Below are 72,089 nucleotides of genomic sequence, written 5' to 3'. Positions count from 1 at the left end.
CACACTTTTTTTTTTTTTTCCTGGTCAGCTTGCTCCCCAAAATGGATTAATTCTATCTTTCCATGACTTCTCATAACTCCCCTATGGGAAATTCTAGTCCAATTACATTATTCCACTTTCTTTTTATGACTTTTCTGTCAGAACTCTTAATATGACTGCTTCATTAAACAAACTGCTTTTGACATAGGTGGTCTAAAGTTGGGGTAAAAGATTTATTTAGGACATTTATACAGAAATGAAGGCAGGTTTTGCTCCATTGAGGATCTGTAGAATTAAAGCAAAACTTAAACGGTTTGAAAAGTTTTGTCTGTCAGCATCCTTATTCCTCCATCAGACATTACTACCAGGGGAGAAAAGCCTAGGGTGGTTACTGACACTTACATTGTTCAGTGTTATGAATACGCAAAAATAGGACCTAGTAATGGATGCATGTAAGAAAATATTTAAAAATACACTTGAACACTTTCCTCAAAGACGGGTACTATATAGCATTGAAAAATAAATGTAATAAGTATATGCAGTTAAATTTAACAAATAAATAAATAAATAAAAGGAATTTAGGGGCATGTAACCAAGTAGAAATTGTTCAGAACAACTGTTCAGATTTTATTTCTAACATAAGAAGGAGCTTCAAGTTCTGATCTTCAGAAAGGACATCATGCCTGGAGGAAGAGCAATGCCTTCAGTTTATATTTAATAATACTAATATATTCCGGACAGGTTGTTTTCCAATATGATGGTTATCCAATAAATCTTGTATAGTGAGAAGTCTGTCCTACCTCACAGAAAATAAAACCAAAAATAAATATACAAACAAACAAACCACCACTCTTTCTGCAAATGACAATCCTTATCAGAGTCTGCAGATGAATTATATAGCATAACAAAAATACTGCCTAGGAAATATATCGTGAAGGGCAAGTTACATTTCTCTAAAATCACTGAAATTTGAAACATCCTGTATTCAGCCCACAAGCAGCTCAGGAAAATCTTAATGTCAGCAGGTGCCACTGGGGTTTTCTTGCTAGACTGTCATACAATACTCCCCATAATAATCATGTTGTAAAAATAAATACTTAAATTTGAACAATTGTAACAGACAAGTTATTCTTGACAGAATACCAATTATGAAATACCAAATGCTGTCTTTAAGGCAAAATCATTCTAGATTGATTCCACTGTTTTGTTTTTTTGTTTGTTTGTTTTTCCTCTTTTAAGTAAAGAACAATATTATGCAAGTTTAGCTCAGGAACATGGAAACAGCCACTTATTGACATGTATGTTTTGAGTCTCACCAAATGGACTTTTCATATTATTAATCATTATCATCAAGATTTTATGTCTGTAAATGTTATCCTTCTGAACTGTCTCATGATCTTATGCTAACTATCTGAGTCTTTTGTAAAACACTGATTTTCATACTCATGGTTTCATATCAAATTAACATTTTCAGCTTTCAATTGAATAAATTAATCATTTATATTTTGGTCATTTGGTATAAATCAAAAGTTAATGACACTTTCACTAAGGATAATTATTTTGATCCAATCAGATTTGAACAGGGAATGACTCAGTATTAACCAGTATTTCGAAACACTGAATTATCATCTTCAACAGTGAAAGATATATACATCCTTGCTTCATATCCTGTACCCTTTTTATTCTAAGTAGATTCATTTAAATAAAATAGAAATCTCAGAAATAATTTCTCCTTGACACAGATCTATGAATTTAAATAGTTTAAAACTGAAGGTTTAAATAGGACTGAAGAAAATTTAAAAAAATGTTTTCTTCCACAAAGCTGATCATCACAGAACAAAACATATTAGTTCACTTTAGTTCAAAAGTAAATTTGATTTTTAAAGTAATTTACTGCAAATGGGACAGATTTAGTGCTTCTTAAGGATAATTATTAAATACTAATTTTTTTTTAATCACCCTTGATTTCAGTTTGTACAGATTGATATTGCCCCTTGCTGGTGTCACAATAATGAGGTAATGAACCGGTTGAGATTTGTACCCTTACGTAAAAATGAAAACTAAAAACGGAATTCAAATGAAAGCCTAGTGTTTCCAAGGCTGAGGTCCAGCAAAGCACTTAAACACACATACATATTCCCAATTAACTCAATGAAACTGCCCTGGGCCTTAAGCACTTTGCTGGATCAAGGCCATCTAGAAGACGGTTTCTGTCCATAAAAAATCCTGTACAGCTCTTGAGTGCCTGCTCTGTAAATATTTCATTTCCATTAAATTCTATTCAGTATCTACCAGTTTCACTCCCAATCTATTTTGTAACAGTTTTCTTCTCAAGTGTTTAACATTTAAAGTGTTTTTTGTTTTGTTTGTGGTATTTTCTTGGTTGCTGTTGTTTTGTCGTTTTTTTAAAGTAAAAAGTTAGAGAAAGAAAATACTCTAAAAAATATAGCGGCCTGGTATAACTCAGGAAGGGCGCATGGAGCGGTGAGTTGGCCTCTGTCCTGGACAGCTGCAAAAACAATGATGGACTGAAGAGCCAAAGAAGAAGCTGCACAAGGGGAAGTTGCACATTAATACATGGCCTGGGGAAGACTGGAAGCAATGGAAGCATTGACAAATCAAGAGTCATAGTTCATACTTGTATTCATATTCATTGTACTTCATATTTCTTTAGGGACAGTCAAAGAAAAGCATGACTATGCAGGAATTTAGAAATACCAGCTGTGTCTCCCTCATCTCCAGCTGCTGTGGGTGCAGGCAGCCAGGCCTCATGCGGCCCGGAGCGCTCAGCAGAGCACACCTCAGCTGGGGGGTTTGGGAGGGCCGGGCAGGTTGGAGAGGGAAAGACAGACACCAGAAGATGATTATTCAGGAAGTAACAGAAAAGACATGAAACACCTCCACACTCTTGGAAGTTGTTACACTTTGCTGTTTCTGCTCTGACAGATGAATAAACGCGGGTACGGGCTGCTATCAGAACAGGGGCACAGCACCTCCCCACGCCTGCTGCCACAAGGCCCAGCCTCCTCTGGGTGCCTTGAGGTGGCAGCTTTGCCATATTTACAACACACTACAATTAAAAGTAAATCAATCCTCTTAGAAAACACAAAGTATTATTAAATGAGCTCTCCGCAAGTGAAAGGAAGCCCTCAAGAATGTTTTTGTTTGTTTTGTTTGTTTGTTTGTTTGTTTGTTTGTTTTTTTTCCTGAGAGGAAGATGGAAAGTACTTGAGAGCTGTGTTAAACATTCCCCTGTGCCATTCCCCAACACCCCTACATAATGCCTTCTGAAATCGAAAAAGAACTATGGAAGTTCTGTCAGAGGGAAAAAACAAATATTGCCTTTCCTCTCAAAAATTCTCAGATTTGACAGCTATGAAATGTTAACTTACTAGAAAGTATGTTTTTAAGTAAGTCTCAAGTGAAATGATTGATGTCTCAGTGAAAATAAAAAGAGCTTGACTAGTTCTTCAGTTGCACAACATAGAAAACTACGGCTAAACTAAGAAAATCAGTGTGTAGTGCAGAGTATAGTTAAAGAGTGGTAAAAAAAATGAACTAGTATTAAAATTCCATGGGCAACATTAATAATAAATTCATACTTTTGTAATTGCATAACAAGCATTCTACCCAAATCACTCAGGGCTTCAAGTATTAATTAAGCAATACAACATCCTTGGGAGAAGAAATTGATATCCATTTCACTGAAGCACCAAAAGGTTAAAGTGTGATTATACTCCGGATTGTTATTTTTCTGTCTTCCTGGTAGTCTGGGAAATTGTATGTAAATAACTACTGATGGCTTTGCACAGACTTGTTCAACATTGATAGAGACTAATTTTAAAACAGTGCACTACAAATGCAGTGGATTATTGACATAGTAATGCAGCTAAATTTAACTATTTTCTTCCATCATTGGTCAAATTCAATTTCTTATCCATTTTCCCAAGATTGTATCCCACATCACGTTACGTTATAAAGTACTCTTCTCATACAGCTTCTTGAAAAAGAGAGCATTTGATAAAGCTTCCTTCCAGTTTTGCCAAGATTTTGAAGGAAGCTATAAAGTCACAAAACTATTAGATTTAACAGGAGAGATCAGGTTAATTCAGTTAACCTCTTTCTCTTTTACATACAACTCAGTGTCTGTTGTCCATTTGTTATCCCTAATAGGGAACAGGTTCATGCCTGGTGCACCTAGCCACTAAGTACAGAGCCAGAATCCAAAGGAAGGTCTCAATTTTAATTCTGCCCAAAATGAGGTGCTTGGCGATAAGTCACAGAGCATGCACATGCTCTCAGCTAGAAGCACGGTCATTTACAGATGGCTGCTTGCTGAACTATTTCCCTTGACTGCCTCTGGTTGGTTGTTCTGACTGGCCTAACTTAGCTCTACTGGGCCTGCATCTTTGGGATCAGAAGATTCAAGATGCTGGGGGGAAAGAAGGGGTATAGCTGTTGTTACAGTGAGGTGGTTCCCTTCTGGTCACTCCCTCATTCTTATTTTCCTCCTCATAATTTTCCGTAATTTGGGATTACAACTTCCTTTGTCTTTCCAGTCTCCACTGACTTGAGACTACAAATTGCCCTACTCCCATCCTCTGCTCTCAGACCCTTGCTCATAGGGACCCAGACACTATTTTCTTCACTGCACTAAAATGCTCCTTCCTCCTTTTCCCCTGCTAAGAACATGGCAGTGTGGTGCAGTGCAACACAGTAAATGGCACAGTCACAACTATTTTGGTTGCGATATCATCTTATGCAGAACTTCTGCAAATCCTATTATGCTTGTTTAACAAACACATAAAACACACTCTCTGCAGTCCATGATTCAGCTCACCGCTCACTTGTGTTAATGTGACAGACCTCCTCCTGTTCCTTGCATTTAGTATTTTCCTCATTTGTCATTTGCTGTTCAACTTCTCCATCCCAGTCCCCAAGACACTGTGAAAAACTCTCGTTCCATATTAATAGTTACCTCTGTGTCCCATTGCTCTATGCATTTATTTATTTATTTATTTTAAACCAGAACTTTCTCCAGCTATCTGCCATGTTATTCTTTGTTAAACATATCCTCATGTAGTTTGGTTTACTTTGGTCATCCTCTCATCCATTGTTTGATTTCTTCAGTGGCAATTTCCAGGACAATTAGTGTCTACCTATTTGACAAACTTCCCTCCATTACAAAACACAAGCTGTTTCACCCTATCCTTTCAAAAGGGGTGTACAGCCATATTCTTAACATCTTTTCCTCACCCTATGATACTCAAACATGCAAAAAAGTAGGACAACTCACACCCGAAAGTGCACGTTCTGAAGCACAGAAACCAACACATTGCCAAATTTTGCATCCATGCTCCTAGTCCCCAGAGAAAACAAGGCTATATCAAAATTCATCATGAACTTGTTTGCTTTCTATTCAACCTGCCACTGCCTTTCTATGAGCATATTAGTCCTCCCTCCTATTTAAACCAGACATCTGTATCCTGCACCACACGTTGCCTCATAAAGCATTCTTCTCATTTAGCTTCTTTAAGGAGATGGCACATGACAATGCTTCCTTCCACTTTTATGCTGTTAACCCTACCTTTCACTACATAATACTAAATATGTTGTACGACATTTTCCAAATGTTACTGGTTACCTCCTCCTCCTTCGTATATGGCCTTTGTGCTAGTATTTACCATCTCCCATTTTCAGCAACAATCCTACATACAAGTGGGGTCAGAAACAGGGAGGGTTAGGGCATTTGAACCTAAATCTGTCTTGCAGTCAAACTGAATAGGTCCTAATCTGAAATCTAGTACTTAGTTTTCTTGCCATGTTCAACCATCCCCATAAGTTTATTCCAAAAACCTCTATGAAACAGAATTTTGTATCTTTTTCATCTGAAGCATGTGAACAGAAATTGAAAGGAATTAATGAATGAACTCAAGAAATCTGTATTAAAGTAACACTGAAAAATTTTCATCCTCCACAGTTGATAAAGACCCTTTCACCATTCACATCCCCTAACATGCCTGTAATTCAAAATCCAACCACCAAACGCTTGCTTGTGTTTCAATGACCATGGTGGTGCCACTGCTCTTGGGTGCTGGGGAGCTGCGGAAAGCCTGCAATTCTGCCTGGCTGGTGGCGCCATCCATATATTTCTAAAATATGTCCTCTCATGTTAATTTCATCAACATAGGTAGAAACCCCACTTCACATAGTTCTTAATGTCATTTCAGCTCTGTGCAGTTTGCAATCCATCTCCACAAATACAGGTGCCTATTTTTACTCTTCTCTTTCTCAGGAAGCCATATTCCAGACTTTGCTTCCTGCTATTCGGGGGGAGGAACCAAAAAAAAAAACCAAAAAACACAGCAGGCTGAGGTAATTGAATCTCAGACATTTTATATGGCCCCTTGAACACACAAAATAAATTAGTATCTTACCTAACAAGCACTGACTTGACCATGGCTGTGGATATGTCTCTTTCTTAATTCATTGAATTGAGATTCTCAGATAACACATGGATCCCTGAAAAAAAAACTGTGCACTGGAGGTTCTGTTGAGTTTGATACAGACTAAAACATTCCCAAGCCCAGATGTTTCAAAACCCAATAACATATGTTCTTATATAAAATGTTGCTCAAAAAAGTGACATTCAACAAGAATATTCTCGTACTGAATTCTCAGAACAAAATAAGGTGATTTGGTGACTTGAAAACTTCAGACTATGAACTCAGACATGACTATTCTTGCCTGCAAAGATACGTCTCCAAGTTTGTGTGATCTAATTGTATTACTAACATTTGAGTGTTTATAAATTATAAGATGCACAATTATTTCTATTGCATTAGGACCTAATGGCCTCAACCAAAAATGAAGGTCACATTGTGTTGAGTACAACACTGTGTACAAAGAGAGAATGGGGATAAGCAGTAGCTTAAACATCTAATTTAGCTCAGCAAGTGTTAAAATGCTGTGTTAAAACTTCACATTAAGTTCTTAAATGCTAGCACTTCTATATTATAGTAAAATGTGAATTAATGAAAAAAAATCTACTGAATCAGAGAATAAAGTGCCTCGATCCTGTATTCCGATCTACGCATGCAAATAAGCATACCAAGGCAGGATCCTGATGAAGAAAACTGCATTTTACTGAAGTCACGTGGGTTTGAGTACAGCACTGCACCATAGCTTCTCTTTACAAATAGGGGGTTTCAAAACATTTTGAGCATTACTAAAAAACATGTAAGAAGAATGAGAAGGCTAAAAGGCACTTATTCACACTGAAGCTTTCATTGTTCAATTCTTAAAAGCATTGGTGTTAGTATCCTAACTATGGGAAAGCAATTTCATTAAGGGCAAGAATGATTTTTGTTGCTTGGTTACCTTACTTTTTCCTCCAACAGAGAAACTTATTGCATTGTTATATAAGCAGCAGTATCACATCCATCCTGGGGGGGGAACACATTAAAAACTTGCCTTAGTGATAGGAGGGGCTCAGTGAATAGATTTACATAAAGAATATGAATTTTGTTATGACTTTCTTTTGCACACAGCTTTGCTCCAGATGGTCTGAAAACGCTCTAGATGTAAATGGTACAACAAAACATGCTAGCAATAGAAAAGACTATGAAACCTCAGAAAATTCTTTGGTCCCTTCAGTAAACATAAAATAAATTAAAATGCAAACAGTTAGGTGTATCTGATCCCAAAGGAACCAGGAGCAATTTCCTCTCAGAAACTTTGTTGGCTATTAAGAAAATATAACAAGAAAAGCAAAACAAAAACACTGAGGTGTGTCATTAACAATCAAGTCTCCCACTTTGTCTTTCCTGGTAACCCAAGCCAATCATACTGAAAAATAAATGGCTGCTTAATTATAAATTTAGAAGTTCTGTACACAAACCAGACATCTCTGTTTTATATCTTTATCATTAAATGCAAGGAATCACATGAGTATTGAGGGAAGATAATGGCAAGGACCAATGAACTGATTTATAAATTTGGTATTCTTCCTGCTAGATACCAATATAATTCCAGACCAACATAAAACCTGTTTGGAATACCTTCATAGTGTCATCTCATTTACTTCTTCTCTTTTACCTTGAGCATTATTTCTGTAAAATTCCTGCCTTTGAAGAAGAAACAAAGGGCTAACAAGGACCAAAAAAGGTTGTTCTGGTATATCTAATATGGCCATGGTGGAGTACCATAAAATATTTTTCATCCAAGTAGAATCTGTAACTTTTAAAAACAAGAAGTGAAGGGGATTTTACTTGCCCACGTGACCTCTTGAGATTCATTACAATCCTAATTTTGGAGATACTGCATATTCCAAGTTGAACATACCTTCAGCCTGAATAGTGGCATAAAATTACAGAGGGTATCATATTCCAGTTGATAGCTTTTTTCTGAAGTCTGAGACATTGGTTCCTATATAAAGGAAGATTTACTGTAAAAGTAAAATAAAGTTCAATCAAAATAAAAATAAAAATCCAGATAATTTTAGGAACTATAACAAATGAAATCTGTAAAACACAAACACCATATTTTTCTATTTGTTATAGTTATTTTAAATTGACAGCTTCTTCAGCTCATTAGTGAAAGTTTCAGAAATTAGTAGCTTCTCAATGGAATACCATATGAGTGAGTCTTAACATAGACTTAGAGATTTTTATTTTATTTTTGTCTTGAAAGGCTATATGACAGCAGATAAAGTGAAAGTTCAGATACAGCAGGGTTAGGAAGGCTCAGAGATGCAGAAATCATTTAAGAATCACTAAGGAAAGACTCTCTGTATCTCTTTATTACACCATTCTCTTTTATTTTTTACCTCTGTAGGACATCTCTAAAATAGGATGTGTCATATGTATATATGATGAATCTTCTCACTCAAAAGATGTCAAATTATCAGAAGTGAAACTTGCTTACTGGCTTTTGCTAGGATTCAACTTTCTGCCTAGGCATTCAGTTTACTAATCTGTGCACATTGTTTTCCAGATTTCCTTTTTGTTACTTTCCAACCTGCTTTATGTTTTCTGTGGGAGCTTTAATTGTTTTTGCTATTGTTGTCGTTTGTTGTTGTTTTAAACTTTACTATATTAAATATGTCATTATTAACACAAACGGAATTTGTGAAATCCAAAAGCAGATTAATTTTATTTTTAAAGATGAACTCTCTACCAGTGACTTCTAATTTTAACCTATTCTCGAATGGTAGATGAACCTCTTTAAGAGGCACATATTTACCTAGCTATAAATAAACGCTCCAAGTACTACTAATTAATGCTGCACAGTATCAGTAGTATCAAAGGCTAACCACTTAAGAATCGCCCTTCTGGTCGATCTAGATTCTAAGAAGTGAATGGTGTTTAGTTTCTAGGAAGAAAAAGCAGACGTTGTGTCTGACTGATTCTGCGAGCCTTTCGCATATGGCTTCCTAGGATGGAAAAACAAGCACAGCATAGTAAAGCAGCCCAAATCCAAGATGGCAAGATGATTACGGTATCTGAATATTTACTCTTAGTTCTTAATATGCGTGTCAGACAGGAAGCAAATTTCTCAAAAAGAGCAGCACACACTGTCCTAGCATTTCTTGAAGGCTAATAGTCATACTTGCATTTTCTGTAAACCAGGCGTAATTTGACTTTAGTAGGTGGTGCACTAAGCAAAAAGCTCATTACTGCTATTCTGTTTTCCCTTGTAGGCATGATCTGTGCCCACTGCTCATTGCCATTTGCTATGTCTCGTTCAGTTTAGTATTTCACTTTAACAATCACAGATTACATTTATTAATTTGAATATTTCTCACATTCATTACTAAAAGATGACCAAGCAGAATATTGCTTTGTATGGAATTAGACAGACTGCGTCATAACAGGTTTTACGAAGAAGAAGAAGCCCCGAAGGGTGTAACAGCCATTAAATACTAGTATGAAGCATGTTGTGCAGGTGTACTTCTTTTACTCAGCAGGAAAAAAACAAAACAAAACAAAACACCTAGAATATCTGGAGTTTAGCCAGTGAAATTAGAGAATCAAAACTATTAACAATGCTGGTACCTTGGTAGCTGGCACCTTGTACTCTGAAGGTGAACCAATAAAATCAGATATGTCCAAAAACTATTCATACATTTGATTGCAGTAGTCATGAAACTGCCTCTGTTGCATGCTATCACCTTCATTTTTGCCCACAGTGCTTATTACCCTGTCATCCTGGGGTTCTCACTTAAGTCAGATTACATTGCAACAATAAGTCTCTAAAAAGATGAAGGTTATGCTAGTGTATCAGTGCTGGGTGAGAAAAAGCACTTTATTATTAGAGGAAACTCGAAACAAGTAGGAGTAGGAAACAGAATAATCTTTAAACTTTGTTGTCAATGCTACAAAACTAGAAGATGGACACTGTTTATATAATACCAGTGAGATTTATTCATCCAAACCCACCTCCTCATTGTTTTGCTTTATTTTCAATAGGTCAGTAAGGAAGGCAGGAAAATATATTTAAACACCCTCAAATGTCTGTATTAAACAGTGCAATTAACCTCTGTCATGCAGTTTGTTTCCTTTCTCATCTTCTATCCACAACCACGTAATATGCAGTACAGCAGACTTAAAACTGCTGAATGATAACACTGCTACGTGCTTATGTGAGGCACAAATACATGGAAGAGTTGTACCTCCTACACGAAGCAGAAGGTTATAGTGTTCGTAATAACCTTTTTACAGGAATTCTTTCTGGTCTCCAAGTAGAAAACTTAAATAAGGGTGGAAAAGATACAATGTTTTGTAGGGAGATTTTCTGTTAAAAAAAAAAAAAAAAGTATCACAAATGGCAAATTTTACTTTCTATAGATTGATCCCAGTGGTCATCCAAACAGCTGATATAATAGAACTCATTTCAAAAAACACAAGCTAAGAATCTCAGACTGGATATCCTAAATATTTGACCTTTTCTGTTTCGAGAAATTCCTCATAAATATTACTGATAATGTTATAGAGAAATATGTATTTAATTAAGTATATTAAAGTTTTTCTTCTCATTCTCCCCTATAATGTCAGAATAGATCTAAGTTGAATAACTCAGTGAAAAGCTCCAGAATCCAATAAGCAAAAGATAAATAGCTTGATCTTAACAAGAACAATGCTTCCCATGATAAAAACTAGTGAAAGACAAGTGACTTAGCAACACCAGGATTTAAAACAATGTAACACGAGTTATCTCAGAACATCTATTGCCGTGCAGAATAGTGCTAAACTAGATACACCAAAACCTGAAAGCAAGGCAATAGAAAGAGGACTATTACTTCCCATCCCTGGAGATGATGAAGACCAGGTTAGATGAGGCCCTGAGCAACCTGATCTAGTGGGTGGCGTCCCTGCCTATGGCAGGGGGTTGGAACTAAGGGATCTTTGAGGTCCCTTCCAACTCAAGCCGTTCTATGATTCTGTGGTCTGTCAGCTGATGCCTCTAAATCAAAGAGCCATACCACACCTCCAGAATGTTTCTGGACATCTGTAATTTTTGTAGTTGAACAAGGAAGAAATTCTTTACTCTGAGGGCGGTGAGGCCCTGGCCCAGGCTGCCCAGAGGAGCTGTGGCTGCCCCATCCCTGGCAGTGCCCAAGGCCAGGCTGGATGGGGCTGGGGGCAGCCTGGGCTGGGGGCAGGGGTCCCTGCTCATGGCAGGCGGTTGGGACTGGGTGGGTCTTGGGGTCCCTTCCAACCCAAACCATTCTGTGATTCTATGAACAATAATGAAGTCCAACTTTACGCACTATGCTGTCTGCTCTCCCTACCACCGCAAGCCTGACAGCTCTTACAACTCTAATCTTCTGCCCAAATTAGCAAAGGGAAGAGTCTCCAGATCCATATCGGTACGTCTGTTCCTAATGACAACTGCAGAAAGACTGTATATCAATTCCTGTCTCAAGAACTGCCAATTGAATAAGCAGGTCTTTTAAAATGGATTGCTTGTACTGTGTGTAGGGGGTTCAGCTGGAGATGAGTACTAGGCATAGTCCAAAACAAAATTAAAAACAGAATTATGTTCTGACCTGCAATCAAATGGTTAAAAGGTAGAGAAAAAAAGTCACTTTCCTTTACAAATAAGAAGGGAAAGAATAAGCAGCAAATGAATTTTGCAGGGGCAGTCATTATTGAACGGACTTTCAGAACTCCAGGTAGTTCGATAACAAGATTTCCCTTCCCCTCTAAGAAACTAGCAATGAAATATGTTCCTTTTTTTTTTTTTTAAACAGATATAGAAAATTCTTTTAGCCTGATTCATGATCAGAAATGCTTTGCTACAGAAAGCATCTCCTACTGACTCGCAATGAATTAGTAGATTATTTAAAAAATCAAATGCTACATAAATAAATAGCTTTCAAAATTTATAGGCTGTCTTGAAAACAATACTTTAGCTCAAATCTATACTGTAAAAATATATTTGCATTTGCTTTTCTCTGAAACCGAAGCATACAAACACCGCTTGGGCATAAGACTGCATGGGTACCATGGTCACCACCAAATAGAAGACGACGGAATGAGGACTGGTTGTCCTCAGCTAGGGTGCTCTATACAGTTTGGGCTACAGGGATAATAATATGCACATTGCATAAGTATGTTGCAAGGAACTGTCTAAAAGAAAGAGGAACAAAGTTAATCACTTTTGATTTAGTACTCTGCATTACACAGGTTCCAAAAGCACTATAGGGCTATGTTTTCAGTAATAATATCCTCAAAATTATGGTTGGAAATGAAATATTCAGTCCAGAGATCACACAGGAAGAACTTTCACAAATAACTAATCTAGTTAACAAATTCTACAATAACAAATCTAATGAAATTTTTAAAATCTAGGAAAACATTTTGCATGTTTTCCTAAAAGTTTAGGGGCTACATTTGATAGTTTAACTCAGCAGGTTAAGTCCTTAAACCATAGTTAATAGCTCTTGATGTCAGTGAAAACTGGAGAAAGATGACTGAAATGATGCATTTAGTAACAGACCTTATAGAAGGATTTTATTTTTAATTTATTTTTGAAGAAAAGGGACATATAACATCATTTACTATAAAACGTTTTACAAATTTACTTTTAGGGCTGTAATTGAATATGAAATGAATTGCATAATTTGTGAAGGGCAGCAAAAGCGGGTGAGAAAAGCTGAAGTCCATGAGAAGTGTCATACATTTTCACTAAGGTTATTTTTAAGTAACCAGCTTACTTGTTTCCTACACCAAGAAAATGAGGCTATAGGATCCACATATCTGATAGTCCCTGAAACTGAGAGCATTTATCAGATTGTGCATTCAAGCCATGCATGACATTCCCTTGTGACCAGACTAAAGAAAAAGAAAGCAAAATAAAATAAAACAAACCAAAACAAAATGAAATTAAATTAAATAAAATTAAATAAAAGAGAAGCCCCATCAGATATTCATATGCTCCACATGCCCAGGGACATTTCACATGTACTTACTTACATGTAAGCCACATAGCAAAGGAGACTGTACCAACCATGCCTGTTTGTACCAACCATTCCTCTAATTCTCTTCATGGTCTTCTGCTTACATATCATTAGCTAGATGGCACATTTTCTTGTTTATTTAACCACCATAATTGCAGACTGCCATCTAGATGCCAAACTGCATATTAGCCAAATTAATGTAGCATCTACTCAATGAGATCTTGTAAATTGATGCCAGTATCAGGAGTGTGTGTAGAACAGTTTCTTCCCCAGCAAAACCTTAACTGAAAGACAGCTTGATTTGGAAAAGGCTAGACCTACCAATTTCTTTTCCACCTCCTCTGACACAACGTCACTGAAGACAAAAAAAAAAAAAACTTAGTACCTAAAGCATTTTCAAACAAAAACAGTTTTGAACAAAGTAGTTTACTTTTGATGCAAAAGAAAATAGATCACATTAAAAATGAAGACTGCTTCCTTTTTTTTTTTTAAGGAGAAATATATTCTTTCTTCCCAACTTTTTCCTGATACCACTGTTATCTTACTGAAATTAGGCACACAGCAAGATACAACAAAACTTGGATACTGATTCAGTTCTTATTAAAGCATCATGGAGCTACCGCTACTTATTTTACAGAGTTAGAGCTATTTCAGTACCACATACACAGAAATGCTAGCCAAGAGAAACCCAGTATTTAGCTAAATTCTATGGAAACACACTTATTCTTCAATTAGGCTCATTTCAGAGATGGTAGACATGGAAGAGATCAGCAGGTGTTTCAGCTGCTCTGTGTTTTGTCTGTAACCTGAGGTACAGAAGCCAGATCATGCAAGCAGTGTCTGGGTAATTTTAGACTACTGGGATTTGTTGTCTTTCGCATCCTGCTTCCTCTTTACAATGCACAAACACAGCAAAAAAAACATCTGAGCTGTTCTACATATGAATCTCAAGATGCAATTTTGTATTTTGGCCTGGATCTGTCTTTAAAAAAAAAGTATTTTTAACTTTTCTGGCTAGGTAAGGAAAGGCAGCAGCCTGTGCTTTTGTTTAAACACTCTATTCAATTCCTCAGACAAAAACATAAAAACATTCACAACAAGATCTGAAGGACAATATTTATAATATTAAAGAGCCATAACAAGGGACAATTCACATGGCAAGGGCCAACACATCTCCTTTTGCAATTTGCTGACCAGAAAGATACAGGGATCTGCAGACCCAATACACCATTACAGCAACAATAAACCCAATACAGCATGGAAAAAAAAAATGTGGGACATTTTCTGACAAGATGCACTGCACAGAGAAAAGCCAATATTTCTGGGATGTTGTGACCTGACTGGACTCACATTATCACCTGTCTGTGTGAAGGACTGTCACTAATAAAACCCGTGAACTACCTCATTTTGCCTGTAAAACAAGGGTTTGCACTAAAAAATTGAGGCCTCAGGTGGGCCCAGTCAGAGCACCTCCAACAGGAGGAGGAACCAGTGGAAGAGTTGTGGAACAGAAGGGTGCCAGGAGGACATCAGCGGGAGCATGGGCAAAAAGACAGCTAAAAATATACTTTTTGTTCTTTATATTTAGGGGAAACTGCTCAGTCTTTTAAGAGGAGTTTTGGTTTGAAAAAAATAGCATTCAACCAAAATCAATACTCTATTGTATCATTTTCAGATTTTTTCCAGTGACAAGTTCTGAATCTTCTATGGCTGTATCTATATCTATGACTCTATTAATTTTGGTTTGGGATATTTTCTCGCTTTGTTTTTTTTTTTTTAAAAAAAAAAGTCAAACCTAAACTCCTCTTAAACCTCATATATAATATATATAATTATATACAAACCTGCAAACCAATTTCACAGAATCATGGAATGGCTGAGGTAGGAAGAAACCTCCGGGGGTCACCTGCCCCAACACCCTGCTCAGACAGGGCCACCCGGAGCTGCCTGCCCAGGCCCATGTCCAGGCAGCTTCTGAGCATCTCCAACGAGGGAGACTCCACCACCTCTGGACAACTTGTGCCAGTGCTCTGTTGCCAATGGAGTGAAGAAGTGCTTCCTGACGTTCCAATGGAGCCTCCAGTTTGTGCCCACTGCCTCTTGCCCTGGCACTGGGCGCCACTGGCGAGAGCCTGGCTCCATCCTCCTTGCCCTCTCCCTTCAGGTACTTATAGACACTGGTGAGACCCCCTAGAGCCTCCTCTTCCCCAGGCTGAGCAGTCCCAGCTCGCAGCCTCCCCTCCTTTCCAGAGGAAACGTGCTCCAGCCCTTTGATCATCTTCATGGCTGTCCATTGGCCTCTTTCCGGTATGTCTACGCCTTGTACATAACTGCTGTCATGTAGAGCACCTACATAAGAGTATTGCATAGTTATTAATGGGAGACAGAGACAACCTTGTAGACGGTTAAATTTTCAGTCTGATTCTACAGGAAAATAACACACTTAAAAAAAAAAAAAAAAAAAAAAAAAAAGAATCCACAGAACAAACCTGTACTCTCTTGTGACTAAAACCAAACAGGAACAAGTACAGTGGGACGGAAGCCATTTTGATTTTGTTACCTGAACAAGAGCGTGCTAGCGTTCCGTAGGAGAAGTGGGTCCAGCAGATTAAGAGAAATTATTATCGCCAATACTCAGCACTGCTGAGGACACAGTGAGACTACCACGAGCTCTGTACCTTACTTGAGAATCCTCTCAAGTAAGAGGATGTTGAGAGGTTGGTGAAGGGCAACCAGCAGGCTGGGGACCCAGGGTACCTGGACAAGGGCTGGCTGAGAAGCCGAGTTCATTCAGCCTAGCAAAGTTGAGACAAAGTCCGATTCTGCAATTCCTCCTAGAACAAGGGCTCTTTTCACATACCTGCCAAATACATACAAATACCCTCCAGAGCGGAGACTGAAAACTGGTACAGTACATCATTTTGCAGAGAGCTTTTCAGGTGTTGGAAGACTGACTTTTTAACCTCTGGTACAGCATCAGCAAGCCCTACATCTTCATGGAACTATAAGCTGGAATTGAATTCTATGGGATTGCTGGTATTCAAAGAAAGGAACAGACCCTGAATTTTAAAACAATTAAGAGATCAATGGCTATACCATGCTAGCAATGTAAATGATGAGTCACTTTGGCTAAGGTTTAAATAACTGGGGAGAGGATTTGCAGGTAGGGTAAAAGGGATGCTTACTTCAATCTTTGGAAAAAGCAGGTTAGCTAGAGGTTTAAGATTAAAAGCTCCACATGTTCCAGTGTAATGCATCAACTCATTACTTTATACATACTGCCTATTTTTCAAAAAGTAACCTGTTGCCATGAAGACAGCCTTAGTTCCTTAGTTAACAGTGTTTTCATTACTTTTTTTTTTTTAAGTAACTTAAAGAATATCATGTAGCTCTACTGCAAAAGCTGAGAACCATCATGGCAGAAATCCAAAATCTATAGGACTCCACTGATATTAATGTTTTTGGAATATTTTGCCATCAGTCACATTCTGATTCACATTACACTGCTAGCTTCCCTCCCACGCTGCATGCCACTTGAAGAGATGGTGATTTGTAAGAACAAAGCCTAGTAAAAACAATATTTAGGAACCTTTTATTTAGAGAGATTATGCATTAGAAATGCTACCTATTTATAAGTCAGATTTCTGCTGCCTACATCTGTTAAATCCATCAGGGATTGCTAATTTAGAGGCTGTTTATCCAAATCTTTTATTTAAAAATATGTATTTGAAAATAAAATTAAAAAAAAGTGATTATGTCCGGTCACAATTACAGCACCTATGTTTAGTGAAGAGGTTTTTCTTCGGTTTTAAAAACACTACACTGACGGGGATGTACAGTCCTACATTACTGCTGGAAGCAAACATCTGCTGCGCAGAATAACAGCTTGCCTCCCTATGTGCCTGGGTTACCAGCATGAGTTCTCTCTTGCCCTTCGTATGCACCATTTATTACGCTTCCCCTTGTAACACACATTTCTACTGCACAGTATTTAATGTTTTTGGAGAAAAAATAAAATCAGGGATTTTATATGTCAAATTGGACAGCAATGATATTTTTCTGTATTGGTCAGTGTTTTGAGAATTGTAATTGTTCGTAAGTAAAAGTCAATGCTTAGCAGAAACGCCTACCTCCACAGCTGTGGTGATTTAAAATGGTCAGGCAAATGCTGGATTTGTCGTGGGAAACCTGGTCCTCATCTCTCTGGTTTTGGGAAAAAACTAAGAGGTTAGAACTTGAAATAATGTCCTTCATTTTGTTGTTTCCACTCTCCTTCATATACAGGTATTTGTGTTTCCCCTCAACTCAGGGGTTCAGGTCTTTCCTCCTGGCAGCTACTAAAGAGATATATTTTCATTTTCACAGCTCCGGCTGCAGCAAACCTGCAGTCACGATTGTCCCTCCGACAAATGGCAAGGCAATACCTTTGGGACAGCTGGCTGAGAACACAATGCACTTGAAACAAGATGGGAACATTCTGCACAGTGACTGCCCTTTCATTGCCCTTGCACAAAAACCCCATCCTTCCAGGGACAAACTTGATTATGTAACAATGTCTTCCAACAGTTAAAACTCAACCTGAGTAATAGCAAGCAGCTACAAGAGAATAGATGCAACTAGGAAAAATCACTACCACGTGTGTAAGATTACATATGTACAGTGTATTGATGCATCCAGAGAACTTACTGATTCTATTCTGTGTTAGACCTAAAACAGACTTCCTGTTCCTTTCACCTGCACTTCACTTTCTGTATTAATTTAAGAACTGTTTGGGGAGATTAAATTTTTAATTGATTTTTCTTCAAAAACTACAGTTACAGGTCTTACATTTCAACCATTTTGCTCATCCTGTGCATTCCCTATTTTATTCGTATAATCTAAGCCACACCAGTAGGTACACAAGACCCAAAGCAAGCAAAAAACAGGATAAGGACACACACCTAAGGAGAACACAAAGCTCTCTGGAACACATTACTAAGTTAAAGCAGAAAGCTCCTGAGTAATACAGTTGTTCAGGATGCAAAGAAATAGCTAGGGTACTTACACAAGTATTAACACAACTGGTAAATTTAAATATTCTCACACTCCTTTTATTTAGTCAGGGAAGATGCAGTCATTGGAGAAAAGCTAAGTAAAATTTTCTAGAATTCTTTAAAGAAATTGATCATCACCTTTCTTAAAGAAAATGAACAAAGCCTTTATATTACAAAGTGATATGTAGAGAGTTTCTTTTGGGAATATTTTACTTTAAAATATTTTTACTTATATACAGAAATCAATGGGATTTTTCAAACCTGTCATGCCTCACCTAGGTGCATTAAGAAAAAAATCAACAAAAGAAGTCTTCTAATGAACTAACACAATAAATAAATAAAAAGTTAAGGGTTGGCAGGCATTTTTCATAAAGAAGAAATATTAATAATGAGGTCACCAAGTATGCTTTGTGGGACTAGTACTGTTCAATGCTTGCAGAAATATTCTGGGATAGGATTGAAATCACTGCAAATTTTTCAGTGTACTAAAGTCTCAAGCAGATCTCAAGAATCTCCTTGTGTGGCTGGAGAAGGAAATTGAAGACAAAGACAATGTCAACAAGTGCAAAGCAATACATGCCCAGGAAAAAAGACTTTCCTGATCCAATTGCATCTTTAAAATTAGGTGTTACCTCTCAGGTAACACATGGAAGATGTTCTGATAGTTCTCTAAGAATGCAAGGTCAACATGAAAAGGCAATGCAAATGTGTGGAAGTACTACAGAAAGAACAGGGAAGAAACTGTGAAGATATTATAGCACAGCATATCACGAGTACTTTGTGGAACTGCAACTTCCCACTGTCTCACCACAAACTGGACTGGAAATGATAAAGGGAACGGCGAAAAAGAGGAATACAGAAAACTTGTGTGGGTCATACTGAGAAGGCAGAGATTCTTCAACCAGGACCAGCAGTGATGAGGGATTGGAAGTTTTGAAGAGTTTCATAAAGCAAGAAAAAAAGTTATATTCAAAATCAAAAAGGAACTACTTGTTGTGGAAGATAGAGTTTAAAATCTTTTTTTGTTGTTTTTAATTAGATGCCTTAATAGAAGTTAAGCCACTGGAACACAGTGATTTGCCTGGCAAGTGGCAGGCTAAGGTGGCATCTGATACAGGCTTACAACTACCTGTTGAGCCATGAAAACCACAAAGGGCCAAAACCTGGAAGGAAATAAAACAAGGGGCAGTAGCCACAACTTCAGGCTTGGGACCTCTCTGTTGAATGTCAACAGAAATTCTTTCACTAGTGCAGCAGTGGAACAGGCACCCAGAAAGGTGACAGGCTCTCTGGGGTCTCCACCCTTGGTTCAGCTGCACAGTATTAGCAGCAATGCTCATGCTTTGCACTGATGGGTGATCTTCAGAAAACCCTTCCAACCAACATTTTGGGGAGGACTCACTCTAGAAATATCTTTTCCTGCTGTAGTGAACGTCTGGGCAAAGAACAGGTCATTTTCTGAAACAGAGCATTTTTGAAAAGATTTGGTGAGTGTTTTCATGTTCTTTTTTAACCGGGGGGGTTGGGGAGGGGTGTAATAATAATGAAATTAAAATCTATCTACCTTTCATCAAATTAAGTTTGGTTTGAAATTCCTTGTGTCAGTCCCCTTCTCTAGGGAGAAGGTTGAGAGCCACCACACTGCTTTTAGTTCTGGTACTATATTTTATTTAACGCTAGTTTAGGGATCTGTACACTCTGCTCTACCTAAGGTATTTGTATTTACCCAAAGTTCATACAAAAAAACACCACTTAGAATGGAGGCTGCAGACATTTAATCTCATAAATTACAGTTACTAGATAGCAAAAGCATTATAATGGAAACACCAAGAGGTCCCTTCCACTCTGAGATGCTGTGACTATGATAAACTGAAGGGATATGTAAAGAAATTCTTTTGGGAGTGTTTTGCTTTAAAATATTTTACTTACATATAGAAATCTTTAACAAAACTGGACAGTTACCTTCATTTCAATTAGAATGACTATCCAGGTGTCAAATGAGCCCAATGTGAGAAAAATTCTGGTTTTTGCTCCTCCAAAATGTCACCATTACTAGAGAATGTACAAGATCTGTCATTGTTTGCCCTGCCTTAGGATAAGAAGTAAACTGTGATGTTTTTCTGTCAAGATTTTCCCATGTAAAGATTCCTATCCCTACCAGATAGTTATGAAATAGATTCTGTTCTCTGAGGTCTTGTGCAGGGGAAGTGGGAGAAGGCTCTAACTCACAAACCATCACAAACTTCATCATCCCTCCTTCTGGAAAACAGTCAGATAAGTGGGTTTCTTCTCCTTTAATTAGAAAGTAAAGGGCAGAATTGAGAAACTGTGGCACATTTATCACTCCATATGCCACCGTAAAGGCATGCCAAAAAGACTCAAGCATTTTTAAAGATAAACGTGTCATATACGTGTTTAGATCAAGCTAAACAAATATTTTCATCCCATTTTAAATTGAAACACCTATGATCTTAAAAAGGTGTTTTTCTCCCTGTCACTGTTCACTTCAGTCACTACATTTTAAACTAATTTTAGCCTGACTTTTTTTTCTATCCAAAGACAATTGTGTCTTAGTATTCTCATTTTTCCTACTTTTTTTTTAAATTAATTGCCTGTATGACTCACCATTTTACTAATGTTTTTAATCAGGCTCTCCGGGCAGTCATTTTTTTAAGCTCTCAGTATTTTCCAGTAACTGGTCTAATATAACAGGCTAAAGATCCTCTTGAAAACCATTTTCACAAATTCCAAAAGATGTCCGCTTAGACATAGGTGCTACCATTTTTATTTTCTTTCTTTACATACCTTTTTTTTTTTTTTTTTTAAGCATAGGAAGGGGGAATTGAATAGTCTCTGTTTGTTTACTGAACAGCTCTGACTCATCCTGCCCAAGCTGTCTGTGCTGCCAGCGAGGTGGAGGCATCCTGGAGAAAGCAGGAGGAGGAGGAAAGGGGAAGAGCGTGAGCGCAAGGGAAAGCAAACGTGATCACTGCAGACTGCATTCCCGAGTATACACAACAGGGAGCTGAATTAAGATCTTAAATCCCCAGTGTTAAGTGCTGCTTTCTGTGTTCAAAGAGCAGAACCATGTGCTGACATTCTAATTGGGAAAGGAAATACAAAAAGGAAAAAAAATTGTAGCACTTTGCGAGCAAAATACTCCTTCTGCATTTTCTCACAGCCCCGTCTCCAAGCACATTTCAAAACATGGCATAGAGAGTCATAGCTGCTTATGCCACGCTAGTTTGTTTTGCTTGAAATTTTGATATCATTTAATTTGATTATATCCAGCGGGTGAAAAGTTAATTGTTTGCTTGATTCTAGTGTCTTAAATACCTTTGAATCCAAACACATGATTTCTCTGTATTTCTATGCCTACAACCTTTGCAGAAAGTCAGTACATCTACATCAGAACTTGGCAAAAAAAATTGTAATACTTCTTTCAGGAGTATGGATGATTCCCTCAAATCAAAACCAACAGGGATTTGTCTTCTAAGGTTTAACAGTTGTGAACAATTCCGCAAAACTTGTACAAACATCTCAGTCCCACATACAGTATTGGCTTGGTCTTCAGAGTCGACTTTTGGAACTGTCCATCACATGGCTTGTCAGATGAAGGTGAGAATATTGTTTCTATCCCGTCTCATCCAGTCCATTGCAAAAGGCTGCCATTTAGCTTTCCGTCATATTCCTTAATAGAACAGTTCAGGAAAAAAAATAGTTACTTCTTGCGTCTGTAAATTGGAACTAAACTGTGCAAGTACTGCAGATGATTGATGGATAGAAGATTATTCAGATCACAGAACAGATGAGCGCTGAATATATACTACGAACAGAATCTTCCATATATTTCAGACAAATCATTACCTTGGTGAAGTCAGGCTAGTGACTCAGGTTCCAAGCAAGAATCTTCCTAATTTCAGAAATAAGTCATCAAGAAGTAGGGTTACAATTTACAAACCCAAGGTTTTTTATTTGTTTGTTTTTTTAAGTGGAGTTACAGAAAAAAGAAAAAAAAAGTTATGCCTAATGAATTAGTGTTAGCACTTCCATTGTAGAATTTCAATATTTAAAAGGAATTTTTAAATTTAACTGCTCTGATTTTAACTGCTGTGATAAGGATTTCTGGAAAATGTCACTCAGCCTTGTGATTCACTGTATTTATCCAGCATTTTCCAGAAGCACCCTATGGGAACACTTCAGATTTTTTCACTGTTACAGATTTGGAGAGGAGCTGTGACTTAACACACCACTTTGTCGTTCCTGCGCTACTCATGGGCATTGTGGAGTAGGAAAGCCTGCCTTTCTGACTCCAGTTTAATCTTTTGCCCAAATACCTTAGCATTATGGCTAGGTGGTGACCTCTGTCTGCACTCAAGTTGGCAGAAGCTGTGAAATTGTGCTTTGCATCGGGCCCAGCCCAAGACAGCAAGCTTTTCTAAACTCAGGTGAACAACAGCCTTGCCTTCTGCCAATCCAGAGGGGGTACCACAGCTACTGGGGGAATATTTCTTAGGCTTTGTGTGGGAAGGTTGGGCCAGTGTGAGTTTGCTCAATTAAATATATTCCTTAAAGCCTCTGATTACCATCTGGCCAGGCAGCAGCGCCCCTCAATCATTCTAAGATACATCCCCAAGCAGGGAAGAACATTTTAGGAGTTGCCTTTTTTAAAGAGAGTCCCTCTTGTAAAGCAAGCTTCTTTTCCTCATTCTTGGTTGGAAAACATCAGTTTGTGGACTAAGGCTTAGGAAAAATGCTGCATTAATTCGTCATAGAGCGGATCAAATTGTTTTTCATCTAAAGGGCCCATATACTTTTGCTGAAAAGGAGTGTACTTCCTTTGGTTCAGCATGCGAGTGTGCACCTTTCACTGTTCCTGCTCCAGGTGCTAGCAGCCGATAAGCACACCCTTAAAAATCAGGTCCAGAAGAATAAAAAGGTTGGTAGCAAGTTCACATAACAAGCAGACCCAACGGAACCAGTTACAAGCTTGTTTGGAAGCATTTTTTTATAGTTTTTTACAGTTTTCTCAGCTTTCTTGCTGCTATTCATTACCCTGCTCCCTGAGGTGACTGGACTAGTTGCCCCCAGGCAGGATACCTACGGGATGCAAACAACTTCCCGGGAAGCAGCCATGGGAATGCTGGCTTAGCACTGCACATCGCCTCTTTTTGCCATCCCTGGTATTACTGCCTACTACAGAGCTTTAGCAAGTTATCCGCCTCACACAGCTGCATTTTCTTTCTTAGAATCTACAATATGGTTTCAAATCCTTTTATCTTATCAGAGCTAATACATGATTGATCCATGAATCTCAGAAGATCATTTTTTAATCAGAATGAAATTTCTGTTGTAGCATCTTAGTGAAAAGAAACCCCTTCAGAAGTAACAATAAAACAGTAAAAACTGCTTTGTTATAAACCCTGCTATGTTAGCTGCACTAAATCCTTTATTCTTCCCCCTTACACGCACATCCTCTTCTCTCTGAAATATATTTAGTTGTAGGAAAAGCAAGCAAGTACTGTAGGACTGCTGGAAATAAAAGTGGTGTTCAGCTATCAAACAACAAAAGCTTTCCATATATTTTGATATGTTATCATTAATTATTTCCAAATCTAATGTCAGAATGAAGCAGAATGGTTTTAAAGTACCCTCCAAATGTGACCGAGTGTAAAATAAAAGATCCAACACCATTAGACCCATTTACTTTTTCACAGAGCACTAGAAAGACCCAGAGTTCTGTATTTTGCTCCTTCTGATGAGTCACTGCTTATGACACAAAGACATTGTGCAGACTTAGTGTCTTTATGAAGATTAAGTAGTCTCATGAAATGCAATTAGAATGAATGTGTACTTGTCAATTTGTAATTACATTCAGAACAAACTTTACATTAACAGCAAAATTAGAATAGAGAATTTGTCTGCCATATTATATCTGTCCAGCTCATTTCCGCACAGCAGTGGGCAGAGATTCAGAAGAGAACACTCCTTTCTGGTTTCAGCAGTAATCAATTTATGTCCTGAAGCAAAAAAAAAAATAAATAAATAAAATAGTAGGACGCAGTCAGGTATTAGGGCTGTCTCTGAAAACACAGGGATATTTGGGTCATATCTACTGAATCAGATGCTTCTCACTGGCTCCATTTTAATAGTGTCCCTGAATAGCCCTGTAAGTAAGCAAAAGAGATTTGTACAGGAAGGGATCTAAGAAGAGCAAACGAAGCTCATGTTTACTGTTCATTGAATGAGTGCTGAGGTTTGGGTACTAACCTACAGAATATGCTGGTCAGGCAAGGATAGACAAGCAGTCCAGCCAGCCCTCCACCACTACTTTTCTGATAAATTGATCTTAAATATCTAGACCAAGATTTATTTATTTACTTATTTATTTTGCTATTTAGTACTTCTATTTGTACCCCAGTCAAATAACTCGTAGCATTACTCCTATCTCATTTTCTTTGGAAAGTGTAGCAAAAAAAGCATAACTATTTATGATCATATTGATTGCCTCTTCCTCTACTTTTTGACCTGGTTACGTCCATCACTTGGGCATAAAGATACACTGATTTCTTTCGAATCTCTTTCAATGAAGAGCTCTTAGAAGAGAGCGCTAGTTTGGCTGTTCCACAGCATGCTGTGTGTTGCTGCAGGACATAGCTACAGGACTGCAAATGCTTAAAGCCATGTCTCTAGCACAGATCCGTCATACAGGTAAAAGCCAATACTTCTTCAGTTCTCCAAATCAGGTGATTCAATACTAAAAGAAACATTCAAAATACTTAGCTTTGTCTTATATTTTTAAACATACAGAAATAATGAGTGCTAGTTACTATGCCCAGCACACTGTGTTTTAAAATTAAACTGTTAATTACAAGTTTTCCTCAGGAGCTCTACAACATGCTTTAATTCCTCAACAGTGAAATGCACATGCATGCAGTCAAGTACAAGACACATAAAAAAAGTTCCAGCTATTTCACATAGAAATATTCAATCTCTCTGCACGGGTAAGCAAGATGTACAGGGTAACGGAGAAAATTTGAAACAAGAATAAGAGGTACTATAACAAATAAGATTTTGTACTTCTATCGTACTAAAGCACTTTACCCTCAACACTCATAAATGATAAGGAGAGTCAAAATAAAGTCAATGTTAGCATTAACCAGTTATTCAGCTACTGCAGGCAGTCTTAAATTATGGCCCTTATAAAATTGTATATTACAAGCAAAGATTTTAACTGTCAAGACCATGTCAAAAGTAGTCAGGAACATGTACCAGAAATTCTGAGTTTCTATATGGCAAGTTAAAGACTTAAGACTATTACACAACCATGCAAGAGCTCAAAAAAAAAATAGCACATTTTTACCTAGTTATACTAATTTATACATTTCCTTGTCAAAGTTATAAATAAGTTATCTATACATTTATTTATAAACCACCCATCAGCATCTTGTTAAGATCAAGATTGTTACAGACATAAATGAAATGCCAGACTGAGCTGAAATTCTCTTCTAGAGCAAGCCAAAAAACTGCTTGCTGCTGTGAAAGAGAAGGACCTTGATTTTCTCTTTGATCTCTGTTGCTTCTCTAACTCCCAAACACATTCAACCATTGCTTGCCTGAGGCCCATCTTGTGCTTGTCTGCTGATGGGAGCCTTGACAGCTGAATTCAGCTGAATTCAGATCACAGTGTTTGCCAGGTGATTGAACCACCTCAACCTACCTTGCCTGCAGGCAATGGCCAGTGCCTTCTGTCCAGAGAGGACGAAGGGAGGCTCGGGATCATGGGGAGGAACGAACGGGAATGAGCAAAGTGAGAGACCTTCCTCCTTCAGTACCAGAAGAACTGTCAATCTAGTGCAAGTCCATGAAGTTACAACCTTGTGTAATATTAAAGTTCTACTTTTCCACTTACAAACTGTTGAAACTCATATCATTTAATATATATCGTATGTATCAAAATGGAGATTAAAAAATGCTAAAAGTCTTGTCTGTTCCCAGTTGTTGAAGAGTTAGCCACACATTATGTTTCCCATCTTAGACGTTCTGTACTTCTGAAGTCCTTAATACAGACTTTCAACACAAGCTAATGATTCCAGTAACTCTCAACTGTACTGCAGCATTTACATTAAAATTTAGAAGCAGTATAAATGAAGAAAGATTTTGTTTGTTTTTATCTGAAATGTCTGCATTTCTAATTTTCTTATTTGTATTTGAAGTTCTGACTTTGTGCTCTTTTCAAATAAGAGCCCTTTCAACCCTTTGCCTTTTGGCTCCATCAGGTTCATTCTCCATTGATGCTGTTCTACCACATTGCACATGAGAAAGAACCAAGATTTTCCTTCCATGGTTTGAACACTGGCAGACACGAAACTTTTTTTCTGTTTGCCAGAAAAGTCTACTACTTACTACTCTAGTAAGCATGCTAGAGTTCATCTTTCAAGAAGGACTAGTTTTCTCTCTCATTAAAAAAAAAAAAAAAAAAGAGTATAAACAGAAATCTAAAAACAACCACCTTACTCGTCCTTTGGACGTCAAGGCTCAGTCTCCAGCAAATAAATGGAAAGGACAAGTCTGACCTATTGGAAGAAAAGTAGTCTTTTTCTAATTCTCTATAACAAGGTGCTGGCAGGAGGACGTATTTGGGTACGTGGTCCATCCCGCAGCCTTGCTGAGTCAGACACACTGCCATAACCTCGGCTGCTTGGCAAACTCTGCAGCGAGGTGAGGCAGGTTCTGCAATTCCGGACTTTTGCCAAGAAAATCAAGCAAGGGCACTAACACCTAACAGGAGATGCATCCTCTTATCACTTATACATGAGCTGTCTGTCTTCACATCACTTTTTAAAAAAAACACAAAGAGGTAAGTTTTGTGTGTGTGTGTGTGGGGGGGTGTTCTTGTTTTTAATTTGTTCTGTTTGATTTTAAGGATACAACAATCTGTACGCCATGGAAACTCTTCTAGACTGTACATGTTGCTATAGGAACAGCTTATTTCACTTACACAGCTCTCTCAAACAGAGAAATTGAGTAAATGCACAAATCAACAACTGCAAAACTGATTACTCTTTTCAAGTTCATTTTTGAGCAGACCAAGTTTTAAGAGAAATGAATCAGCCAGACATTTGGCAGCTGTCTGAGTACAAATTCAATGGGCATCTGAAATAATATCTTTAAATAAACTATGTAACACATTCACTGGCTATTGAAATCTCCCTGTCACTCAGTCTACTACCATTTTTGAAGTGATTTCTCACTAGAAAAGAGCCTTACAGGACAAGGTTCTATTTTGCACTTGAAGAAAAAGTCACAATATTTCAGTAATATACAATACATAAGCAGGAGAAGAAATAGCCCGTTTTCCTGTCAGCCAAGCTAGAGTAAAATGAATGTATGCATTTAAGTCATGAGGATGTCTTGCAGTGTAGGCACAGCACCACAGATCCCATCATTAACTCACACTGAACCCATAAAGCCACTTCAATACGGGTTACACATATCAATGGAAAATATATTCAGAGGCATGGAAAGAAAATTTTAATGAAGTTATACAATTTGCTTCTGAATAAATAATAATAATAAAAAAAGATTGAGAAAAACATCAGATTCTGAATTTGAACAGTTTTTTTTTTTAAAAAAAAAAAAAAGCTAAGACTTATAAATATAGGCCAATCGAATGTTCATTTCTTACAGTTTTTTAATGCTCAATATGTTTGATCACCACAAATTTTCTGTTATTGTTCAAGTATAATAAAAAACACTCATTATTACATGGCCAGAAAATTACAGCAATTTGGAATTCGATGGAAGACTTCAAAGTCCACAAGCAAATCACTTTCTGAAGTTTTGTGATACTAAAGATTATAGACATTGTTTCATGTACAAGACCTACAAAATCAAGACTAAAACCTGTTACTGAAGAAAAAACAACACCCACAATAAGAAAGCTATGTTTCTATAACATAACACAGGCCTTCCCTTCTGCATTAACAAACTGATGAGTGAGGACAGGACCAGGAAAGCATGGGGTTGACAGACAGAGCAGTGATGCTTCTTCCTGGGGAAAGCCAGGCTCACCTGTCCACATTCTCCATGGAATCTCTGGGTCACCTTCTGTGGTGCACAAGACCCCCGGGCAACTGGAGCAGCTCAAGGTGAACATTGCCAAAATCTACAGTGCAAGATGTGGGAGCCGGAGGTCAGGCTGGATTTATCAGAACTTGGAGAAAATGGAAAAAAAATATATTAATATGGGCTGTTATATTCTGAAGGGGAAAACAGAAGCATGCAATGAGTTGGAGAAATGAAGGGGGGTGGGTGAGGGTACACTGAAGGAAGTGGATGAGAAAGAAAGGGGGAAAAATGTAAAGTAAAGTGATGAAATAAATGCTGGCAAACTTACAGAATGAAAAGTACCCCCAAGAAAGATATATACATGAACAATTTTGGACATTTGATTGAATTAAAGATGGACATTCCTCTGTGGGTGAATTTTAGATGGGAGCAGTGTTTATGCCTGTCTGAATCTCAAATCAGTTTTTGCTACCTGCAGAATACACAAGACCTGAATTTTCGATGCCTGAATAGAAAGTGAGTCTGTGACTGCATTTTAAATTATGGCTATGCTGCAGAAACTCAGGATCTTCTGCGGCATTTTCACTAACTCACCTTCACTTCAGGATAACACAATTATTCTTTCTTACACTTTATTTTAGTATTCTTCATCCTAGAGCTGCATTAAGGATAAGACTATGTTGAGAAGGAGCCTTTGCTCACAGTATTACTGTAGCCAGCAGAAAAAAATGGGTTGTTTTGCATAGCCAGAGGCCACATAAACACCAATTCTTACACTCTGCTCCACAGCAGGTGTTACTACAGGCAAAACAAATTCATTGAACTGATGGCATGCATCCGCTCGGATTAGACCTCAGAAGAAGCTGTGCTGTAGGCCGGCAGAAAGTTTCATAACACAGTAAGAGTCTTCTGCTGAAGATGACTCCAATATATTTTCCTCTGTTTGTTCTGTGGAAAATATCTTTTGGTATTTTGCAGCTCTGTTTTTTTCCCCCAGTCCTCTTTGTAAATGAAAAAGAAAAAAACATGTGATTCATGATTCATTTTTGTCTGAGATCTTTGCACATGTCACCATGTAAAAAAATGTACTCGGTGCCAAGCTGCGGAGTATCCCACATTGCCACTGACTTTTGTTATTTGATTACTTAAACTACATACCTGTTTTTTAAACCTGAAAATTATATGTCTGCAAGTTATAGAGGGTTTTAAAGTCCAACCCGAAGATATTCATAAATATTGTGCTATGCCATTAGTGAAGGAAGTTTCTTTTTTTTTTTTTTTTTTTTTTTAAATATAGTTCCCAGGATGTCAACAGAAACACTTGACATTGATTCTAGCTCTGGAATGGAGCAGTCCTAAAGAAGCGAGATCTAAGCTAGCTTAATTGGCCTGAATTCTTCACAAATTTGGCTTAAAGTGGGTGAACTACTCAGTCAATACAGTATTTTGGGAGACTGTGCATTTTGTTCTGAAAACATGAATTTTGAGTGCTGGCATTTCAATTCTCTTGGAAGACAGCAGAAAGATAGATCTGAGAAGTGATCCTCCTACATGGCCAGAGACCAGCAGCAGAACGCACGAAGGAGCTGTACTGCTTCTGTACTTCTGCCAGTGAACATTTACCTTGAAAAACTCCTCATAAGATGCTTTGTTATTAGACAGTTAACTATTCAGACTGCCCTTAACAGTAAAAATGTACACATTTTATAGGAATGCCATTTCTGTGGAGATATATATATATATACACACACATACAGACACACACACGCACACACCACACTAAAACCTAGTTATAAGATGGATAGATTTCACATAGCCAAGCTTGGTCCAAACATACATGGACTTTAATCCGGTCCCCAAGCAATACTGATCCAGTACATATATCTATGTGTACAGGATTCTACATTTAAATGCAGGGTACCTGTAAAGAGATTAAAGCCATCTTTCACTTGATACAGGAATATTTTTCTCCTTAGTAATACATAACTAAGTCTGCCTGTAGGTAGTCACTTTTGACCTGTTAGCAGCATATTGAAATGGCAACCTTAGAGTACTTACCCCATAAAACCCCTAAAATATATAAATATATACAAATGAATATAGTGCTGCCCAAATCTTTAAAAAAATACTCTCCACAATTCAAGACTGTCATAGTAACACATCAAATTTGGGCTTACACGGCTTATATCATCACTTACACTGAAAAAGGGTTAACAGCAACTTCCTGTAGGAAGATCTCAAAACAACATATCAAAGATTTCTGGCCCATGTATCCATAGAATAATTAGTTCACACAGCGTTAATGAAGCCCCATACAATTGATTTCCTTGGTAAAGAGCTAGCAGAGCTGTACAACCCTGCCTAAGCCTCGGTTTCCTCAACAATCAATACATGTCTAAATCCTGACATTATTAGTGCACAGAGTGACCCTTTCAAGAGCTGCCTCCACAACCCTTTTTAGCTTTACAAAAGTCTACTATGGAAATGAAATGCTTGAATTTTTCTACTTAGAAACATTTGTTATTCTCATTTACTATGAAGACAGAAGATAAACAGCTAGTCCAGGAATCATCTGAATTTTAACTGTGTTTTAAGACACTGCTAATTAGAACCTAAGAAAGGCACTAAAAATACCCAGACATGCAGCTGACATCTTCCTGATCCAACTTCAGAACCTTCTGTGCTAACTTAGAAGCAGTGACTAACACAAGTGCTTTCAATGTGTGCTTTGCCATGAACAGTCACGTACAAGAACTATTTTTTGCCAAAATAAGATGGATAACTGAGTTGAAAAAATTTCCTCTCCTGAAAACAAATAATTGCTGAGGTCATTCAAGAATTCAGTGAACAGAACAAGTGTCCAAAAGTTAATATACCCAGAAATCAGTAATTTTTAGTAGCTGGGAAACAATTATTCTGATCTGTATTCAAGGTTTATCAATGCAAATGATTTTTATTTATTTAATCAAAATCTTTCCTGTTTTTTTCAGGCTTCTGGTAAAAGAATTTCCTTCAGCTTTGACAAAATGGGAAATGAAAAACAATAGTTCAAGAAGTAAATCTAAAAGGTACAGAAATTTTCAGGAACACTATTAAGTCAGAAAGAACAGAACTTTTTGGTCTGTGCATCTTACAACACTTCAATATTGTTGTTACTTCAGATTAAGCTGAAATACGATCTCAACATTTACAAGGTTTTTCCTGGACACAAGATTCATATGCCCGTATTAAGTTACCCTTCCGATTTCTCTTGTTTTACATCTACCTACACTCTTAGGCAACAGCTAAAAATCTCCAACAAGAAGAAAATTTTGGAGGAATCTAAATATATTACAAGTAAGCTATCCTTTCTCATTGCTGAAAACAAGTGAGTTTGGTAGAAGAGTATCATACTTTTTGTACATTTTTTATTAGTGAATAAAAGAAGGGAATGAGAAGAACATACCAACTTGCTGAATAGTTTTCAGATACTCAGATATGTAGTTAAAACAGAGATCCATTAGAAGTAGAGAATTAAATATTTTTTCCCAGTAACTTGTAAAATGAAGCAAGGTACCTCTTCAGTAGGAAAAAGTGCCTAAAAGTCTTGGGAACAGTTTGCTTCTAAATTATTATTTGTCAGCTAACAATAGTCGTCATAATCAGAAGAAAAACAGAGTACAAACAAAGTATAACCCAGTATATTTAGGACATAAAAAAACCTAAGTAATCCGCTCTATTCTTTTTAAAAAATATAACTTTTTCTGTAATACTTGCTTATACACAGGATTATTAAAAATGTTAGAAAGTGGTTTTATGTGCATCTAAATAGAGCTGAGTGATACGCATCCTGACTCTTCACACGTAGTTTTCAATTTTTGATCCTTTGATGACAAGTAGAAATATAGTTTCCTGCTAATCCTAAGCACCAGGGCAAGTAGGTCAGCATGTCCAAATGCAAAGGGTTCTCAAATTCAAATGATCAAGCTCAAAAGCTAAGAAAAAAATTTAAGAATAACCTTTTATTTAGCATTCGAAATTAATCACTTATCCACAATTCACTGCTTTTTTACTACTTTTCATCATGTAGTTGTCAGCCCTTAGAGCACAGTATTTTAGCAATACGGAATGGAGGTTTAAGAACTAAAAGTAAATTAAATTTCACTTCGGGGGCAACTGCATGGGCTTTAGGTCCTTTCCAACCCAAACCATGCTATGATTCTATAATACAAGCGAGTGTTCTCAGAAACAAGGGACTAAAACCTAGAGTCTCGTTTGGATTAGAACCCAGAAAGGAAAAAGTGCTGTAATCAAGATTATGAAGGACAAAAGAATCCTCCTGATTAAGGCAAAACTATTTGTAAAAAATGAAATAAGTTGCTTTAAAATGACATTTTGAAAATCATTAATTGTGTGGCAGTCATTGTCTAGGTCTACATCTTTACTCATCTTTATCCCATTTTGCACATCTGGCACTTTGCTTTTTTCCCTCATTGCTACAGGACATAAACGGTCTTAACTTGCCTGGCCAGGTAAAGGAAAGCAGCAGTAAACTACTTGTTTAGTGACGGAATTGCAAAAAGGATTGTGGGAGATGAGCTCGTTGTGCTTTCACGCAGCCCACACAAGCATTAGCTTAAAATATCACTGTAATGTATTTTTCAGTGTCACTTGCTGTTTATTCAGCTTAATGATCCTTTCAACTTTTTCTAGTGCACAGAATTTCAATGCTGCTTTAGCAATAGATGATTGTGAGAATGTGCAACTTGGACCGGCTACAGTTATTAGGCTAATAAATAATCTACCGTATTGAAGCTAGAACGGCCTTGCTTATGAACAGATTCAAAATATTAGTATACTAGTAATAATAAGTTAGTTAAATACACTTGAATTCTAATTGGTACAAAGTGTGTCGGAGGAACTTTGCTGTACAACAGCAAACTACAAAATCTTACTCTTTCACAAACTGTTATATAAGGAAATGCATCTATGCTAGTAAACTCTTGATCAACTCAAATTCAGAGAAATATCAAGGAACCATTCCAGAATACACAGTAGGCATTCGAAACTTCAAATTGTTACTCCCTCAGACTAATACACTTGCCATCTACACACGTCATAGGAAAAACAAGTCCTTAATAAGCGTTATGGTTAATTACGCAACGTACTGTTTCAGTTAGAAGTACTGATGAAAGATTAAAAATGAAGATGTAGGGAAACATCCTATTACAGCCAATGTCCCTGGAAGCATTACCACTTTTATTTGTTACTGCTGTCACCTTCAGGAGGTGTTTCATCACTTACTTTACTACTTCCATGAGTACAAGTCAGCATCTGGTATTGCTCTAGGTTATTGTCACTACAAATACAGCTAGAGTTCCGTTACCTTTCTAGAGCCGGGGTTGTTAATAAATCAAGAGTTTTAAGATTGGAAGCAGTGAACACAGGACAACCTATGGCTCCTATTTGTTCCATCTGCTAGTGGCATGAGGGAACACCTTGACTTGCTGCTGTCTGATATCACCACAGAAGAGGAAAAAATATAAAAAGTGAAATGTGCTTGTTGACATTTTCCTTGTCATTGTTATCCAAATACAGCAAATAAAGTGCAACTTCCCTAAAAGATTTCTGGTGGGATGCTGGTTTAAAGCATTTGGTAAGAAAAGTGACAGTGCTACTGATCATTTTGGAATAACAGGGGCTCCCAGCTCCCCCAGGATTTCAGCTGGCAATATGTGATGTTTGGGCTTATGTGGAGGTCAGTTCCCCACAGCTTAAATATTGCTGGAATTAAAGTAATGAATTGGCCTGGAGTAAAATAGCAATACAGCACCTGCAAGAAAACAGCAGTTTGTCTCTCAGTGTTTCAGTGCATCCCACAAGTGTTAGTGTTCACGTGTAAAATTGGGTTTTCCATACAATGCCAGCCTGCCAAAGAAATCCCTTCCTGCCTAGAACCAGGAAGCAGACAGAACCAGAGCCAGGGGGAGAGCCAGATTTTCAATACTAAACTGGTTTTGGTACTAAACACATTTTTTTTATTTCATTATGTTTACTATAATCATTGTTAGGTAATAATCAACTTGTTTATTGCAAGTGGTAACGAACTCTCAGCCAAAGAAGAGTAATTCTTTGCATGGTGGTGATGGAGCTGCTTTCAGCAACAGGTCTGGAAGAGGCACCTGGAAGTACCCAGCTATTTCTCTGTTCTTGTCAGAAGGTAGTCCCTTGGATACTGAGTCACAAGGTCACAAATAAGCTTGTGGGGGGTAAAGGGAAAGCTTTACTAACAAAATGGAACAAGCCACGAGAGTTCCCTAAACACTTCTAAGTGGCCTTTTACCTTAACCTCTTCAAACCTAAGGAAAAAGATTTTGACCTCCCCCACTCTATTGTTTAAAATCGATATTTTCAGTTAAAATCCCCAGGAGGTGATTACCAGGAGGTAACTCAGGTGTGAGACAGAAACAGAGGACATCTGATGGCATTTGGTGTTACCATATACAAACAGCAAGCCAATTCACACCTACGTGCAGCTGCACCAAAAAGAGTTAATATATATAATGCATGCTTTTAGACAAAATATATAGTTTTAACTGAGGGAAAATCTAAAATAAATACAGAAACAGTTTTAAAACAAACAATATGGTATGAGTTTCTGGTTCCAGATGCTGCCTCTACTATAAAAAATTACTCTTTATACATTATAATGGTTACAGACACAAGTACTAACTGTGCTCATAGGAGGCTGCCATCTCCAGCAGACATGTGCTATGGAAAAGCAGGACAGATTCCCCACTGCTATAAAGAACACAAAGTTGTCAGTTTCATTGGAGGGATATCCATGGAGACGAAACCTGAGGAAAAACAGAAAGAGCTTTTTCTTAGGAAGCAGCACCACCACAGCTGAGGTACTTACACCACCTAAAATGCAGCACTGCTTCCACTGTGGAGACCAACTGCTGACCAGATATCTCAGAGATCTGAGCCCAGTTCCAAACTATCAGATCAACTTGTGTATCGACAGACTGTATGTATTAAGAATTCTGCATTGAGTTCATGAGAACAGTTATTTCTGAACTAGAAATGAAGATTTTGGTATTAAGATAACTCTGTGAAGATCTGACACTGAAACCTTCTACAGCATGGAGCTTAGCATATGTGTTGAGCAGCATTACCAACCTCTTGGAATTCAGACACTGAACAGTCAACATCTGGGAGATTCCCTGACTCTGAGGAACTAGAGAACACCATGACAGGGTAGAAACAGAAATTACACATACAAATAAGCTTTCTAGTTATGTGGAAGGCTACATGCATTTTATTGCCTGTGGCAAAGAATGAAAAAAATAAAAAGGCTCAAGTTTAGACTTCTGTCATGCTCTCTCATGAGAAATATGCTACAGCAATAGAATTTGCTTGACTGAAAAAGAAAGAATAAAAGCAAAGGAAGACTGTGACATACAGAATATTGTACTTTTACTACACAGCTTTAATACATGGAATCAATCACAGCAAGATTTAAAGGGAGAAATTTTATGGGGGGGAGAGGGGGGAAAAGTACTTGTATCTTTCAAAGTAACGCTGTCAATAAATGAAGAAATCTTACCGTCTCTCTTGCTTCCACCAGCACAAACATGTGTGGTAAAGCACATTGGTGACCTGATTAAAACTAGACTGTTTAAAAAAAAAAAGTTGGTTTTAACCTACATCAATTCTCCAATCTGTTGAGATATGCAGCCACGCAAACACCTACACTGGTAAAAATGGGTAGAAGAAAACTGCTCCCTGCAACAGCAGTGCTGGCTGACAGTGTAAATGAGACTTAAGACCTTCTGGTGTTTGCAGATTTTCTTACCAAAGTTAGCAAAGTAAAAGTTAAACTGAAGAACAGATTAGAGGCCAAGTTCAAAGTTGGTATAAGACATAAAATAACTTCATAAATTTCATATAGACTCTTCACAGGCTTCAAGTCACAAACTATTAGTCTCAAAGCTACTTGTGCTAATGGAAACAAAACAAATTTAGAAGTCAGTAATGTACGCAAGAAACATATCTCAGATTTAATCTAAAATACATAAAAGCCAGTTAAGGAAATACACAGAAGAATACAGTGGTAGGAAAGCTATAAATCAAGATCTTTAAGTTATATATAAAAAAAAAAAATAAATAAAAATCCACATTGGGTGCCTCAAATAGAAATTCTGAGCTGGTAAGATCAAGATTTGTGTAGAAAATTCTAGAATACTTTGACAACATCATTGCCCACATTTTCTTTAAAAACACAACTACTCAAACAAAAATATTCTAAAGGCCTTTTTCCTTCTAGAGACTGCTTTGTTAACTTAGTTTTAAATATTAGTAAACACCATAATAATTGCTCTTTGAAATGTTACTAGTTTGTTCACTTGCAAACCAGTTTTTCATTTTTTATTATTTATTAGAATAAGGTCATTCTGGGTCATTACTATCCATCCACCCACACCCTACATAAAAATATATTTCAAGATCTTCTACTTTTATTTTGATTTCATAAAGTTAGACTTACCCAAGGAAGATAAAATAAAAGCTACCTATCTTTCAGAGCTAGGGACTAGAGATTTGCAAACAAAAAGGTATCATAAACTCAGTGTAGCAACTAGATGGAAACATAACACCGCGGGAACGGTGTTAAGCTGAGGCAGGGGAAGTTTAGGCTGGACATCAGGAAGAGGTTCTTCACCGAGAGGGTGGTCGCACACTGGAACAGGCTCCCCAGTGAAGCAGTCACTGCACCAAGCCTGTCTGAATGTAAGAAGCGATTGGACTGTGCACTGAGTCACAAGGTCTAAACTTTTGGGCAGACCTGTGCGGTGCCAGGAGTTGGACTTGATGATCCTTATGGGTCCCTTCCAACTCAGGATATTCTAGGATTCTGTGATTCCTTGATAACATCCCTTCCCTTGTTTTTGAGCTGCTTCAACTTTAGTTAAGTTCCCGAATGCAATCTAAAGACTGCTTTGGGTATGTGTGTGTGTGGGGGGTCTTCCTTATTATCTAATAATTTTCATTCCTAACACCTTACCGCAATTAAACATTTTTTACCTTCTTGTTCCTTATGCTTTCCTCCAAGTAATCTTAACGGTGAGCCAAAGTTAGGTCCTCCTTTCAAAAGTAATGCAACATCTTTTGCTAATTAAAGTAGTACGAAAGACTTTTGAATGAGAGCTCAGCAAAAACTACTATTCTTTATAGTGTGTGCTATGAAGTATTTCAGTCATAAATAAATATTAGCTGATACTGTTAAGACTTTTCCTAAGGAAAGAACAAGATCTATGATCTCACGACGAGTTAAATGCAAAGACACTAATGGGCACTGAATTGGAATCTTAGTTGAAAAGAAAAGTATTAGTTTTTTGAATTTCTTAGTTGAAAAGTATTCAAACCCCAGCCACAGGGGTTCCTCTCTTTCCTGAAGCGCTCCCTTCCAATGGTCCCAGTGGCCAACTTCACACACATGCTAATTTATCACCACAATTGTATTGACAGGGACTTAAATAAGTATAATATACACACATAGCATTCCCACAGCATCCTCACAACTAAACTGAGGAAGTGTGGTCTGGACGATCAGGTAGTGAGGTGAACTGTGAACTGCCTGAAGGGAAGAAGCCAGAGGGCTGTGGTCAATGGGATGGAGTTGAGTTGGAGACCTGTATCTAGTGGAGTCCCTCAAGGATCGTTACTGGGACAAGTATTGTTCAATATATTCATCAGTGACTTGGATGAGGGAATAGAGTACACTGTCAGCAAGTTTGCTCCAGGCACCAGTAAAAGTTGGGGACTGACCTGTTGGAGAGCAGCACAGGGAAAAGGGGCCTGGGGGTCCTGGTGGGTGGCGGGATGACCACGAGGCAGCACTGTGCTCCTGTGACCAAGAAGGCCAATGGCATCCTGGGGTGTATCAGAAGGGGTGTGGTTAGTAGGTCAACAGAGGTTCTCCTCACCCTCTACTCTGCCCTGGTGAGACCACATCTGGAATATTGCGTCCAGTTCTGGGCCCCTCAGTTCAGGAATGACAGGGAACTGCTTGAGAGAGTCCAGCACAGAGCCACGGGGATGATTAAGGGAGTGGAGCATCTCCCTTATGAGCAGAGGCTGAGGGAGCTGTGTCTCTTTAGCTTGGAGGAGACTGAGGGGTGACCTCATTAATGTTTATAAATGTGTAAAGGGCAAGCATCAGGAGGACGGAGCCAGGCTCTTCTCAGTGACATCTAATGATAAGACAAGGGGCAATGGCTGCAGGCTGGAACATACGAGGTTCCACTTAAACATGAGAAGAAGCTTCTTCATGGTGAGGGTGACAGAACACTGGAACAGGCTGCCCAGAGGGGTTGTGGAATCTTCTCTGGAGACATTCAAAACCCGCCTGGATGTGTTCCTGTGTGACCTGATCTAGGTGTTCCTGTTCCAGCAGGGGGATTGGACTAGAAGATCTTTCAACGTCCCTTCCAATCCCTAACATCCTGTGATTCTGTGATAGTGTATTTTCTGTAATAATTACGGATGGTCTCATATATAACATTGCTTTTAAGCAGATGTATAATTCCAGTCATGTGTAAAGATCTAATCACGTGTTTGAAGCTATCATAAGGATGAAATTTTGCTTGCCAATGCCTCAGACTGGATGTTTAATGCCCCCCTTTTCTCAGAACAGCATACAGCCTAAATGGGATGATTTGAAAGCCATAAAAACAAGGAAGATAACGTGATCCTAAAGAAGACAGATGGAAGAAAGAATAAAACGTTGAGGAAACAAGATAGGCTTCCATCTCATAAACGATTTTTATATATTTAATACTGAGCTACATTTATTATATAGGCCTTGAAAATTAAAGCCGACAGGCTCAGCAGAGTACTTCATACACGAGGAGAGTGTGAGACAGTCGTGAGCACAAATGTGATGATTAAACCTTGTGGGCTTTCTGTTTTCACAGCATGGGAGAAGTGTAAAGGAGCATAAAGCTGACAAGAATTCCTAAGGGAAGCCTCGAATCAGCAGGAAACATGAAAAAAAAGGACAAGGGGAAAAGGAAAACAACCAAAGAAGGGGCGCATAATTGCGATTACTGAACAAAACCAACCAACCAACCATAAATAAAAAACAGCAGTTGAAAAAAAAGGGGGGGGGGGGGGGGACTAAAAGGAGTCGAAAGTTAAGCCCATCGTGTGGGTGCTGCGACTCCCCTGCCAGCGGCGGGGCAGGCACCCAGGTGCCGCTCGCTCCCTTCCCGCCCGCAGGCAGGGCCGGGGCGGCGCGGCGCTGAGGGGAGCTCAGCCCCAAAGCACCGGAGGCCGCTGTGGGGATCCCTGACACCTCCGTGGGTGCCGTCCCGGGGCTCCGGGGCACTAAACCAGGCTTGGGCGGGACGGCGGCGGCGCCAGGCGGCAGAGGGCGCTGTGTGACGGTGTCGCTGCCTCTTCCCGGCGCGGCCTCTCCTCCCTGCGCCACGGCCGCCGCCGCAGGCGGCGGGCGGAGGAAGGCGGCCGAGGCGGGCGCCATGGCGCTGCCGGTGCTGTCGAGCTCGGGGGTGAAATTCCGGCGGGTCCTGGCGCACTTCCCCCAGGAGCTCAGCCTGGCCTTCGCCTATGGCTCTGGCGTCTTTCGGCAGGCGGGGCCCTCGGCCGGGCACAGCGAGGTGAGCGCGGCGGCCCCCCTGCCGCTCGTAGCGCCCCCGGGGGTGGCCGGGGGCTGCTGGGGCCGCTGCGGCTCGGGCACGGGGAGAGGCGGGGGAGCGGAGCCGGCCCGCAGCCATCGGGAGTTGGCGGGCAGGTGGCGGAGCCAGGGGGGGCGTCAGGGTCCCCAGGTAGCCGTGGGCCTCTGGCTGACAGTCCTCGCGTGCAGTTAGGTGGTGTTCAGCTGCCCTTTTATCGAGCAGGGAACCCTGCTTCACAATTCAGCTTTGCATTTTTTTAGCTTTTACATTTTGGTTTTAAGGAAGTGCCCAGGCTTGTTCACGCTGTCCGCAGTACGCAGGTACCTGAGGCAAAGCGTGTTGTTACCCAGAACTTCTGGGTGCCCCCACGTTGGGGGGTCAAGCCACTTGGGAACAGCTTGGGATCTCCTCGTGCCTGCATTTGACTTCTTAAAGCGGTTCAGGGGCTGCATTGTGCATTCCCACTGGGCTGTTAAGCATGCTCCACAATTGTGGCTTTAAGTGTTTCTTACTTCCAGAGCAGTAAGCCTAAGGAATTTGAAGCACTGTTACTCCAAATATTAGTTTATGGTAGGGATGAGTTGTAATTTTGCAGCTCCTCCGTGCAAAGGGGGTGTGTGAACTGTTTTCTTTGGAAGAACAGCGCAGCGCTGGATGTTACAAGTCTTTTAGCGTGTGGATTGCTTTGTTGATAAAAGCAAGTATCGTAGAAGTGCAGTTTCTTGACTTTTATCTGCCTTCATCTCCCAGTTTGTGGCCTTGCGTATTAGCAAAAATTCTCTCCATAAGCAGTTTAAGCTATTAGGCCGAGCTGGGAACTAGGGCTACCGAGACCTTGTCATGCGTTGCCCTGTGTTACGGAAGGCTGAAGGTTGGCGATGTAACTGGGAGGGCAAGGAAAATTTTGGACTGTCACTGGTAGAGTGACCTGAAAAACATACAGCTCCATTGTAACCTTCAAGTTGTATCCAACGTTAAGCCTTGTGTGTTCAATCTTGTTTTTAATTATGTGACCAATTATTAGCTGGTAGCTAGCTTATTATGCAGGTATTGGACTAATGTGATTAACATTGTTTGCTTCTTGATATGAAAACCAGTACTTTTCTCTGTATCCATAGAACAATATGCTGGACTTCGTGTTTGCAGTTGATGATGCTGTGACCTGGCATATGATGAACTTATTAAAGAACAAGAGTCATTATTCCTTCCTAAAAGTTTTTGGGCCAAAACAGATAAGTAATATACAGAGCTATGGAGCAGGGATTTACTACAATACTTTAGTGCCATGTAATGGTAGGGTAAGTATGAGTTTTAATAAGTTAAATGTTCGTGCATCAAATATTGAAATGATTAGCTTAAAGCAGATTTCCGTGAAGGAAGCACATCCGATAGGTTGCAACTGATGCTTAACTGGTGGTATTTTCAATATTTAGTTCTCAAACTGTTTCACAAATATCATACTATTTAAAAAGCAAGCAGAGCAACTGTTCTAGCACTTGACAAACATGGATAATGTTTGAAATTCACAACTAAAGCACTTCAGAACCTGAATTTACATTCCTTATCACTTGCAGTTTCACCAGTGGCCATATAGTAGTATATCACTGTTCTGTGTTTGGGGGGGGACAGACTTCAATTCAGCAGTTGACCACATAGTAATAGCAAACTAGAGCCTTTCTGTCAGTTTGACATAAAACAAAAAACCACAGATGTTTAACATAGCAAGTTGTAATTGACATCTGTGTTGTTTAATGGCAAACATCTTTACGTGTGGTGTTTGGGTATAATTAATAATTCTAGGCAAGTAGTACTTGTCCAGCAAGTCCTACACCACAATTATGTGTAGACTGTATTTGGAAGGAGGAGTGCAGATAGGAGGCAGGGGAAGGAAGTGTGTATCTGTGTTTATTGGTGCTGATTTAGAGTAATTTTTGCCATGTGGTAATAAACTGGACATAACGGAAGCAAGTTCTGTTAAGAAAATTGGAAATGACATGAAGGACAGTTGTGGGAAAAATGCTGTTTGTACAAACTGAAGTTTCTCAGAGCACGAAATAGCAGTAACGCTGGGTATGTGTCAGAACTCTTCATATGAGGCTGGAGAATTAGTTTAAAAAAATTACTATATACTTGCTATTTTGTTTAAAGGTATCTGGATGAGGCAAGAATTTGGAGTTTAAACTTTGTTCTCTTGACGTTAAAATAAAATCCAAAACCCCTTTTAGGGATCAGTTACCTTTGTGATGAAATTTGGTCCTTTCTGGCTCTTTATATGCCTATCTAATGTTGTAATGACTAGTTATATCACAGTCTGGTCCTTTGTTATCCAGAATTTCTGGAGTTGGCTGCCTTGCTTTGGTGATAATCTTTGGAAACTCATGATGTGCAAACTGGTAACTGTTAAGAGCTCATCTTTCTTCTTCCATAACATAAACTAAAAAATCACAAATTGTTTTCTAGCATCAAAGAGTTTCTAAAAAAAAAAAAATAATAAATGCTTCCTGATACGTCTCCCCTCCCCCCAGTAATAGTATCCATAAATGTTTTTATAATTTATTTCAAATTGCTGACAAATTCTTTTTTTTTCTTCATTATGTGTCTTGAAAAATACTGTGGAGTATTCTAACTATTGCATCATTTTGCTGGTGCAAAACTAATTGTAACTTTAAAAAAATCTTTTAAAGAACAGATGCGTTTTAATGTTCAAATTGCTTCAGGTCAATCTCTATCTAGACTAGGTTACTGTGGGATTTGAAGAACATTTTCCTTCCGGGATTGACCCGGGAATGATTTTATTGTAACTTCCTTTCCAGACAGGATTTTAGAGGATCCTGTGTGTCTTCCATTACACTTTCTTTTTTTTTTTTCCAGAAGACTGCATGCAAATGTGACTTTTTTTTTTTACTGCCTGTGTTTTGGTAGATGTCCATGTGTTGATTTTCTTTAAAACTTATTTTACTTAAAAATTCTGGTTTGCTTTTGGAACTCCTTTATCTTTCTTGTTTTAGGCAACACTGCTATCAGTGTTGCTATTTGACTTTCTTTTTTTTTTTTCCTAGTAAGTAGTTGCATTGCTTCTTCTTCTTGTATTGTGTTCTTGCTTTCTTCCAATTATCCTTTCCTTTTTTTTTTTTTTCAACCAAAAAAATACAAAAAAGCCCCAAACCAAGCTTACTGTGGAGCTATGTCACTTAAGTGGCTCTTCTTTGTATGATGCTATTATCTAAGAGCAGTTCTCTAAGTGTTATCAGAGAGATGCTTTTATGGTAAATGTGTATTAGAGAAAAATTTGCAAATACTTGGGAGCAAAAGCTGATTAAGAAACAAGATGTAGACAGTAAAATGTTTTTAATTTTATGCGTGCAATATTTTATTGGAGGTGTATGTTCCTTAGAATTAATGACAATTATAGAAAATAGTAAGTTTCCTGTAATGAAAACAGTACAGCTATATGATTGTTCAAAAACCTTTATTTTGCCTTTTTTTTTATTTTTTTCCAGATGATAAAATATGGTGTAATTAGCACTGATGCCCTGATTGATGATTTACTTCACTGGAGAACCCTCTATGTTGCTGGACGCCTACAAAAGCCGGTAACTATTAGTTATCTGTCTTGAAATACAGGAAATTACAGGGATGCAAAATTATCGGTTGTAGTTTTAGCTTTAACTGTTCGTGATCTATGAGTCGATACTGAAGAAAATGTCTGCCCTGATTTAGGGGTCTAGTCTTACTAGATGGATAATCTCTCAGAAAGGAAGTGCAATATAGACCTTACTAATACTCTGTGTTACAAGGAAAAAAATGAAGTTAGATACATTAACAATGGTTTTCTGCCTGTAGTAAATCTTGAGGAACTGGACTATGCTAACTCAGAGTCCCTTAAAAATTTAAATATTACATTTAACAATAATAAAAAATAACAGGAGTCACCAAAATTTAATGCAGTTCATAGGATCATAGAATATCCTGATTTGGAAGGGACCGCAAGGATCACTGAGTCCAACTCCTGGCTCTGCACAGGACCACCCCAAAATCAGACCCTGTGTCTGAGAGCGTTGTCCAAACACTGCTTGAACTCCAGCAGGCTTGAGGCCATGACTGCTGCCCTGCGGAGCCTGTCCCAGTGCCCGACCACCTCTGGGTGCAGAACCTTTCCCTGTCACCCAGCCTGACCCTCCCCTGTCCCAGCTCCATGCCGTTCCCTCGGGTCCTGTCGCTGTCCGCAGAGAGCAGAGCTCAGCGCCTGCCCCTCCGCTCCCCTCGTGAGGGAGCTGCAGGCCGCCATGAGGCCTCCCCTTGGCCTGCTTTGCTCCGCTCAGCTCATGAGAAGACTCCCTCTAGAGCCTTCACCAACTTTACTGCCCTCCTTTGGACACCGAATAATACTTTCATGCCCTTTCTTTTACTGTGGTGCCCCAAGAGTGATTGCCCAGCTCTCTAATTTGTCAAGGTCGCTCTGCAAGGCATCACTATCCTTGATGTAGTCAGGAGCTCCTCCCAAGTTAGTGTCATCTGGAAACTTAGAGTTGAGTTAAATAATAGAAGTATTTAAAGGTGAAAGCTGCTTTGCTGTGCAGCTACCATCTAGATCATTCTCTTGTTAAATATCTATAGTTAACCGTGACATGTAAAGAACATTGCTGTCTTTGCCAAGGGTGTCTGATTCAGTGTGCTTTCAGCAGATGGCAGCAGTGCCAAGTTAAATTTTCTTGGGGGGGGGGGAGGGATGGGAAATGGGGGGTGACATGACTGTGCAAGTCGTAGAGCAGAAGTTAATTATGCTCTTAATGAATAACTTAGGATGCAACTTTAAATAGGTTGTCAGAGCGCAACTGACTTCTCCTCATCTCCAGTGACTTATTGTGGCATTGTGCAGACTAGAACAGCTGTTATCTTTATATGGAATACAACTAAATACGTTGAACAGCTGTTACATTTGTAAAGAATAAAATTAAACACATTGAGGAAAAATAACTGAAGGAGTTTCACTTCAACTATGAATACTGATTGTTTATTTTCAGCGTAACTACACTTGCTGCTGCTTTGATTTATTTTGGGGTTTCTCATCTTAGTACATATAAAATGGTCTTTATATCTTCTGATTAAATTCAGTAGGAGTACATACTTGCACAATAAGTATAATTTGGTATTTTGCTTGGTTGCTAACAAGAGACAGATATATCTTCATGCATATGTGTTTAATAGATAAAATAAGAAATTGGTGCAAGTTATTTTCATAAAGCTCATAGGAATTTGCACTGAATAAAGGCTGTAGGATTTAAAATAGAATTTGATTGAAAGATTACGTGGTGGGTGTTTAAACCGTCTCTTCCTGTAGGATCTGTAATATCACTAAATAGGATTTTACAATGTTATAGTGTGTTGCAGACATTCCCAAAAAATTATTTAAATCTGTTTTACAGGTTTCAAATGTCTGCTCTTTCTGTTTTTGCATCTGATTTGATTGTTTTGATAAACATGTTGTAAGTGATAGTGGTAGAAAGCTTTTCTTCCTCCCTAAAAATGTACAATAAGCCTCTTCTGGAGAGGAGATAGGGTTGGGTTTGTTTTTGTGTATGCTATAATCTCTTACATGCCATTTGTGCTAGTTCTGGACACACTTGACTGAGGCCAGATTAATTTTGTTTAACAATTTGGGAATTTTCTTCTCAGTCATGTAGACGAGAAAGAGCTCAGTGCCTTTCTGGTGTTCCGTTACAAATCTGTCGCTCTGTGAGTAAAAGCTAGCCAAGCTGTTCTAGCACATGAGGTGAAACATTTTCTCTGTCTTAGAAATCTTGGTGTCATTTTTACTGGAGGTTTTGTTACTGTTGTAGACTGATTGCCTTGACCAAGTGATCTTTGCAGAATGTTTGGCTGAATAGATGGAGTTTGGAGTTGCCATTTAGAAATGCTAACTTTTCTTCCCAAGCTTCTTTGTTTGTGTTAAAAGTTTGTTGGCTTTTCATGCTAAATTAAATTTATGACACTGATATGCTAAATTCCCATTTAACTGCATTGAAAATTTGAATAAACTTAGTAGTAATTTCTTCATAACTGACAGGTTTCCTGAAAAAAATGCTGATGTAACTAAAAAGTAAAACAAACAAGCACAGGTGAAACATAACTGTGTTTTCAGAGGAAGATTTTTAAAAGCACCTGAAGTGTTACTGAATTTTTGTTAAATATAGTGATTAAGCAGTTGTATTTTACTGTTATCCTTCTGAAGCTATTAAGAGAAGTGTTTAATAAATTGAAGTGAGGTGAGGGCAGAGTATGAATAGTATATAGAAGTATTTTGTACTACTTAGAGGGGTGTTGGGAGATTTTAAGTTTTTTGTGTTGCAAAAATTCCCACAAAGGAGTAACAGAGCAGTTGTTTGCAGAATTTCCCCATTGTTCAAATACTTTAAAACATTCTTTGAAAAACAATGGAAAAAATCCTCTTACTGTGATGTTTAGCAGAGCGTAGGTGTGGCTAAATGGCAAATTGGAATAGTACTTTTGAAACCTTTCATTCTGTGATGAGATTTTCTTTTTGTGTTTTGTTTGTGTGTATCTTTCTGTGCAAATGCTCACAGTTTCTTAGGTATGAATTTCCTAGCAGTGAAAATAGAACACTTCTTTCTTAAAGCTGTGGTGTTGATGAAGTGGGGATAATGCTTATCTATCAAATTGAATATATCCCTCACTGAAAATATTTAATAATTTAAAAGTCTTAATTGTAGTGTTAGGTAAGTGAATTTCATGTGTAGTGTAAAACCAGAATAAATTGGGCTCTTTCCTTCTCATGTGGCATGAATAGTTCTGATCTTAATTTCTCTGTATCGTGAAACAGTTTTCCTTAACTTTGGGGTTCTTACAAATTTACCCCCAGGAATCATCATTCATTCTGGCTGATAGCTGCACTCTATTTTCCTGGGTGTTTTCTAGCTGTCTGGTCTGTTTGAAATTTGTTCCTAAATAGTATTGCTGTGGCAGTGCTTTATGCATTTAAATATTGAAGCCTTGCATATTGTTTCCCGTAGGAAAAAAAGAAATCTCATATATGTTAAGGAGTATTTTTAGTGAAGGAGATTACTCTTTTCACTAAAGCCAGCCTGTGGTCTTCCACAAGGAGGACTAGCACCACAGGCTTCCCTTTTCTGCCTGTCTTTATTGCTTTGTTGTAGCAACGATCTATGAAAGTGGATATAAGTGAATTAGTTGGAGATTTTAAATATTAGTTTGTCCTTGTGACCAGCCAATCTCATGACCAGATCCAATTGTTCATTGGATCATATCTGAAAAAGTCAGCATGCATTCAGTAAACTTCCCTGTTTCTCAAGGAAATCAAATTTATTCAAGGCTCCCTAGGAGATGAATTTACAGTAGTTTAATGTGTTTTATCATTGTCCTTCATTTTAATGCTAGGAAATACAAAGCAATTAGGAGGAATTCTTAAGTGTTTGTTTGTACAATGAACTCTTTAAAATGAAAACCAAAGAAGAGAAAACACTTATCTTTCAAAAATCACCCCGCCAATTCCAGACTACTGTATAGACTTAACGTTAGGCAAAACCACGCTTTAGTTCAGAAAGGTTGAGATAAGCAACCTCTATACTGTTGAATTCACCACCATAGCGAAGTGAGATACTGTCCTAGTTTTACACTTTCAAAGACTTTGCCATAGGGAGAAATAAAGTTCTGAACATACTACCAGCCGTCCCAGGCATTGCTTTGTTGATGTCCATTCAGTAAGAAGAATTTTGTGTGGCAGCTATATCAGATTCTTACTTTTTTCTTTTTTCTTATTGAATCTGGCTTCATTTTTTTTTTAAATCTGTTAATATTTACACTTCCAAAGGAAAATATTTACTTGAAATGATACCTTAGCCTTTTCAGGTTATATTTTGTGGGCAGAATTTCAAAGATTACTGCAAATCATTTGCATGTGGGCTTCTGGAGGAGAAAAACCGAGTTGGGTACATTTGTTCATAACTGCCAGTGGATTTGCATTTTCATATATTCTAGAGTAAACAAATATTAATAAGCTGCCCTTTATAAGAAAGACAGTATTGCCCAACCAGAACCCTTAAAAATGACAGAAACTTACAACAGGAAGATATTCTTGGGGGACTCATTTTTGAAAGGGCACAGTCAGTCACCTTATAAACTGGGCTGACTTTATCTGTCTAATGTTCTATAGTAATATTTTTCGATGCTGACTTCTGACTGAAGATCTGCTTCTTATTACAGTATATTTCCATATCCTAGATTACTGGATTCTGTAGTTGGTCTTGAACAGTTTGAATGTAAATAAACATGTTTTTGTGGCACTTGGAATCAAGGAACTTCAGTGATCCATTCACGTGTATGTGAAGTTCCCATTGCATTGACGTTTTCCTCATACAAAGTGCAAAATAAAACCCTACGTCTCCTAGGAGGAGAGCTAATGTCTAAGAAGCTGCTTCAACCCTATGGCAGAGCACCAGCAAGGAGTCCGCTATTGGAAAAAAAGATATAGGGAAGGTGAATAGGAAAACTTTGCTGTTTTTCTGGTATTCTGGTATACCGTTCTCTTTCAGTGTGACAGTGGTCTTTTTTCCTATTGCATAATACCATGTGAAATATTTTTGATTCATTTACTGTTTTGATTAATCCTAAATTCATGAGTATGGAAAAGGTGAATAGCTCTTCAGAGAATAGTTGATGGCTGTTGCTTATAACAGTTCTTAATGTGTTTGTAAAAACAGCCTTTGTAGCAGGCTGTTAGATCTTAGAAAGATCCTCTGTCCCATTGTGTAAACAGAAGATGACACAGTCTGACACAGATGACACAGATGATAGGTCTTTTCTATACAATAATAATATTAGGATCTAATTCAAATTTATTATTTTTCATGTTGGATTGAGTAACGTTTCTAGCTCCGTCTTCAGTAGCACTTTCCTGAAGTCTTGCTTCCAATTACTCTGATTTTTTCAGGTGAAAATACTGACACAGAATGAGAATGGCAAGCTGCAAGCTGCTCTTATTAGCAATCTGAAGAGTGCAGTCACAGCAGCCTTTCTCATGTTACCAGAAAGTTTCTCTGAAGAAGACCTCTATATGCAGATTGCAGGACTCTCCTATTCTGGTTAGTATATGGTGTCTAAAGTCTCTGAGGAGAAAAGCTGTAGTTGGAGCTGTTGTACCACATGTACTGTGTGCAAGTAGTAGTGAGTCTAATATGTAGGAAGTCAGATGTTCTTTTGCTTTGGACCTACACTGTTGCATGCTCCATTAGCTAAATTTTACTGCTGGGTACCTAACAGTTTGGAAAGGCTGTGCGTGTTCATTGAGGAGTAGGTAGAGGTACGTAAGCAAAACTGTTCTTGATTTACAAGCACCTAGGTATGGATGATTGGTTATGGTGAAATGAAGTGATATATAAAAAACAAACCAAAACCCTTGTTCCAAATGAGTCTTCAATACCACAATTAATTGTATGAAAATTATCATTAAAATAAAACTGAAAATTAAGTATTGCTCTTTAAACATTGACATCTTTATTGAAATTATTATGAACAAGTTTGCTTGGAATTGTATTTTACACAGCACTTTCTTTGCTCATATAGAAATGCAAGCTTGGCCTTGCATTCCTTTTTTCAAACAAACAACCTAAAACATATGTTGCATTTATAAACTGCAGGTTAGTTCCACTGAGGAGTGTTACTATTCTTTACATAGTATTTCCCTGGTTGGTTTAGATTGCAATTTGCTCAGATTTTCCATAGCATTTTTTTCTGAAGCATTATCTGTTTGAGTGACAGTGAAGGGTTGCTCACCCCATGCGTTTGCTACCTGCCTCACCTGAAACCTGTCCAGGAATGTCATTAGAATCTTAGTGGGCACCAGTGACCATGATATTTTATGGATATCCTTTGAAACAATGCTATTAACCAGAAAATTGGGAGATCGGTTAGCATGCTATGAGATGTTGAAATTGATTCTGCTGGGTGAATACAGCTAAAGCAATAACGCTCCCAGGCAGATATGCTCAAGAAAAGAGCTGTCAATGACATGTTTATAGATATCTTATTCTGCTGTCATTTTGCTAAATCTTAAACTTTTCAAGCGGGATTCTAGTAGACAACACTGATTTTTGAGTTACTCTAATCAGTCTCCTTGCAGTACATAACTGCTGAAAAAAGTTGTTCGTGCTTTAATTTGGGAAATATTTTTTTTGTGCATTTTGAAAGCGGTGAGACAGTGCCTGGAAGTACTCTGGGAAGTTTTTGTTAGTTTTGCTGGTTGGCATAAATTGAAATTAAGTCATGCTAGCAAGTTGCCACCTCAACATTTATCTCCTAACTGTGGGAAGTGTGAAAATGAATTGATTCATGATTTTATTTGTTGATTTGGACAGCACTGAGCTTCTAACTCCTAGTTTGTAATTTTAGAAGCTACCAGGGTGTAATACATAGCAGAGGTAGGTAAACACTAATACAGGTTGTCTTTTCACTGACATTGGAACTTCTTATTAGAAAGTGTCACAAAGTATATCTTAAAAGGAAGTGTAAAGGTGAGTAGAGTAGCCGGGGTGTTGAAAGGAGTTGCTTTTCCAATCTGCTAACAAAGCAGTTGGCTAAGAGAAAAAGGGACATTGTAATCTGACCATGACTGATACTAGCTGTATTTCAAGTGTTGCCCTTGAAATGCAGAGATAATGCAGATTATTTTCTTTCAGAATTGGAAAAATGAAGGTTATTTGGTTTTGGATACCAAATGTTGGGGCTGGTTACTCTAATACCATTTAGTAACTCATTAAAATTGATGAATGATTGGAAAGGATGTAATTGTGTTTCTGCTGCTTTTGAGGCTAAACTTGGAAGTTGGAATTTTTTGTTATGTAAGTGCAAATGTGGATGCGTGGGTTGATGATGTTATAGCATATCAGAGGCCGCATCACCGTTCTGAAGCTTCTTTTCTGTGCTTGAAGCTATTTGGATAGTATTTTTTGACTGTTAGAAGATGAACCTTATGGATTAGGTAGGCACTGGTAGGATTGAAGAATAAAGAGTTTTAGATGACATCTTTGTACTGTTCGTTTCTGTTGTATTTTCCTTATTTGGGTTTTTAGTTTTGCCCTAATTAATGTTTTTCTTTTCTTGACTAGGTGACTTCAGAATGATCATAGGAGAAGACAGGTCGAAAGTGCAGAACATTGTGAAACCTAATGTTCCCTATTTTCAGAAGCTGTACAGTAACATATTGCAGGACTGCCCTCAAGTGGTGTATAAGCACCATCTGGGAAGGCTAGAGGCAAGTGGTTTTCTTAAAAACATTAAAAAAAAACCGCAAACAAACAAGGGGGGAAATGCTTTATCACATTGACAGAAGGCAAGAATTATGCCACACTAAGGCAGGCAGTTGTAGTCACTATACCTGCTATTATGTTTCTATTGTTGAGTTAATTCTGCAGTCGGGAAACTTGTAAATACCAGTCTCTGCATATGTAGTAACTACTGTTCATTTTCTCTGAGCATAGCCACAGGACTAGAGCACTAGCAAGGGAACAAGAGAAGAGCAGTTGAAAATGTGTGGTCTAATGGTTACCATATGGAGACAGCAGTCTAGGAAGTGATGAATAAACATATGGTTTGTGTTAAAAAGATTAGGCCGTAACTTAGAGGTGCAACTTTCTGCAGTCAAAAAGTGTATTTAAAAACAAAACAAAACAAAGCCCTCTTGTGCTAGTTATGAATATCAGTTGAATAAAACAAACTGAAATTCTGGCGCTATCTTTAAATACCCATACTCAAAAAAATATCTTCCTAATAGTCAGAAAACAGGCGTCCAGAATGACCACTGTCTTGAATTCCATCCTTGTGGCTTAAGGTATAAGTGAAACATGGCAATTAGGGGTGGGATGCCACAGTTGGGGGGGCTGTTAGCAATTTTTCTCATGTAGTATGCACATCTCTGTGCTACTATTCAACTGTGGTATACATTTCAACATTAATTTACAAATAGCATGACTTGTCTCATGGACATGAGTTCTCTGTCCTCAGGGTCACCTTGGTAAGTATCTCACTAGTGCCTCCTTTTAGGATGTGTCTGTTAGAAACTGAAGGAAGCTGTTAGAGATACAAGCAAGTTTGAGTACAGGAAGCATTTTTACTGCAGCTCTTTGGAGTACTGCAAAGGCAAATCCATATTATGCTGCAGCTGTCTCCATGTTTTCTTAACAATGTACTTTTGAACGTTTTAACAGAAATATTTAAATGAATTTTGAAAAGAACCAATGCCGCTTCCTCCAAGAAAATGGCTAGTTAGAATACTATTCCCTGTTACATTACCTTGGAACAAAATCTGGTATCATACTAGAAATATATTGTTAGGTAATAAATCTGTTTGGAATTCCATACTAGTCATTGAGGCTGTGGATTAAATGCCATCCTTTTACTGTTGTATTGAGATTAATACTTTATTCTTCATGTTTTGTTGTGGTTATTTGCCATTATTCCCCATGCTGAAATGGATAACTTCTATCTGGAATGCTGCTTAACAGAGAATAGAAACCACCCTCTCCAAGGACACATCTTCAGAATTACAGAGAAAAATCTTTTTTAAAAGATTCTTTAGAAACAATTGAAGTCAGACACTAGTTCTTATAGTTCTGTTTCAGGCATGGATTCCTCCCACATAATGTTAAAAGCCTGCGCATTGTTGACTCCCTCTGTAGTCAGTGGGTGATTCATCTGGATATCATTTTCTTCCCATTGACTAGAGGGAGTACAGGACAACTAAACTCCTGACCGATGCCTCCAAGAAATGTGTAAAAAGATGTGTGGGAGTACTCAGACTCTTAATGTTTTCCCCCCATTTTGGAGAGCCCTTTTCTGTTAAACATTTTTCAATATTTGTGCTTACATTTTGTATCAATGTGTACAGGCCTGCATGTTGGTATCATTGTATTCAAAAAAGGGTCATTGAATTTCTGATTTAGATTGGAAAATGTGAAATGAATGTTTCCTTCAAATTATTCAAACCAGATGTGGTTTGTGTTTAAAGAAGAGAAAATGTTTTTCAAAGTAAACTCTGTGTGTGTGTTTGGTTTGATTATATTCAGCAGAAGAAACAGAGCTAAGTGGTCTTTTGGGAACATTTTCTCTCATTTTCATGTTCTTGTGTTCCAGAGGAAATTGGATAGAGCAGAAATGGTACAGTTTCAATGAGAAGTTCCTTGCAGGGGCAGTAAGATTCTGTTTATACTTTAGGCTTCCCTTGGATAGAAGTTAACATCTTTCCATTGAGTTATTCTTCAGGTTTAGAACTGGGACACTGCGTTTGCCAGTACATGGAGAGTTTTCATTAGGATTGTCAATAACTTTTACATGTGAAATTCATAGAGTTCTCTGAGGTATTTATTACAGGCCAAAGATAGCCAGAAGACTTTCATGACTTCTTTGAATAGAAGTTGCTTTGGTAATGCTGAATTTTTGTTTTTACTGTCTTATTTTTTAATAACATTCAGATTGATAAAAGCCCAGAAGGTCAATTCACACAACTTATGGCTTTGCCAAAGAATCTGCAACAAAAGATAACTTCTCTGGTAGACCCTCCTGGGAAAAACAGAGACGTGGAAGAAATCTTACTGCAAGTTGCCCATGACCCTGATTGTGGATTAGTGGTGCATCAAGGTAGGCCTTAGATCTCTGTCTTTAATCCCCTTTAAGACATGATAGATATAAAGATTTATTGTATATGTTCTTCTAGTTCAGAAGGATGTTTTAGTGAGAAGGAATAAGACAACAAGAGGTTAATCTTGTAATAAGTTTTTAAAAGCGTATTCTACTGTTTGATTGCAAGTAAGGTCCCTGAAATAATGGAAAATATCTTTCTATGTCAGTAGAAATGGTAAGAGTTTTATTTGGGGTCTTGAAAGAAATAATCTCTGACCTCCTTAGATAATCTAACTATGTGGGATGCTTCAGGATTTCATTGGCTGGCATAGCTTCATTTAGATATTAAGCTGTATGTTCTCCCAGTCATACAATGTGGTGCTGTATTTTCTAGCTTGCTGGCATTACCCTTTCCAATTATCATAGTTCGTCCAGATATGTGGTGCTCTGGCAGAGAACTGAAGCTTTGAGGAAAAAGATTGAGGTACTTCTCATCATCACAGGTAGCTTCTTTGAGACAAGGTTGTTGTACAAGCAAGTTAAAGCTTATGCTGCAGACATCACTGTTGTGTCATTCTGCAGATAAATGAAAATGTTTAGTACTTGAACGGTCCTTCGTACTTTGATACATCTTAGATCCAAGCAGCGATTTTGCAAGCTCTTTGAGCATAGCAAAAGATGCGTAGATGCCTGAGAGCCACAAGAGAGGAGCCAACTGCAGAGGGAGCTCTTGCACTGATTTCTCTTTTGGGGTGGGGGGGGGGAGAGGGGGAGGTGAAAGACTCTCAGCTCTCTTCTCCATTGACAGTCTAGGATGCATTGCACCTGGCCATCTAGGATGTCCAGCTTCTTCTATGTCAGTCTCTCAGCTTTTGTGCAACTGTGGACGTACTGCAACAGTAGTGTGATAATAGCTGAATCTGGGAGCAGGTTGTGAGTTTTACAACTGTCGTCCACCCTGAGCTACTTACTCTGCTAGTTGTACTTATGTAGGATATTACAGGCATGGCTGATACTATGGTTTGTGGACAGGAATGCAGCACTTCAATGTCAAAACATTAGATAGATCTAGTCTTCTCAAGCCAAGCAGTTTATACTCTCAGAAGGACAAATCAAAACCTCTCTTTCAGTTTTGTTGCCAAAGGAATTTTCTCATTCAAGAATTTGGATAAAGAGCAGAGAAAACCATTTGGTAATCCTACAAGACTAAGCTGAGTACTCAAGTTGAATTACATTTTCCCTAGATGTTTTACTAGCTCAGCATGACTTGTTCCCCCATCCCAAAAATAAATAAATAAAATTTATGTATGTGGAATATTGTATTCCTCTTACTTGTTCATGGGTATCCCTAGGTTTTGCTCTTTACAGAACTGCATTTGAAAGAAGGTTTTAGAAATAATATTGTACTCTATGTTCTGGTTAATGCAGAAAAGTAACTTTCAGTTTGGAAGACTGGGACTGCTAACTTCATTTTTAAGTGTTTAGTAATATACAGTACTTTTGTTCTGCACCTATCAGTAGGCTTTTATGCATTAGTGCAAATATAAATTCTTAAAGCTTTTGTTTATTTTTTTGCAAGTATCATTTTATACACTATTCCTTTTACACCTAAAGACCTCTGGACAATGGAAACTGAATGTGCTGCAGTGTGAAGTGTCAAATGAGTGTTGTCTACAAAAGTCGAATCGTTTAAAAAGCTAGTCAGATGCTGTGCAATATAAACATATCTACTTGACAAGAGAAGTGCAAAATCCCAATTTCATACTGACGTAAACAATGAGTGTAATTTGTTCTGATCTAGACAGTGCTTAGATGGAACATAATTCTGGAACATAATTATGAATCCTTTGTGACTGATCATTTTAGAGAAATAGTGTGAATGGTAGATGAATGAATTGCATCATACACAGAACTTCTAAGATGGATAACATCTGTATGCTTTTCTATCTGCAGGCATTTCAGGAATTGTGAGATCTTCCAGTATAGTGCAAAGTGCTAAAACCATACTAACAGCTGGTAAGTATGTGGGTGACTTCTATCCATGTGGGCTTTCTGCTTTTACAAAGTAAAATTTTTAGGGCCCCAAGATTGCCTTGCTAGAGAGTTTAAAGCATAAACTTTTTGGGTGTCTAATGACAATATTGGAAGTTTATGGAAATAAGAAATAGATATTTCTGCTTTTTATAACTATTGAGAAATTTTAAAATGTCAAAAGGAATTGGAGTCTACATGACTTCAACGACAATAAAAAATAATAATAAAAAAAGCACAAACCAAAACAACAAAAACCTTTGACTTCATTTTCCTTTTGTATTTAGCTGATGTGCACTGCTTCTGCTCTTCTTGTATTTAAAAAAAAAAAAAAGATGATTTCATAATTCCCTCTGGCTTTCTACATGTGGTTGGATCCCTAAATGATCAATACATTGTACTGATGTTATGTAGACTATCAGGTTAGCTCATTATAAAGTAAAGGAGGGGATGAGTTTACAGTGAGAAAACTTTGACAGAATCCGAAGTTTCTGTCCGAGCTCAGAAGACATGCGTGTTCAGATACCTTCTGTATTCCAAACTAAACATATATACTTGGTGAGTATTGGATATTACTGTAATTCTCATAGTTCAGAATGAATTACTTTAGAAGGAGAGTTGAGTGTTAAAAGTCAGCGTGAGAGAAGATGTAGAAGGCAAAAAAGGACTTGCTATGGGAAAATGAGGGATGTTTTTCAGCTACGAAAATCCTCCTAACTGAACAAAAGTTACTGCCAATTACATAGCTGAAGCTTCATCCTGTCTTTCTGAGTTCTGGAATAAATCTAGTTTTAAGATGCTCTGTTTTTTACATTTAAGAAGCTGAATGAACTGCACCTCAATTTAAAAGAAAAGACTTAGGACCTGAGTCTTCATTACCTTAAAAACAGACAAACTCATGATCTCCTTTTAATTCCTGCAAAATGAAAAAATCTTGTTGCTTGCATGAAGTTGCTCATATCCTAGTCTGAACTCATTCATACCTATCCTATATTTTCCACAAAGCAATTATATACAAGCAATGTCATTACTAGTTTTAAAAGCAGCTTTTATACATTCCTACTAAGTGATCTTTTTCCAGATTTCTACAGCTGCTGTTCACTTCCAAAGTTGGTTGCGCTCTGTCTCCTTGTAAGAAAACACAGGTTGCAGTGTTCAGGACCATTAGTGGTTTGCTGAGTAAAGTAAGCAGGAACAGTTGTACTTCTTACATGCATCTGTTAATAGTCCAGTTATATTACAGAAAAGAAGTATAACAAAATTATTGCCCAGCTTTGTTTAGTAGTTGGAGGAGCAGAAGGACGTAACTCCATTTGAAAAAGCAAACTTTTGTTGTATGAGCTAGACATACCGCATGTACGACTTCCTAATGCAAGTTTTCCAACCAAATAAGTGAAGCATTATTTTTAGGATTTGTTGTCAAAATTACCTGCTAATGGTTAAGACTTGTGTTGCAACATGCCACTTTTAAAAATATCAGCTTGTAACCGGTCTGTTTCTGAATCCATGGAGAATAGATTTTGTAGAGGAAAATAATTGGAGGGGAGGGGCATGAAAGACGGTGTCACCATGTGTGAATTCAGTGCTTGTGAAAGCCAGCAGCCTGGCTGAGCCATGGAGCAGAGCTGTTCATATGTAACTGCAAGAATGTGAATAAAAGTGGTTAAGATTTGTCAAATTGTTTATGCTCTTCATCTGTGTAAATCTTGATAGACAGAAAATCGCCTCTGGGAACTGTTAGCTCCTTTTGTGTGTCATTGAGTAAATCACTTGCAGCCTTTATTGTTGCTAGGACTTCTGGGAGGTCCTAATGTATGTTTTTAACAGGATTTGTCATTTTTTTTACCATATTTTCTGTTTTGTGCACCTGAAACGCTTCCTCTTCGCTTTTGTCTCAACTGCTTTTTGCTTTATGTAGTGGCGTGTTTTTTTTGCTTCAGAATGAAATTTAGTTGTCTTCTAACCAGCTAGTTACATAGAATAAATGTAAATAAAAAACATGTGTTTTCTGCCAATGCTTTTATTGCTGAAAATGCATCTTTGCAGTTTGATTCAGGTCAAGCAAAGCTTGATCCTTTGCTTTGAACACAAGACAAATTTGAAAGAGGTTTGGTGGAGCTTTATTTTATTACTCTTAGCATGATTTTGTTTGTTTTAACTGTATTTATGCAGTTCTGCCAGAACCTGGCTGAAACTGTGAGGAACTGAATTCAGGATTGATCTCTTCAGGTTACTCAAAGACTATATGCTGAGGGAGACGAGTTAGAACTGGTCCTTTTTCAAATCTGGCATTTCCTAGCTCCTGAACGTTGTTTAATGAATGTAGAGGTAGCCTTCCTGAGCGCTGCTGTGCAGACCACCCTGGCTGGAGAAGGGGTGTCCTGCTCCCACGGTTAGCATCAACCAGAAGCGTCTGTAATGGGTGCAGCTGCACCCAAAACGGGTATTGCTCCCTTTGCTAATCTGGACGCTGCTACTTTCCCGGGCAGCCTGCAGGGCGGCCTTACCAGAACCTCATCAGTTTCATATACTGAAGATGGACAGAAGCACAGTAGTAGTAGTAATGTAAATAAAACTCTAAATTTTAGTGCATGTTAATGAAGAAATAAAATGTAACTGACCAAGTTGGTGATTTCATTTTTTCATACTGTAAGGTTTTTATCATCTTCAGAGATTTTTTCCCAGGAATTCAGGTTTCCATTTGTTTGGGCTTAGTTAGCCTAGAGGTAGAAGCCTTTTGCTTTGGGGTGTTTTTGTTCGTTTGTTTGGTTGTTTTTTTTAATATTTCTCTCCAGACTTTCATGATTGAGTCTGTCTGGAGTCTTGCTGTATCTTCAAATGAAGATCTCTCAGTCGCGGTTTCTTAATTTAAAACACTTGTCGCTAGGGGGCAGGCGTTAATGCTGTTCACGTTGCTTCGCCCTTTGTTGGGGCTTTTATCAGCTACCACTCATGTAGCTACACACTATACGCAGACAAAACAGTGTGGCCTCTATGTAGAAAGTATTTCTTTGACTCATGGAAGAAGTGTGTATCATAGGAAGGTGTTCAGCTATTAAATTTAATCTCTAGGGATGCTGCATTTCTTTCTTCATTCTTTAACCAAATCTTGTCTAATGTTGTGTTCCCCTGAGAACTATTTTTACACTGCCTAGTAGAGACTTCATGAGAAGTAATGTGGTTCTTCACTTTTTTATTCATCTGTTCTGTTCTTTTGTAATGCTTATGTTAAGAATACTAGCTAAGATGCAAGAGAATTACGAAAGGATCGTGAAATCCGTGCTTCCATTAAATAAGCTCTGCCTATTTTTTTTCTTTCTGTTCCTGGTAACTATATAAGCACTTTTGTCCTATGTATGCATGTGAAAGAACTAATTTTCAATCTGTGGCCATCATTTTTTTTGGAAATGTTTAGAGGGACACAAAATTATCTCCTTAACTGATTCTTTTATCTTAAAAACAGCAGAAAAATGTGAAATGCCTACTTTCTGGTCTGTAACATAGTAGTCCAATGTAAAGCATGTGCCTAAATTAAATGTTAAATTGGGAATAGTTGTTGCTGAGATGGCATGCTGTGTATTAATGTTGTTGCAAAGAGCACAGGCAAAATAAAGAATTTCAACCCATTTAGGAGAACTTTTTTCATCTTTCTCTGCCAATTTGGTTTTAAAGTTGCGCTCAAGCTCTGTGTTTTTGTTTGTTGTTAAATGCCCTATTTAGTTTTTGAAAGTGTGCCTGTATATTTCTTTTCTGAGTCTGTGGTAAGCATGCCTCTCTGTTTCCTATTAGAGATGGCACAATCGTTTGATTTATTTTCCCACATACCCAGAGTCTGCACAGTCTTTGGGAACCAACTCTGAAGTTCTTCTGTTTTGCTCTGAAGGAGATGTTGATACTTTAGCTTAAATTTCTTATATCTTACTAGAGGAACACTGTAACCCTTGAAAGTGTCTAAAAAACCAAAATATTAGGAATGTGTCATCCGTTGAAGCAATTGTTCGTCTTTTAAATTAACACAAATGCTTTTAGCTGCTCTGAATAACATTTGTTTCCTTACAGTTGGGATGTTAGTATACTGTGTCTTCATGGAAGTATTTTCTTTAAATTGTAAGGAGCAGTCTTATATAAAATACTCCATAGATTTGTAGTAATTTCTATCTTCTTCAGCTGCCTGAGCAAAACAAATACTGCAGTAAACTGTAATTCACTGTAAATGTGTAAAACATTTGCACGTCTGTGCATTATATACTAACAATATATAAATATTTGCATCCACTGTATAGCATGACAGCCCTTCAGCAGTAGAGGAAATAAAGAATACTGCATCCAGATATATTTAGGGGGAAACTTTGGGGGACCTGTAAGATAGTGTTATATTATAGCCAAATTACTAACACTTCCAATGAAAGGAACATGGGACTTTTAAGCAAAAACAGATACAACTGATGTTTACACTGAAGTTTTGTGGTCTTGATTCCATGTGCGTTGGGTCTTTGTTCTCTATCATATAGTGGAAAAATCTAAAGGGGAGTTGGAACCACCAAGCCGTAGATTCATAGCTAAAGTAGAAAGACATTTTCATGTGGTCCAACTGCTTCGGATTCTGAGACTGAGCCATAATTACAACCATTAACTTTTACTACAGATGTGACTCATCACCCTGAGGGCTGCTTTAAGAAACCAGCTGTATGTATAAACCTGTATTTTGCTTTGTAGCATGATGTGCTGGGGCAGAAATGTAAGCATCTTATTACATAAGATGCTAGGTTCAAGGCTGTAGTGGGTGGAGTTCGACAGAGTTCTCCCTGCAGGGGGAAAATACGGAGAAAAATCTCTTAATGTTGAGCTGCTGCAAGAGGCAGAGTAGGTTGGCAAGCTGATAGAACAAGCTGACTCGCAGGCTGCAGTGCCAGCGCAGTTAATTACAGTCCTGCAGGGCTGTAGCAGCTGTGTTACTGTTGCTTTGCCACATGCTATATATATTGTGCTTCCACAAGTACACTGACTTCATTGGAATGGCAGAACATCGATTCTGGCACTGCAACTGCAGTATTCGAGGGGCTATATCCTAGAAGTACAGTACCTAGGAGATTGGGCAGTAACTGTCAAAGCTATGCAGTTACATAGTTTTAACTTTTGAGATGGGAACCATTTACTTCATTTATGTGCTATGCCTAAGCTCAGTCTGGCCTTGTTGTGCGGCTGGAATTTGTATACTGCATGTAATTTGAATGCAGATGTGAGAGGTGCTTTGGAACTTACACGATTATTTACTTGTTATTTGAGATGCTGCAAAAGGATAACATCGTGACTTCATTAGTGTGCTTGCTTTTAGTAAAAAAAAAAAAAAAAAAAACTATTAAATATAGGAGAGTTTAACCTTACATATGGGATGCACATGATTCTGTAAGTTGAAAATATATCTATGAAGGATGCCTTGCAAAAGCTAAAGTTGAGTTTATTTAAATTGCAACTAGATACACAAGTACAAATGATTAAATACAACATATATGTTATGATTTGTTATGAAAGGTTTTTTAAACAGTTGTTCATAAGTATAGCATGTGCTTTTCCACATTACTGCATGCTTATTTGATTTTTGTGACTCTAGACTACTAATAATGAAAGCATCTTTCACTTAAGATTGTTTGTCTTTGTTTGGTTTACTTTCTAAGGTCTCTTTAAATTCAAACACTGTCATATCAATTATTCCCTCAAAAGTGCAATGCGATAGCTAAACCTGAGTCTAATTTGTTCCAGAAGATCTTTCCTTGTGTTCTCGTGTGTCACTGTGGGATTTTTGCTACACTACTTCTGTGGGCTTTAGTCAATCTTTTCAGGTAACCAGTGTGCTGCTTAATAAACGTAAGAAAAACTAGTAAGTAGAGTGTACTGGGAATGGGCTTTCCATCTGTGCATATAAGCATCAAGGCCAAAGTGCAGCATTAAAAACTTCCATTTTCAGTTTTGAATTTTTAAGGGTGTGATTACACTTGGTTGTAATCTGGAAAGTCATTGTATGGTGGTGGGGGTTTTTGTAGGGTATTTTTAAATTTAAAAAAAGGATGGCAAAATCTGGAAGGAGGAAAGATAAGTAACTCCACTGGCTAGGATCTCAGAACCCTGCTGAAATGCCAAGATGAACAATATCTTAAGTTTCCAAATACCAGATGACTAAACCCAGCAAAATGTTGTCTTTTTTTTTTTTTTGTTTACAGTAGGTCTGTAGGAGAAGGCTCATATCTGATAGAAATTCGGGAGCTGTCTAACTAAGGGTGTGCTTTACAAATTGTGTGGGAGTCATCCTCAATCCCTTCTGTCTAAAACTTGTAAAAGCTTGGAGGCAATGGCTGCTGCAAAATCCTTCTGTATCTTTGTGAAAATGGAGAAATGCCTGCCTGCATTGTAGGCCTGGTGTAATGGCAGGGTATTTACCACAGTGCTCTACTTGTGGGCTGCTGCGGGATGATGCCAGAATATCACAGCTACTCCAGCTTAACATGAGGTTTATTATAAGCCAGCACTAGGCAGGTAACTCTGAAGCAAAATTATTCCAGATAACATCCCCGTGAGAAGGTATTCATACTGGTGTCTATAGTGTACTTCTGACACTGGCAGTGTTGCCAAATCATGGCCATCTGTCATCATCTCAGTGTTATTTTTGCTTCTTTCATTTTACCAGACTTCAGTTCACCTGGGTACGGTACATGCCTTATTAACCTGGTTTTCCATACCCATCATCATTTCAGTGTTACTTCTTTTTACCTAAGGGCACAGATGTCATCTCATTGTGCAAGTTGAGGAGTTTTGATCTCTTGCAGACGCACTTGTTCCCTCAGTTATGAAATGGTAGCTGCCATTAGTTAGGGTGAGGCAATAACAAAATACTCAAGGAGGTTATAATGTACTTTACAACCTGTTGAAACCAGAATAGATTTCTACCCTAAGAGTCAGCGGCACGTTTCCTATGAAAAAATGATAACTCTTTTTCACTTCTAATTTGCAAGCTTTTCAATAGCAACGCTGTGGGTCTGTTTCTCCTTAGGGGTTGAAACTGCCTTGGGGAAACTTCTGGTGGTGTGCAGTGTTAGGTTACGTTAAATCAAAATCAGTGTGATGCTTCAAAATTCCTACGGTGCAGTTACACTTCACAACTTTACAACAAGGCAACCAAGTGCCTCTTAAGCTTGGAGCACAGCATCAGGCAAGGCTAACTAAAATTTGCTTAGAAGAAGTTGGGATTTGGAAGCATAAAACTTGTTGTCTACAAGTTGTGTATAGTTTGCTTGTTTTGCTTGAGCAAACTCTTCCTTTTCCTTTCTTTTTCCTGGCTATATTCTGGTCTACCTCTCCTTCTCTTCTTCCCCATTGTCCCTCCAGTAAAACTTTGGCTGCGCAGGTAATCCGCACGATCTGGTGGGCTTCAGCCTCTGGAGCGGACTTGCTTCAGTGACTAAATTCCTCATACAGATGTGGTCTGCTCATTAACCTGAATGCATAACAGCCTGGAGTCCTCTAAAGAGTTCTGGTCGCGTGTCCTGCCGCATAATACAGGCTACCAGCTTGCTGGGGTCCATTGCCAGGCCAGAATATGTTCCTATGCAGCTGGGCGTGCCAGTAGTAGATTAGGAAGGGCTTGAAAAGGACTGTGTTGGTTTGGTGAGCATCTGCAGCAGACACAGATGGTGTAAAAGGCTTTGTATGTGTAGCATTTTAAGAACAGTGATATATGTTACAAGTTTCCATCTGTACTAGTTAGGAGTTGCATCATGCATTCCTACAGATGCTATACATTTGCTGTTCTCTGTAGGTGTTTGTGTGCAGTGTTGTCTTCAGAATTATCCTATTCTCTTTTGCTCGCTTTGATGCTATTTAAAGTGGTTTTGTGTCATTATTTACTGTGTTATGACCGTGACAAGGTTATTGCATGTCTACATGACATATTAGGTTATTGTCATTCTTCCAGGAAAACACTTTACTTCATGTAGAAGCAATCTATTATTTGAGTTGGTCTTCCAAAATTTTGACAATTTCTGGTAATTGTGTTTTGTTGTGTTTTTTTTTTTTCTTCTAGGGGCAAAAAAATCTGTAACTTACAGTGCAAAGAAATTGTATAAAATGACAAAGGGATGGTTAAAGAAGACATCTTGAGTCTTGACACACTGTGTGTGGGTAAATAAATGGTACTTTTTCTCCAAATATTTTTCTGGTGTTGCTTTGCCTACTTAAGAAGGTGAAAGTGCATTTAAGAAGTCAGTTCTAATAATTCCGTGTCCATTTTTACTACTGCCAAAGAAATTTTTGTTACTGGGGAAGGTTTGATGGAAGTAGGGCAAAGGAATTATTATGTAAATACTGAAATTTTCTGTACGTGTAAATCAGATTTTCAAAGAATTTTCAGAAACCTTGAATTTAAAGGATCTATTGTACGTATGAATTAAAGACCAAAGTCACTTATTTTCTATGTAATGATAGCTTTATTTTTGAAAATAACCCCAAGGCTCTTTCAAAATATCCTCTTCCCCAGTTTTAGTTTTCTCAGAGACTTACAGAACTGGAGAGTCCATAGAATTTTAATTAGATATTAAACTGTTCTCTTGAAATATGTTATTTATTTCTCCACTGGCAAATTCATCTTTAGAATTCTTCTGAAGATGCTAAGTGGGTGCATCTGCAGGTTAGACTTCATGACAAGTAAATTTTTCTCAAATCTGAGACATTCTGAATCAAAAAAAAAAAATTGACAATGATTTTCAGTCTGGGAAAGTGTGTTTGAAATGAGAAGCTTGTCAGGTATCAGTTCATTTTGTAAAATTTTTATGTTCCTTTCGTGAGACTCAAATGATAACGGCCTAAATCATAGCTAAGTGTTGTCCAAGGTGTCACAGTTGTAAGGAAAGTCATACTGTCATTGATGTTCAGCATTTACTTGTATAGATTTATGAAATGGATTGTTAGGCAGAAGGTTTTATCCAAGTGCTTTAAGAACTGGAATTTTAGAAACAAGAATGTTTGATTCATTGATATTTTTTTCCTGAAAATAATGTCTATAAAGATAAAACTTGTTCACCCTTGCTTAATTAAATAAGCTATGCTGAAGAAGTTGGACTATCCCATAATGTGTTACATGATGCCATTAAAGAATGGAAATTTATGACAGTATTCATGTGTGATGAAATAAATTGGAGCATCTGTTGAAAGTAGAATGCTTTTGGCACTGGCTCAGGTGGATTTGCTAATTTTAGATGTTTTGCTTAATGGAATTTGAGAGAACATTTCATTTCACTTGTGAAAGTATCAACAATTTAAAAAACAAAAACAAAACAAAAAAAGGGGTTAAAAATGGAAATATATCCTTCCTGACTAGCGTGTGCTTTTTCTTGTGTATCCTGTGGTCCGTAGGGCCATTTCTCAAGCTACACTTTGATTTAATGATCTCACTTTAAAAAACATTATTGGAATGAAATTGGCTGCAGTTTCCAGGGATCAGTTCAAAGCATAATTTTAAGAAAGAAGATAGAAAAAAAATACAATATTTTATTTAATGTGACTCACTAAGGCTTACTTCAATCACAGGGGATCTTTTAAATATCGATTATTTTCAAATGGCAAAAGTTGAATATAGTCAGGAAATAAATTTGTCTGATTTTATTTTCTTGGAAAAGAATACTGATGTTAAATAGTAACTTTCTAAAGTCATAGACCGATTTGTAACATTTCACTGCTTGTTAGCTGATGGTGGATCTAGACTTTGTTAGACAAATCCCCTCACATGTCCATTTTCTGGTATTAGGAGTCTGACTGTCCTGATGGTGCTCTGTTCTCCAGAAGTGACTTAAACTAGAAAATGTATATATGGTACTAGAATTCTATGTTCTTGTTAGTAAGAAGCCGAAGTCCTAGATTTGAAAAAGAATTACATGAAATGGATCTTTGGAATTTAAGCCACTGCTTATATTAAATTAACCTTGGGTTTTGGCTAGTTTTTTTTTGTTTGCACGATGAGGTTCCTTTTTGGACCATCTAGAAATGTTTTATACAAAATATACCATATCCACCTTAAAATTAAATTCACATGCAGGGACAACGTGAAATAGTCATATGTTTTCATACATTTCAGCTCTAGTAAAAGGAAACCTGAAATCAGATATTGACTTACTTAGGTGTATGTTCAGTGGAAAATTCGTAAGAACAGAGAGTGCTGATCCCAGTGTTAGAAACACACCCTGACAGATACAAGGCTTTTGGACAGAGGAACAGCATGAGAGAGAATTCAGGAGGGAGTCAAGGCTTTTTGAATGAAGTAGCTACCAGGTAAGAAGGGCAATGCCGTCAGAACTGCTGGATAGAGACATCTAATGAGGTAACAACTTTTATTTTTTGTCCCAAATGAAGTACTCTGGAGTAAGTTGCATATGGGCAGAAGCATGGACAACAGACCAATTCTATTTATTTATTTTGAGGAGGAGTGGGGGGGAATAATCTACTGGAAGTCTTAGGATACAAAAAATAAATAAATTGAAAACTGAAATTGACAGCATATAATGTGTCAACTCCTGCTTAGCCTCTAAAAAGGATTTGTTTCTGACAAACTCCATGAGAACTTTTTAGTGAAATTTATATTTTTCTGTGTGTGTGTGAATTCTGTTCTTGTAGTTGACCTTTGGAAAATAAATATTGAAAGTAGAAAAACGCAAGTTGATTTTGTTTTTAAAAATGCTTGTTGCTGCACACTGGATTGTTAGAAAATTATTCCATGTACTGGATACCTGACCAGATAATTAAGGCTAAAAACTAAAACGGTGTTCAAAATTTTCTCATTTATCTCCTCTTTGTCTGTAACTGCAAATGTAACTATTGCGTTTTTGTAATTCTCGTTCCATCGAGGATCCGAGCTTTCCTAGGTGCAGTACAGAAATGAACAAAGTGAAAGAAAAAACAAAGGAGCATCTGTAGTGCACAATTAAAGCAGAAACCAGCCCACAGAATGAATAAGCAATATGACCAAATTCAAAAGCTGTCAGTGACAAAACTAGATGCTTTTACCTTTAACATGCTCATTCCTTCCTTCTGTAATGGTACAATTTCATGAAGTTTTACATCACGGGCCATATTGGGAAGTATTATCATTGGACAAAACCTTCCTGACTGTTTTTTTTTCTTTTTCTCCATGAGAATGCAAGGATGGGGCTTTTTAAAACCTGGTTAAAAAACAGTACCACAGGATGTGAAACCACTAACTCATAAATTATAATTGCTTCAAGCACTGGTTGAGAGAGATCGTGTGTCATAAGATTGCCCAACATCTGGTTGAGAATTCTTACTAGCAGAGCATTTAGTCACATGCTTGACTTAAAATGCATACATACCTGCCATTGCTAAATAGGTATTTAATTTCCTTTTTGAGACTTTACAGAAACATACTTGAACCTACAGAAGTAAAAAAAAATTAAAAATCCATGTGATGTATCAGTACAGCTGGATGTTCCTGAACCCTTTGGGATATGGCTGCAGTGTGAAGGCTGAATTTTAACAGCTTGTTCACTTAAGTGGCTTTTACTCGTTACCTTGAGGTTGTGGCTGTTTGTTGTTTATCAAGATAGGTGCATACCTCTCTAAGGTACCCTGAGCTTTAAATAGAAAATCCTATGAGGGTATCTTGCATCCTAAGAGGCTCAGTGATTCTTAAACACTGTTAATTTTCTCACTGCTAAGTTTGAGGATGAGCAGCAGCTAAATGTGGAGTTGTAACAGCATTTCATTGTTTAAAAAATTCCATGGAAGCATTTAAGAGAACAGCTTTCCTTTAAAACCATCCACAATACAATTAAATATTATGTTTTGAATATAAGATGAATTTAAAAGTTGTTACGGTGTTTCAGAAGGTGCCTGCTACTGAAATGGTGGTTCAGAACATTCAAAGTCAATTACAGGTCAGTCTGATAGGTGAGGATGAGTTGACCTCAGCTGCTGTAGCGCAACAGAGCTATCTTGATTCAGAACCTTGCTAGCTAAGCAAGGGCATTTAAACAAGAAATAGCGTTCTCTTAGAAAAGTGAGTATGTGCTGCTTGCCGTTCAGCAGTTAATTAAACATTATGTGCAACAGATGCTGTACAGCATCAGACCCTCGCAACCTTTACACTGTTTGTTGCACTGCTGGCGGATTGGTCTTTCACTGTACAGGTGTTACTTTACTGCAGAGCTTGCCTGTAATCCGAGCTGGCCGTGTTTGTCTTACCGGGATGAAATACCCACTGCCTATCTTGATTTGGCTTTGTGAACTTTCTTTGTGTGCAGCAATATAATTGGTCATTTCATGCTCTTTGGAGAGAGTTTTGCAAATCCCAGTTTAATAGTTCCTAGTTTACTCCATCTGTTGATACACTGCCAGTATTCAAGTCTGTGCAGTAAATCTTTGTGAGACTTAAAGTTCTTCCTCATCATCCATATAGGCTGAAATCTTAAACTGTATTCTGTTCTGTAAATCATTTATCTCCGTGCTTTTTAAAAAGTGGCCTACCTTTCCCCTTGAGGCCATTGGTCTTGAATGTATTTATTTTTTTGGCAGAGAGCCATGAATGAATCATAGCCTAGAGCAGTGTACAGTCTGAACTCCTCTCTATTGTTAATATAAAATACTTTATGCAGTTGTTACAACGTTTTGCTATGTAAAACTTTTAAGAGAAGAGAGATTGATTTCAGACATGCTAGTTGCTTTTGAAGTTCCCCAACAGTATGTGGAAATGATTTCTTATGGTCATGCAGCTGTAATCCACTAAAATAACTAGTGATTGTTGCACGGGAAGTTAATACATGAGAATGGTACTGACTCTTTGTCGCAGTGAAGTGTGTTTGTTCTTCCACAAAAAATAGTCACATTAGCTTTTCATTCCATTTGTAACTTTCCTGTTTATACCTTCCTGCTCTATTTTCATACTGCTTTATTGTTTTATTGTTTCTCTTCTTGATTTAATTCACAAGACTTTTATTCAGTTCTTCAGACATCCCTCTTTTCTGGTTTGGCCATTCCACTGTGGATATTGTTTCATCTCCATCCCCTTTCTTTCTGTGTAGCAGTGCTTTCATTAAAGGTAACCAAGGATGTCTTGATTTTTTTAAAAGGATTCTTTGTAATGAAGAGCCTGGACCCAATCAAAGTACGAAGGATTACCAAAGGTGAGTCGGCACTGCTGGCCTAGCTGACTCTGAGGTCAACAGTGCCAGTGAGGTATAACTCTATCTCATGCTTCAGAAGGAGTAAACTACATGACACAGGATAAATCAAAGATTGACTGGATACGTAATCCAGAGATTTTGGTTTCTACTTCTGCTTACAGTCTTTAATCTTGATGTTGAGTTCCTTTATTAACTTGCCTGTAGTTGTAAGCAACCCATTTGACTAGCATTAAGAGGTTTGGCTGTTCCTAAAGTTAAGACCTGGGGAGTGCATAAAACTGGCAGTGCTACACAAGATAACTTCCTCCATCAATGCTTGCAAGGTGTGTTCTTTATCATGTGTGTGTTTCCCCGTTTTCCAAGTATTTGACTGGTGAGTTCCTCCAGGTGGCTGCCTGTATGACCCTTCAAACACCAGCTATACCGAATGCACCTGACTTTGTTTTAACCGTGGAGATGGTATTTCTCACCTGTGCTTCAGTGTGATTTCTCTTTAGATTTGGTTCACCTTGAGTGTGAGTGAATGTGACTAGCAGATGGAGTGCAACAGCTGCAACCTTATCATAAACGAGGTGCCTCTAGGTAGCACGCAGCTGAACAGGTGTGACTCGTTTCTGTTACAGAGCTGGACTCTTACAGTATCCCACTGCTTTCATCAGAACAAACATTTGGAACCAATGTCTCTGCCAAGCTGGGGAGATATGCTTGTGTCGTACTCCACGCGGTATTCCTGTGTGGCTTAGGGAACTGAACTGTAAGGTCCGTGTTTTTTTTAAAGTGATTGAGGAGGTAATGCTAGAGCCTGTTCCGCCTTGGGAAACTTTAGAACAAACATAGCACTTGGTGAGTATCCAGTAGGGGGGGATCCAACCAGGGTTGTGACTCATGCCTTTTCCCAGCAATTAATTTAAAAATAGAATTGAAATTGAAATATGCTTTGAAGGTCAGAATGTCAGGTCAGTGTGTGTGTCTGATGGTTTTTAATGGGTAAGGTGTTCACAGAGGACAAAACATTCTTCATTTTCAAGGTCGCTTCTGCTGAACGTATATTCTGAATGTGTAGACAATTGCCTTTGTATTATGTACCCCAGGAGGGAGAGACATTACCTTTGTGTAGTTATTTTCTAGTATGTTTTTTGGTTTGAGTAAACAGCTGCTCTCTGCAAAATTTTATGAAAGCAGAGTGTCAAGTGACCTTATTTACCTGTGTGCTTTAGATTTTTATCTAGAGACTGTTGTTAACTGATCCTGAACTTAATGACTACTTTAGGAAAGAGGCTGTAAGCATTTTACTCCTGCATATTTTAACATCTTATTTAGACTTGATCAGTTTTTTAATGTGTCTAATTTCACAAGTTTTAGTATATGACCATGAAGCTTCAGACTATACGTTCTGAAATTGTTCATATGAAAACATGTATTTATTACATGTTTAAGACTAGTCTAAGAACGTAGGTGTCATTTTTACCTTCAGAATCCAGCATTCCACCAAAACCTTTTTATCCATGGTGGGTAACTATTTTGACAATCAAGCATGTTCTGAGAAAATGAATGTCATGCAGCTGCAAAGACCAATACTCTGATGTTTGAAACTTTGTGCAAATGTAATGGTTTTAGAGGGTTCTTCCTGCTTTTAAATTTGAATAGAATTTGATTGTTAGCAGTTGCAACCATAAGGGATTGTCTTAAAAATATATAAATAAATAATTTGGATATAACGCTATCTTCTGGTAGCTTCATGTACCTTTGCTGTATCATGAGGCCTTCTTTGAAAGACCTGAGCCTGATGTTTAAGACATCTATTCTATTAAACAAGCTAAGTAAATAGTTTAGTTGAATGTCTTATTTTAGCTGTATTGAATTCATTTTTATTACTTCTCTCACGTGGAGTCTTTCTAGCTCTATGGTATACTTGGTAAATTTGAAAGCTTGTGTTCCCACAGAGTGGATTTTTTTAATCTCTGCCTCCTGCCAAAGTTTCTCCAAATCTCCTATTTTAAAATTAGTAGTGAAACATGAGAAGAAGGCATTCTGTGTGTGTGTGTGTGTGGTTTTTTTCCTTAATGTTGCCATCCTCAAATTATCTTGCTTTTATGCAGTGATGAAGTGTCTGGCTCACTCCCTGTAAAGACGAATGAGAGCCAAGAAGTTAGTAGCTTCTTTGAATGCCTTGAGAAGTGGTGCAGCATTGGGGGAAGAGCTGAGTAAAGCAGCCTACCAGTGTTTGTCTCATGACCTTGTTGCAGTGCTTTGGCATTACAGTCTGAGGCAAGGCCTTTTAAAACCGAACTATTTTCGTATTGAAGTCTTGACTATCTCTTTCCTTTCATTGCCTCTCAAGTCTGGCATTGAGGTATACATCCTAAATTAGGAGACTTTGCATGTTCTGCACACTCATGGCTAGCTCTGACCGTGCATTCTTGGTTTAATTGTTTAAATAATTCATCTGTGTTCCTTGCCTAGCTTTTTTTGTAAGTAATTTCAGCAGGAATCTTTGCAATTTGAAAATGAGTGTAAACCATTTTGAAAAACAATAAAAACAAACAAAAACTAGGATCCCAAACCCTTCTATTTTCCTGAGTGTATGGCTAAAATAAAAACAATGTCTGATGTTCCACTTGGCAGCACAGCTGCCCAAGTGGTACCCTGCCAGCCCTGTCCCTGGTAAGCCCAGAGAGCTGTGCTGAGGTCACCTGCACCCTTCAGGAAGCTGCACTGAAATCACAGTGATAAGGGCACATCTGTAAGCCTGAAGAGAAAGCCTAATTGCTCTGATGGGTTAAGTGATCTTAGTCTAGAATTTGCTGGTCAATAAGAATTTCAAGTCCTCAGTAATCACCAAGACCAGACAGTAGACTATAAGGTTGGCACAGAGCAACAGTATGAAAGTTGGCGCAGGAAGTCTCATCCAACAAATGTGACTAAACTTGACTCCTCAGGTGTGATTCCGTAAAGTATTTAGAGCTGATATTTTTCAGGGTAGGTGGGGTCAAAAGAGCTTTAGACAGAC

General features: G+C 38.0%; 1 protein-coding gene across 1 annotated transcript; it reads left to right on the top strand.

Annotated features, from left to right (window-relative positions):
- The first annotated feature begins 39,770 nt into the window (after positions 1-39,770).
- TAMM41 (TAM41 mitochondrial translocator assembly and maintenance homolog) lies at positions 39,771-65,107 on the top strand. The gene is made up of 8 exons (XM_048046147.2): positions 39,771-40,202; positions 41,339-41,518; positions 43,721-43,813; positions 49,189-49,339; positions 51,362-51,507; positions 53,723-53,888; positions 55,824-55,886; positions 63,976-65,107. Exons 1-8 carry the CDS (start codon positions 40,065-40,067, stop codon positions 64,050-64,052), a joined length of 1,014 nt encoding a protein of 337 aa, XP_047902104.2. The 5' UTR covers positions 39,771-40,064; the 3' UTR covers positions 64,053-65,107.
- The last annotated feature ends 6,982 nt before the right edge of the window (positions 65,108-72,089 follow it).

Source organism: Anser cygnoides, chromosome 10 (genome assembly GCF_040182565.1).
Source record: "Anser cygnoides isolate HZ-2024a breed goose chromosome 10, Taihu_goose_T2T_genome, whole genome shotgun sequence".
Classification (NCBI taxonomy): Eukaryota; Metazoa; Chordata; class Aves; order Anseriformes; family Anatidae; genus Anser; species Anser cygnoides.
Note: the sequence above shows the minus strand (reverse complement) of the source record. Positions and strands in the feature narration are given on the sequence as shown.

Coding starts and splice junctions, on each gene's coding strand:
- TAMM41 (XM_048046147.2), top strand. CDS start 40,065: ATGGCGCTGCCGGTGCTGTCGAGCTCGGGGGTGAAATTCCGGCGGGTC. Junction 40,203..41,338: donor CCTCGGCCGGGCACAGCGAG/GTGAGCGCGGCG, acceptor CTGTATCCATAG/AACAATATGCTGGACTTCGT. Junction 43,814..49,188: donor CTGGACGCCTACAAAAGCCG/GTAACTATTAGT, acceptor TGATTTTTTCAG/GTGAAAATACTGACACAGAA.